At 42.1% G+C, this 65,727-nt stretch overlaps 3 protein-coding genes across 4 annotated transcripts; 1 reads left to right on the top strand and 2 right to left on the bottom strand.

The window, feature by feature from the left end:
* The first annotated feature begins 12,937 nt into the window (after positions 1-12,937).
* SQSTM1 (sequestosome 1) lies at positions 12,938-22,651 on the top strand. The gene is made up of 8 exons (XM_035105639.2): positions 12,938-13,276; positions 16,644-16,739; positions 18,390-18,625; positions 18,750-18,906; positions 19,173-19,256; positions 20,035-20,264; positions 21,295-21,502; positions 22,332-22,651. The coding sequence occupies exons 1-8, from the start codon at positions 13,093-13,095 to the stop codon at positions 22,490-22,492; spliced, it is 1,356 nt and encodes a 451-aa protein (XP_034961530.1). The 5' UTR covers positions 12,938-13,092; the 3' UTR covers positions 22,493-22,651.
* A 681-nt stretch (positions 22,652-23,332) lies between these two features.
* MRNIP (MRN complex interacting protein) lies at positions 23,333-32,876 on the bottom strand. The gene is made up of 7 exons (XM_035105640.2): positions 31,610-32,876; positions 29,046-29,105; positions 27,937-28,034; positions 26,851-26,923; positions 26,028-26,161; positions 25,765-25,858; positions 23,333-24,294 (listed from the first exon to the last, which is right to left on the bottom strand). The coding sequence occupies exons 1-7, from the start codon at positions 31,667-31,669 to the stop codon at positions 23,776-23,778; spliced, it is 1,038 nt and encodes a 345-aa protein (XP_034961531.1). The 5' UTR covers positions 31,670-32,876; the 3' UTR covers positions 23,333-23,775.
* Positions 32,877-33,395: 519 nt separating this feature from the next.
* Positions 33,396-65,507, bottom strand: TBC1D9B (TBC1 domain family member 9B). 2 transcript variants are annotated; one of them, XM_035105637.2, is made up of 22 exons: positions 65,285-65,507; positions 59,852-59,962; positions 59,140-59,258; positions 57,761-57,989; positions 57,097-57,355; positions 55,848-56,055; positions 54,981-55,193; positions 51,453-51,614; positions 47,745-47,895; positions 47,059-47,273; positions 46,019-46,136; positions 44,728-45,013; positions 43,347-43,476; positions 42,476-42,574; positions 41,469-41,537; positions 40,353-40,590; positions 39,668-39,733; positions 38,630-38,701; positions 38,233-38,283; positions 36,728-36,781; positions 36,249-36,355; positions 33,396-35,445 (listed from the first exon to the last, which is right to left on the bottom strand). In XM_035105637.2, exons 1-22 carry the CDS (start codon positions 65,400-65,402, stop codon positions 34,753-34,755), a joined length of 3,768 nt encoding a protein of 1,255 aa, XP_034961528.1. In that variant the 5' UTR covers positions 65,403-65,507; the 3' UTR covers positions 33,396-34,752. The 2 variants fall into 2 exon arrangements, with proteins under 2 accessions (XP_034961528.1, XP_034961529.1); XM_035105638.2 differs by lacking the exon at positions 38,233-38,283.
* Between the last annotated feature and the right edge of the window lie 220 nt (positions 65,508-65,727).

Genomic DNA, 65,727 nt, shown 5'->3' with positions numbered 1-65,727 from the left:
ATTTTCAGAGACACTGTTGATGGAATCTGTCAAGGAGTTGGAGATGGTGTTTATAAGTGGTCCATGTTTCACAAGCATACAGTAAGGTTGGTAGTACAATAACTTTGGTTTCCCTGCGAAAGTCCTCAAACACTCTGCACTTAAATTGGAAGAAAGCTGTACGCGCAAAGCTCAGGCGATACTAGATTTGCATTTCTAGACATTGGCAAACACCCCCCACCCAACTAGGAAATGGAAGAGGAAGTACCTTGTAGAAGAAGACTGCAATCACACGACTTTAGTATGACCAGCGTTGGAGCAATGCTGTACAGATAGAAACAGTTGTCATAATCAGATGTTGCACAGCTGCACCACAGAACTGCTAAATAGCATAGAATTGGACAGTGGTGCAGCTTCATGCTCCAGCACTGGGGGGCAGAGAGAAGGCAGGGGAATGGCTGGCATGCGTCCTGGAGGCGTGGCACGCCACCCACAGGGGCGTGGTGCGCGCCTGGGGGTTTGGTGCACCGCCTGCGGGGACATGGCGCTCAACGCAGGAGGGAGGGGGGCCAGCCGCGATGGCACCCCACCGGGATTGTGGTGCTGGGGGCGATGCGCTCCCCCCGCCCCCCTCTTCCTCCGCCAGTGGAATTGGACACAACGTAGGACTAGAGTTTGTTTTATTTTAAATATTATTAAAAGTTACTCTTAATTCCCTTGCATTAGTGACCCATTGTGCTAGTGGGAGTCCTTGTTTTGGCTTCCACTAGCACACTGAGTTAGTTGAATCTGACCCTGTAGTTTGTTAAGCGTGATTAGAATTGTTAGGAGACCAATTTTCTCCCAAAGAGCTACAATTCCCAGAGTGCCATGGGAAGAGGGGCTGATTGTTAAACAACTTCTGGAAATTGTAGCTCTGTGTGAGGGGAATAGGGGTCTCCTGACAACTCCGTCAACATTCTGAATAAAGTATACTTCCCAGCATTCTTTGAGAAAATCCTTGACTGCTTAAAAATATATGGTCCTGCTGTCTAGAAGGAACACCTTGGTAATAATGATTCAGGTGGTGCAATTTCTTCTGTCAGCCCTGGCTGCAATCCTATACCCATTTACCTGAGAGCAAACCCTACTGAACTCAATTGGATTTATTTCAGAGAATTATAGGAAGGTGATGTAAGCAGAGCAGGTAGTAGCAGAAGACAGGTAATGACAGGGCTAATGAATAGATTTAAGACCTTCTGGCAAAACTGCTCCCGCCACACCACCAATTCATTTGAAATGTCAAGATCACCAGTGGCATCCTAACTGCAGCTAAAGTTCCAATCTGAGTATAGTTATGTGCATTCATATACATTTATTTATATACCCTGCCATTCAACAGATTAAAAAAGGTACGCTTTCAAAAAGGCCATAACTGCAGCAGGCCATAACTGAAAGCCAATTTTTACACTAAATGTCCATGATTTTGGCATGCGTATCTGTGGTATGATAAAGTGAAGGTTCACAAAGGCTTTAAGAATTATATAGCCAGAAAATCGTTGTACAATGTTTGGATTAGATACAAAGATTTGTTAGAAAGGGAAACACCTAAATGGATTTCACCTTTAGAAGCTAAAACACATAAGAGATTGAATATGGAAACCAGTTGGCTAAAATATAGAGATTTGTTGATAGAAGAAGGAGACCAATGTAAGTTAAAAACATATGAGCAGTTGAAAAGTAAACTTGATGATTGGCTCCAATACCATCAGATTAATGAAGTATTTAAAATGGATAGGAAAGTTGGCTTTCAATCGGAGAAGTCAAAGTTGGAAACAGAATTGATAGAACCAAAATCAAAAATACTTTCCAGAATGTATAAGTTATTGCTTGAGTGGCATACGAACGATGAGCAAACAAAGAATGTTATGATATTGTGGGCAAAGGATGTGGGACATAATATTTTGATGGAAGATTGGGAAAAATTATGGAAACAGAATGTGAAATTTACTGCGTGTAGTCTTTTAAGAGAAAATATAATGAAAATTATGTATAGATGGTATCTTACGCCAGTAAAACTAGCTAAGATTTATCATAATAAGGATAACAAGTGTTGGAAATGTAAGAAAGAGGAAGGTTCCTTTTACCACATGTGGTGGACTTGCCCATTAGTAAGAGATTTCTGGGGAAAGATTTATAATGAACTTAAGAGAGTGTTGAAAAACACATTTATTAAGAAACCAGAATCCTTCCTATTGGGTATAGTCGGGTATATATGCCACAACAGCGGCAATAGTATTACTAGCCAAGAACTGGAAGTCTCATGAATTACCAACAGTCAACGATTGGCAAATGAAGATGATGGAGTATTTGGAGATGGTGGAGATGACCGGGAGAATTCGCGACCGGGGAGAAGAAGCGACTGAAGAAGACTGGAAATATTTCAAAACCTATTTGAAAATATATGTTAAAATTGTATATTAAGATTAGATTTAGAATTGTATAGAAGCTGTGGATTTAGAGAATATGTGAAGTAGATAGAGGGATGAAAGATTTGAAATAATATGAAATTTATATAAAAATGTATAAGAAATTGCTAAAGATAAAAATGAAATGAAGCGCAGATTGACGGAACTCGAGGAGGTCCCTATACACAATGTTAAAGGAATTTGTATTTGCATTTTTCTGTTTTTCTTGTTATTTCAATGTGTTTTTTGTATGTTTCTGTTGCTTTTCTGTTTATAAAATTAATAAAAATTATTATAAAAAAACCTAAATGTCCATGATAGCTGGTGTAATGAAGTAGCTAAAAGAGTAAACTCCAAATCAGGAAGTCCCCAGTTCAAATCTTGCCTTTGCCATGAGCTCACTACTTATTTATTCAGTAATGATGCGTCGCTGTACACTTATATGCTTTGCAGGAGAGCAGTATATGAAGACACTCATAAATAAATAAATAAATAAATAAATAAATAAATAAATAAAATTTGCATGCAGCCCCATATAAAGTTTTCTGGGTGGCTTACAATAAAATATAAAAGCAATTTAAATACAAAATAAACCACGATGCAGTAAAATAGGAAGCAACATGTATACAGTAGGAAGACAAAACTTACCACAACCACAAAGTTGATAGACCGATTTTAAAACTGAAAGGACCAGACCACACATGCTATTTAACCAAGTACTATGTACATGCTGTAGTTGTGCCCAAGGCATTAGGCTCTCTGAGGAAGGGGCAGAGGAGCATCGGTGGATGCTGAGGGGAAAGGGAGACTGAAGTTTTAGAGTATGGTTTTATTCTGTATAGAGTGGTACCTCAGATTAAGTACTTAATTGGTTCTGGAAGTCCGTACTTAACCTGAAGTGTACTTAACCTGAAGCGAACTTTCCCATTGAAAGTAATGGAAAGTGGATTAATCCGTTCCAGACGGGTCCGTGGAGTACTTAAATTTAAAGTACTCAACCTCAAGCGTACCTAACCCGAGGTATGACTGTACAGTATTTGTTATGTTTGTTCTGAAACTCAGTATAAAAAAAAAACTAGTAAAGGAAGTTATTTTAAAGGTAAACAGAAAGATCTTCACCAGGCACTGAAAAGACCCACAAGAATAGTGCAAAGTGAGTTTCTCTGGGAAAGCAGTTCCTATAACTGGGGTGCCTTAGGCAAGCAAGCTACTGTCTGTCTGTCAGCCTGAGCCCCACCACTAGCAATACAGATAGGGTACCTTCCCACACTCCCACTACATAAGCTTATACAAGCCTTTAGCCACACATCGGACGTGTGATATTCTCAATGGTCTAAGATATTTTTATCAAGGTTTTTCTGAATTGAGCTGATGTTCCATAAAGACTACTCTTCACCATCATTTAATTCCCAGTCCATTTTCTCCACAGCCTTTTAAAATTGTGTAGGGAATGTCCCACACCTTGCCAAAGGAGCATTTCATAAAGCTTTGAAACTAATCTATTTTCACTGCCTTCTACCTCCATTAGTATTTTACTTAAAATATGTGAAAGCTCTGCTTCCTTGCTCTCCTGATATTGTTGTCTAATAAATGCCTCAACTGGATACCACAGGAAGTATCTTTTAAGCTGATTTCTCTGCAGTTCTTACACGGTCATTGTAAGAAGGATAATGCATCGTAAGCGATACAGCACCTGAAGTGTGCTAACACTCAAAAATAAAGCTATACAAATTGTGTCAACAATTTGATAGAACTAGTCCAGCAGGTGGCCTCAGAACAACTGGTGATGTATAACTGCTGCAGCTAAGCACAAATAGACCTGGGCAGTCCTGTGGATGAGAGGCTAGGATTCTGACAGAATAAAAACACAACAAATTCCATCAGACCCATAGCAAAGCCAAGGGTCAGCTGTGCTGAGTCTTGTGATACAAAACATCTGTAAGGCACTGGGTTGGGAGAAAGCTGGTGTAAACACCCCAGACAATTTGCGTCTCACACCCCCCCCATATGAAGCAGCCTTATATTTCCAGGACCCTCTAGCCCAGAATCACTTCCTTGGCAGTTCTCCAGGGTGTCATGCAGAGTAATGCCTTTTTTCAGCCCTACAACCCAAGATCCTACTAAACGGAGATGCCAGGAAGTGAATCGTCCAAGCACATGTCTTCTGGAACCCTGCTGATTACACCGTAGTTCAAGCATCCTCAAACTGCGGCCCTCCAGATGTTTTGACCTACAACTCCCATGATCTCTAGCTAACAGGACCAGTGGTAGGGGAAGATGGGAATTGTAGTCCAAAACATGAAGTTTGGGGATGCCTGTTATAGTTGATATCAAGCTGGAGAGCTGAGTTTGCAAGCATGTACTCCTACAGGGTGGGCTGGGCTGTCTCTTCACGCCTGCACTGATGGGTAGCACATCCTTGGCAACAGAACTCATGCCCAGCCCTGACTCTCTCTGCTTCCAAACTAGCCGGCTCTCCTTCCCCTACTAGGATGGCCATTAGCCCCTGAGCAGGACCCTCATCCATATCACTGCTGGAGCTGTCTCTGCTCCTTACCGCGATCTCAGGGTTCTCCTCCTTCTCTGTCAGATCCTGCCATTCCTGCCCCATGCCGCCTAGTGACATAGGGCCCATGACAGATATTTTATATGAAAATGTAAATTTAAAATATTTAAATAAAATAAACAAATCTGAGACCTTCTGCATGTAACATCTGTGCTGAGATATTATCTATCTCCATAGCTCCTTCAGCACTGGGAATTATCTGTCTCAAGGTATAATTCCGCAGAGGAATCTTTTTCTATGTAAATGATTGATGCAAACAGAGGCAGTCTAGCAGCAGAGAAAATTACATTCCTTGTGTCATAACAATGAAGCAAAACAGTATCAACAGGACAAAATATGTGACAGAGCATTCTAATAATGGAAGGAGAATTCAGAGGAACATTATAATCCTTTCAGACTTCTCTAGGTTGCAATCATTTTCTGAAATAGCGATGGGATGTGTTTAGTACCAAATTGATTAAATACTGAGCACTGCAGCAACTTCAAGATTTTAATACCTATACACATAAATAACATGTTAATACCTATACAAATAAACATCAATGTGGCCTGCAAATTTCCTTCTTTTATTCCCAAATTCTAAACTAGAGATTCTGTGTCCTACACCAATGCAGATTTGTCATCTTCTGAATAAACAAAGCCATCCTGTTTATATTTATAGTTATAGGCCTAGCATTTCCTTCTCTTCCTTCAGCTTACACTTTCAGCCATGACTACAACTCGGTTCAACATCCTAATTCTATGCACGTTGTTTTATCTTCCTCCTACCTAGTCTTTTTACATTCACCTTCCCCTATTTATAATAGCCCTTTTTCTTATGGGTGTAGGATGCTTTAAAGAGGTGGGATGTAGGAATTGGCAAGCAAAGCAAGCACAGGCGCCACTCCTTAGTATTCCTATACGTTGTCACCAGGATGCTCTAAAATACTATCTTCCCACTAGGATACTTTTCAGATACACCTGGAGAAAGTACTGTAGTGTCACTTTTGGAAATAAAAATTCAACACATCTTGTCTTAAAAACCAGTTTGGGGCTTTCTCTCTCTCCTTGCTATTTTACAAGAGAATTATAATACTAGCTGGCCCAGCCACATGTTGCTGTGACTCATCCCTGTGATTGGCCCCACCCTGTCCCGACCCATGATCTATCCCTCCCCCCTCCCCGGATCATCCCTGTGATTGGCCCCACCCTGTCCCGACCCATGACCTATCCCGCCCCCTCGGCCCAGACTGCAAAGCTGAGCCTAGATGCTGTGGAGAGGGAAGCTTTCCTAGCTGCAGTACCAGTGTAGCCATCACTAGAGGGCGCTGTTTTGCAACCTCTCCTGTGCTCCCAGCATCCCCGGCTGTCTGAGTTTTGTGTTCGGGAACAGTGGGTTTTGCCTGCTTTACCTACCATAGGTGTGACATCTACGCAAACTGTATATGGTCACTCGCATATTCACTTGGGACGTTGTGTCAAAATTTGAACGCAATCGGTCAAGTGGTTTCGGAGAAAAGTGAAGACACACCCACATGGCCAGTTTACATTTTTATATACTGTATATAGATTTCAGCCTGAGAGAATTTTTCTTCATGCTTTCTCTGTATAAGACTAGTTGAGACAAAAAAAATTCCTTCCAGCAGTACCTTAGAGACCAACTAAGATTGTAATAGGTATGAGCTTTTGTGTGCATGCACACTTCTTCAGATACACTGAAACAGAAGTCACCAGACCCTTATGTATAGTCAGAGGGTGGGGAGTTGAGAACATTCGGATTGAGAATCGGTGGGGGATTGAAATCCTGTGTTGCAGGCCAGACTAACATAAAAGAAACATCTTGCAAACCTGTAATCTGTGCTTTTCTTTCCTCCAACTATCCATATAATTCTTCAGGATAATAGCAACATCATAAGGAATAGGAATGTTTTTCCCCCTTCAAAATATCAGTATAAAATGGAAACATTCCAGTAGATTCTGGAATGCCCTTGACTGCCTCAGCAGGGCTTGAATCACTATGACAGAGCAAGCATATAGATCCAAGGAAACACAGCCTAGAGCTCCCTCTTTAGGATTTGGGGGGGAAAGAAAAATGATCATGAGACTCAGCTGAGTCATAGTCATCATAGCCATCTGATGTAAGTTCCTTCAAGTAGCCCCAAAGGGCCCAGCAAAAGGGTTTCCAGAGGGCCAACAGTTTGTTGTGAATTTTCTGGTCTGCGAACAAAATGGTCAGTCAAAAAACTAAAAGTACACCAATGGATGTGATGGCATTTAGACTGCCTGGACAAAAAGATTCCCGTTAACTCGCTTACACCATATCCCTCATGAGAAAAAGGAACCTGGGGTACAGTCACTACAAGCCCACCTTCAGCACATTTAACTGGCACGTAGTTGCCATTTTTTCCTACTGGGCATGCTCCTATACTTTTGACAATGGTATAACATATATAAATTAACCATAACTTTTCCCCACTTCATTTATGAGGGTCAAACTACATGCAATAGGGAAGGCAAATTTGTTTATTCCTATCTACATTCACATAAAAATCTAGGATTTTGGGAATGGATGAGGGCTGATTGTTACAAGAAGTGGGCTAAGGGAACAGAACCCCGCACTGCCAGTTGCTGTTGACACCTGTCATTCAGTTCAGCCCCAATTAACAGAAGGACTGGGAGAAAATGTCTCAAGTAATACAGCACAGGAAGGCAAGGCCCTACCATTATAGAGTAAGATGATTGCCCTAGGCAGCTGATTTGGCCCAGCAAATAACTAGTTATTTATTACTATGGTATTTTTACTGCCAGTGAGAGGGAAAGGCACTTGTTGGATCTTCTGCCAAAATAATTTTACATGTACCTTGGCAGGGGCCATTATTTGCTGCTCTGTTTCAGGCAACAAAATGTCTTGGATCAGTCCTATTGCCATATTTTCTTTACTGACGCTGCTCCCATGTCCTGAACAGCAGCCCAATGAGCAGATACTGAGAGACGATACTTCTCCCAGCACTGAGATAAGTGATGGAGAAAACCCCAGCAGCTAAATACCTGTGGCAAGGCACAGTTGAGGAGACATAACAACTGCATCCGCAATAAGAAAAAGTGGTAGAAGGAAAGGCCGTATAGATTGAATGAAAGCTAAATATTTTTTTTAAAGAAGAATTTATTCTGTCCCCCAGGAAGAATGCTATGTAGGATACCTAAGTAAATAGTAGACTGTACTTGAGGCATTTATGCATTTTTCTGCTCTGTGATTTCCCACTGCTGCAGAGGCACTGAGAGGCAAAATGAGTATGCACAACAGGTACAGGTTTCATTTTCTTACTAGGCCAGCAAGAGAGAAGTAGATGAATTAGAAAGAGAATGGTCATGGGACTCAGGTGAGTCATTAGCAGCTGAGCTAGTTTCCTTTTAGATAATAAGGGCCGCAACAGAGCTGCTGGAGTGGAATGGCAAGGGCTGATGTAATTGTTTTCTTCACTTCAGAAACCTCTAGAAAAAGCATGATGCAATGAGAAAACCAAACATGAATTCACTGATAAAAGAAGGAACTTGCACCCCCAAATCCTGCCCCTAACGCGAGCCTTACCTAAGTGAGCAGTTGCTCATTTAAATGTGGATAGTAAAATTCAATACATCTGAGAAAAATATGCCCAGACCTCAATTGGGGCAGGGGAATAAACACTGACTCCAGTATTACTGTTCTAAATAATATTCAAGTTGCTAATAAAGAAATATTGCTATCACTTGATGGAAGTGTGATGTCCTTAAGAAATACAAAGCAGTTTCCTATAACATTCCCTGGTAAACATTCTCCACCTTCACAGTTGGTCTAATCTCTCCGCTTGCTGACACTTCCTCACCTTTTGTGGCATAAATGAAGCACTGGAGTGCTCATCTAATCATTAAATAGACAATACCTTCACCTTACTACAATGCTCCCCATAATTGAGGGCTGCTTTCTTTCTGTTAAAACCAATGGGGGGCAGTTGCAATATCTTGAAAATCCAAAGTCCCTCAAACTAAGGCCAGGACGATGAGTCTGATCGTTCCCTTACACCAGGGGTCCCCAAACTAACGCCCGGGGGCCGGATGTGGCCCAATTGCCTTCTAAATCCGGCCTGCGGATGGTCCGGGAATCAGCATGTTTTTACATGAGTAGAATGTGTCCTTTTATTTAAAATGCATTTCTGGGTTATTTGTGGGGCCTGCCTGGTGTTTTTACATGAGTAGAATGTGTCCTTTTATTTAAAATGCATCTCTGTGTTATTTGTGGGGCATAGGAACTTGTTCATATATTTTTTCAAAATATAGTCCGCCCCCCCCCCCACAAGGTCTGAGGGACAGTGGAGTGGCCCCCTGCTGGAAAAGTTTGCTGACCCCTGCCTTATATGGTGTAAAACATAGCAAACCTTCAAAAATTCACAAGAAATCAATGGTTTGTCTGATTCTCTTCATTCCAATGGCGTATTACTCCTAAAGGGAAGGCAGATCCAGGCTACTGCCTTCCTCCATAATCCCCTGAACATACCACTCCTCCACAAGGTGTGAAATCAAACCCCACAGTGGGGAGGCAGGAGGTGTTCAAGAGCAACAATGTCCCAAACAGAAATCCATCAGTACAGTGGATTGTGACCAATCTTTTCAAGGCACACAATCAGGAAAGCTGGAGGCCAGAGAAATGTGTAATACAGAGAAACCCATATCTAATACGTTACTAACTCCATTAACCAGAACTACTACTACTACTACTACTTCTCCTCCTTCTCCTTCTTCTTCTTGATTATTATTATTTCTATCCTTCCTAATGCAGCCCAGGGTTGCAAACAACCAAGCAATAAAACAATACAATTAAAAATCTATGCATAGTTAGGTAAGCATAAATTAGGCCATTTCAATTGGCTTAGAAATGGGCTGCATGTCACTCAATGTATCACTTTACTACTCTGAAATGCGAAGAAATTTGAGCAGTGGACCCTTAAGGAGAAAGGTTATAAACACTGAAAAGGAAACTGGTTCACAATTATCTACCATCAGCTACTTAGAATATTCAGATGGCATCTTCTGCAAACTGCACATTATCTAACCAGCTTGAAAAGCATGCGAGCAATTATCTGAACAACATATTGTGCAGCCAAGAGCCTTTGGAAGTCTAAAATGTCACCTCTGATGTGAGTAATATTTGCACTGCTATCTGATTCAGGTTCCAGAACTGCACATCCAGAAGAATCTATTAGCTTTAGCTAAGAAATTGTTCCAAAAGTGTGAGGAGAAAAAGAGGGTCAGTTACCTAAAGCGAAGGACCAGAATGCATAAATATTTTTTTCCTAGCTGTTAACATATGTTACTATTGTTATCATGTTGTTTTATTTCAGCAAATAGGTTTAACGGTTCTGACAAGCCCCAATATTAAAACCAACCATCAGCTGTTGGATAGTACAGAAGACTGAATAAATCACTCCTAGGTGAACAAAATTATATTTCAATACTACCACCAACTTCAACATTAAAACATCTGCATTAATCTGTTAATTTGAAAGTACTGCTGTATGTGGTTTTTTTTGTTTACTCTCCAACATTCAGTTTAACTGTTGCATGTTCAGTCAGGCTTTAGGCCTGGTTTTGGAACGGCAACTGCTTTGGTTTCCTTAGAAACACAGCCTTGGCCCAGAGAGGGGCAGGGCAGGTTCATGCAACCTTATTAGTTTTCTTGGACCTCCCAGGGACCTCTGAAGCTGCCTGGGTTGTTTGGTGAAGACACTGTGTTGCAATGGTTCCACTCCTACTTGGATGGTAGATTCCAAGGAGTGGTGCTGGGCCATTACTCTTGACTATATAAAATTTCACAGGGTTCCATTTTATCCCACTTACTACTGTTTAATATCTGTATGAAACCACTGGGACAAGTTATCTAGAGATGGGGGTCTGGTCACTAGTGTAGCTGAGGGTTGACACCAGGGGCGCAGTGGGTGGATGCGAGTCCCATGCTGTCTTTTCAGGCGGCGCAGTACCTGCAACTGAGGGAGAGGAGGAGGCGGGTGGAGTGGACTCAATGAAGGCGCCGGTTCCGCACAGCGCACCCTACCCCAGCTTGCCCCACCCCAATAGATACTGTTAGTAATGTTCTGACCCAACATACTTTGGAGAGTTGCAGCCCCTTTAAAGCAGGGGCAGGGAAGCTTTTACAGGCCAACAGTTTACATTCTTAACAGGGCAACCCTCTGGGGGTGGCTAGAAGCAAATGCCAAAAAGAGAAGAGTGAATAACCACATTTGGCCCCAAGGTCTAATATTCCCTGCCCCTGCCCTAAAATACCAGTTTACTGTCTCTGGAGACACAGGTGGTACAGTATACTAAATGTGACCCTATTGGGATTAAGACAGCCATGCTCCGTTTTTTCAATTGCTGCAGTATTATACAGTGGCATTTGAAAATGGCCCAGAAATGTCAGCAGTTCCGAAATTCAACAGCAAGATACTTAACTGGTACTGGTCAATATATTATGCCAGTACTTTGCCACTTGCTTCACTGCCATCCTGTTTCCAAGCCCAATTAAAAGTGTTGGTACCATTTAAACTTTAAAGCCCTCATGAGCTTTGGGCCAGGTTACCTGAAGGGTCACCTCTTTCTATATAGAACACATTTAGAAGCCTTTCTCTGGAAGCCCCAACAAATGAGGGGTAGTAGGACGCATAGGCGTAGCCAGGGGGGCAGCTACCCTCCAGCAAGTAAATAAATATACATAACTGATCAATTGTGTTGCAGATAACTCAGTTCTGTCCCCCCTTAACATAATGCCTGCCCCCCCCCAAATAAATTCTGGCTATGCCCATGGTGGGAGGCTACTAGTGTGGCATCCTAAGTATTACATTCATGTCACACGGCATCTAGAAATACATTGAATGGCCACTTCTGGAAGCAGGTGGTTCGGTTGATCCCCTGGCTCAGCAGGCACCTTCTTGCTGCTTAAATTGGCACTATGTGCGGGTTGAGGTTATGGGAGGCATACCTAAATTAACATGGCACAAAAATGTAAGGAGCATATCCGGACAGCGGGGTGGTGTCTGAGCCTCTGAGGAATAGTGTTTTTGCTTTAAAGCATTCATACTGAGCCAAAACTGTGACACTAAAGAGGGATCCGTTCTTTCCTTGAGTTGCAGTGACAGAGCCATCAATAATCCTCAATTAATGAGCTTCATCGTCACTTTCACTTCGGCGAGAAACCAATTTTTGAGGGGGCTTTTTGTTAGCGACCTTGAGCAACCTCCTACCCCACTTCAGCCAAACGTTTTAAGCCCCGGCTGGGCACGAGAGACGGGAAGCTGTCCGAGGCCTACCTCCTCTTGCCCAGCCTCGTATGTATTAGATCCAGCACACAGTGAGTAAGCAAACCACACCGGGCGCAGGAACCGGAGCGGGCGAGGCAGCAGGAGGAGGTTCCACGTCTCGCGTGTTTGTTTAGCTCGCCTTTGCCACCTCCCGCTTCAAAAACCACCTCGCCTTTGTTGCCTGCTTTCCTCCGCCCACCTCTCTTTCTGTAGGCCGCGGACGCGGAGCAAGAAAGTGCTGAGTAATGCTTACACACGGGGTTTGCAAAGGGAACTAAACCGCGTTGGGGAGATCAGACCTCCTCCTCCGAACCGCTCACGAGGAGGCAAACGAGACGCCACCTCCAGGGGCACAAAGGATAATTGGCTTGCCTCCCCCTCTCCCCACGTTAAAAATCATACGACTGACAATGACACTACCCGTGTCCTTGGCGTTCTCCTTCCTGAGCAGCAACCCCGCTCCCCTTTGCCCCCCCCCCGCCTCCTTTCATTCCAGAAACAGCCTTTTAGCGCAAGGGTCGCGCACGCCCCCTCTATTATTGTTGTTGTTGCCGCTCCTCCCCTGCTTGTCTCTCTGGGTGGGGACTTTCCCAGCTCAAGCCCGCCCTCTTTGCAAAAGCGCCTATAAGAAGCCCGGGGACGAGTGGCGAAGCAGCAGGCAAAGCAGGCTCGAGGACTGAGAGTGAAAGGAGGGTGCCACGCGGAGCGGTGTCGTCGTGATCAGGTCCGCCCTCCCGCCTTCCTGCGTGAACCAATTCTTGCTGCGCCACTAGATCCAGCTATTGCCGCCGCCATGGCTCCGATGACGGTGAAGGCCTACCTGCTGGGCAAGGAGGAGGTGACTCGCGAGATCCGCCGCTTCGCCCTCGACTCGCCTGCCCGCTACCTGCCGATACGGGACAAGATCGCCGATCTTTTCCAGGGGCTGCTTCGCAATTCCGCAGCCGCCACAGGCGCCTTTCAGATGTACTATAAGGGTGAGTGGGGGACGGGGGGGGACCGTTAACAGGCCACCGTGGTGTTTTATTTCCAACTCCGGTTTTTTATTTATTTGTGCGACAGGATCGCTGCAGTAGCCTTGCACGCAGAAAGGAGATTCCGACTAAGCGTCGGGAAGACAGTACGTCTTCAAACAGTATGTCCGTTTCTGACAGTAAGGTGTTCGACAGCGGAACTGACTCCCACGAGAGGTGGCGGAGTCTCCCTCAATGGAGGCTTTTAAGCAGAGGTGTTGGAGGGATGGCCACCTGTCATGGATGGATTTGAGAATCCTGCATCGCAGGGGTTGGGCTAGATGACCCAACTATAATTCTCTTCCAGCTCTATAATTCTATGATTCCATGAAATCCGGCCTGGGAAACCTTTTTCAGTCACTTGATCTCTGGGTCTGGGGAAAGCTGCTTTGTGGTTCAAGGTACAGCAACAAGGCCAGGGAAAAGGGTGTTTACCTTTAAAAGGCGCCTTTACTTTAGTGAATTGATAGTCCTAAGGCTTTTCATGCTAGATCTTGGAGGCAGGGCTCTGTGTAGCCGTTATTGCTGCCTGTCGGGCTGAAATCAACAGGTCAAGGTTTCCCAGACTAGGTTGTGCAATGGAGAAGCAGTTGGAGGTTCTGTTCGGTGCCTGTGTGCATAAAAAGCAAAGCTAACAATATATGCTTTGCTCATTAACCTTTTGTAGTTGTCACGCCCTTCTGCTATACTCGCTCAAACCAGCGCTTAATCTCTAAATGAAATAAGATCTGGAGTTCCGGTCTCTTAGGAAGCAACCTCCCTAGTCTAGAAACCTTACTTGCGAATGGAAGCTGTCTCTGATAATGTATAAGAAAAGGCACTCTATACTAGTTCGGATGCAGTCTTTTCCACACAGTTTACTCCTCCAGTGTTGAGGCCTTAGCACAAAAACTGCTATCTATGTCTCATTAAACCTCAGTGCAGGTAACAACCTCAATTTACCTGTTGAGGTTGGATGGAGAGAGGGAAGGCACTGCAGTGGCCTTAAGTGCTCCAACTCTAAATCTGGTTGCAGTTGCTCATTGCTAGTCCCACCATGCATACATACACCATTTCATACATACAAATAACCAAAAGTGTGTGGGTGACCCAGTTTTTCACCTGGGAGGGTGGACACTGATCAAATAAGAAGGTTCCGTGTGGTTGCATTATTGATACTCATACAGAGTGCAGTAGTGTGGAATCTTGCTCTGATATGTATCAAGGGATCCATGGCGTGAAACTAACATGTAAACAGATGTATGCTAAGTTATTTTGAATATGCTCTTGAACGATTTGGGCAAAAAGTATGGCACATAGAGGAGTGACATAAGCAGCAGGGTTTCCATTGCAAAGAGGGGACTGCCACTGCAGGCGTACTAGCTACTGGTGTCCAAATTTCTGTTTGGGAATTGTCAACATGTTTCCTGAGGGTGGTGGGATCCCCTTAGTAGTAAGATATGACGTGATAGGATATGGAGCTCATTGGTACTTCTCATAAATTCATTTAAAATAAGTGCCATTGTGTGATGTTGCACAGTGACTTGCAATCCAACTATAAATGTTTGTTTAAGCATGTTTGTACACATGGGCAGAGTTACTTCATACTGGATATTCCTGTAGCAACCAGAATTTATTCTAGGGAGCTCTGCCAGCCCTGTAAGTCTTGCACACTTTTCAATAGAAGTGTTAACCACTCTTGACTATTGGTATGTAAGAATATGAAGTGTGTGAGAACTGCACTGTGTATTAAATAGTTTTCAGAGGCTGATTGGTGAGTACACAAGAGTGCAGAAAACTATCAGACTGTTGGTCCATCTGGCTCAGTATTTCTTAAACTTACTGACTGAAGGTCTAGCCTTTACAGCAGCATTTCTGCATGCAAAGCAGATGCTCTGTCATTCCATTAAGTATTACTTCCAGAAGGCAACCCGGTAATGCCTGGGCTTCCCAATTATGAGGAAAGGTAGCAAATTTATTTGTACCTGCATGCATGTTGTGTGCTGTTTTCAGTCCTGCCTGAAGGTCAGAACTGATTGGCAATGCCTTATTTTTGTACTACTGAACAGTGCATGCTGCTTTTAAGGTCCTCTTGAAAGGAATGCTGATTCCCATTAAAGGAAACATAAACAAAGGCTTTTCTCATCTCAAGAACCAGGTGTTAGGAGGTTATTGTCTGTTGCTGCTTTCATTAACAATAAAACCTCCAATAAAACCTGTCCTGATCTGCCATGATAGGAATTGTAGTCCAAAAACAGCTGGAGGCCACCAGGTCGGGGAAGGCTGCTCTTTTTAGTTGTTGTTTGTTGTTGTTTAGTCGTTTAGTCGTGTCCGACTCTTTGTGACCCCATGGACCATAGCACGCCAGGCACTCCTGTCTCGCACTGCCACCCGCAGTTTGGTCAAACTCATGTTCGTAGCTTCGAGAACACTGTCCAACCATCTTGTCCTCTGTCGTCCCCTTCTCCTAGTGCCCTCAATCTTTCCCAACATCAGGGTCTTTTCCAAGGATTCTTCTCTTCTCATGAGGTGGCCAAAGTATTGGAGCCTCAGCTTCACGATCTGTCCTTCCAGGGAGCACTCAGGGCTGATTTCCTTAAGAATGGATAGGTTTGATCTTCTTGCAGTCCATGGGACTCTCAAGAGTCTCCTCCAGCACCATAATTCAAAAGCATCAATTCTTCGGCGATCAGCCTTCTTTATGGTCCAACTCTCACTTCCATACATCACTACTGGGAAAACCATAGCTTTAACTATACGGACCTTTGTCGGCAAGGTGATGTCTCTGCTTTTTAAGATGCTGTCTAGGTTTGTCATTGCTTTTCTCCCAAGAAGCAGGCGTCTTTTAATTTCGTGACTGCTGTCACCATCTGCAGTGATCAAGGAGCCTAAGAAAGTAAAATCTCTCTTTTTAGTAGCTTTGTATAAATCACTGCCTAAAGCATCGGTGCATCTTTACTAGAAATCAGCTGCTGGAACAGTAATTCAGTTGGTAGCTGAGAACTGCATAGCTTTTCAGTGGAAGGTTACATTTCTTTCATCAGAGCTACCTTGCATTACATAGCCTGCAATCTGAAGCTTATTTGCCTTTAGATTTTAATTCAAGTAACTGAATAAAAGCTGTAAGTCTGTCTTCTGAAAGCACTACTTTGCTATGTGAAATAAATGTGTAATCAAAGGATACTTTGGCACACATGCAGATGGCGCTAGGTAACTCTCTTAACAACAGACTTGCATACAGCCCACAGAGTACATATCGAGTCCAACAGTGTTTTCTGCTGCCCTATGCAAAAATTTCAGGATAAGGCTGAGTACCTGCTGTCAAAGTGAGTTAACTGTTTTCTTATTTCAGATGAAGATGGAGATATGATTGCTTTTTCCAGTGATGAAGAACTGAAGCTGGCCCTGCCCTGTGTGAAAGATGGGATTTTTCGCATTTATGTTAAAGGTAATCTTAGCCAGTTTAGTATTCTCTCTTAACTGCTTTTGGCAGCTAGTGTTTCATGAGAATGGCTGCTACAGGATTCTCACTTGAGAGTAAGGTGAGAATCTATGAACCCCAGTGACTTAATGGGAATTTAAACTGCATTGGCAAAACCAGTCTTGAAAACTAGAAATTCACCCAGACCCAGTACAAGGGTTTGTTTGTTGGCCACTGCATTTAAATCCCTTGAAGTAGACTTTCCCCCATTTTTTATTCCACCCTTATTCTTTCATTGACCATTGTTCCAAGCTATTTTTGACATGTGTGATATTGTTTTTCAACTAATACCAATGTATAGTTGGAATGCAGCAGCAGTCATGAGGTGGTAGAGCCCAGAAACTAGGCCAATGGGAGATTATGCCTTTCCCATAGAAACTCTAGTAAAGGAGATTTGTTGAAGAACTGTAACATGAAGTGTATAGCTGATCCAAAGTTTACATGACCAGGCTTCGTTGTTGTGCTCCAAGAGGCTTGAAATTCCTCCTAACAAAGCTGTTGCATACCAATGGGGCACAAGCCACACACTAAAAGAAAGCTCAGTTGGACAGAAGTTGGCCGTTTCATGCTAGATTTCTGCAAGAAATGAGACATTGCCAGACACATGGGAAAGGGTGAGTATCCATCAGAATAGCATGCTAAGAGAGGAATGGTGATCTAGAAGAGATCTAGAATTTGCCTTCTCTAACATTCCCCAATATTGGAATTAGTGGTTTTAAGCCCTGAAATAAGAATGAGCATTTATATTCATAAATTATGAGCATCCATATTTAGAACATTCTTAAATATGCAGAATGGGTATATATTGTATAACCCTCTGCTTATCATTGTTCCCTGCCCACTCCTACCTTCAGAGCAGATGTTGAAACCCCCCCAAATTGGGAAGGTTAGAATAGGAAAAGTTATTGGTGGCCCTGATGGAAAACTGAGTCTGTTGGTTTTTTTAAAGTCTTAGGATATAATAGAGAAGGCATTTTGCAGACTTGGATAGCAGAGACTGCTGGTGAGCAAAATATATCAGTAACAATAATCTCAGGTTACAGTAAGAGCCATGCTGAGAAAAAGACTCAGTAGCTACTCTCCTTTGGAAATAGGAAAACAAACAAACACGCAAGTCATATGTATCTCTGGTAATTGGAACTCATGGATCTCTTGTCTGCTGGTACAAACTGTGCCATGAAGATTTAAAAAAATCAGAGTTGGCTACAGTAGTTTGTGGTGCAACTTGATAGGAAAACAAAGTTACGATCACTCATAACAAACAAGTCCTTGATGAACTGGGTTGTCAACATTTCTGCAAACAACGCTTCAGTCACTTTTTGCAGAATGTGACTTTTACATTTGTCATCCTCTATATACAAATACTGATTTGACTCTATGTTCATGGTTATCCACACCACAAACACATGGGAGAGAGGTAGTGGCAGACACTAAAGGCTTTTATGAGAAATTGCTTAGTTCACTTCTGGGCAAAACAAAGTTGGAGGTGCAGGGATGAATAAAGTATGCACGCTTCCATTCCTGTCCTTTTACAACTGTCCAGTTCTGCAGCTCGATGGGTATTGGTTCATTTATCTTGGGCATACTTCAGCAACAGCCTGTGTTTGTGTCCTTCAGAGAAAAAGGAGCTGAAGCGTGACCACCTGCACCGCCAATCCTGCAGCCAGGAGCGCCCACCGAACATGGTGCATCCCAACGTGATCTGTGATGGTTGTGATGGCCCAGTTGCGGGTGCAAGATTCAAATGCACCGTTTGTCCCGACTATGACCTGTGCAGTACTTGTGAGGGAAAGGGTATCCATAAGGAACATAACATGATCATGTTTCAGAGTCCATTGCTCCATCCATTTGAGGTAAGTAACATGAGGAAAAAGTAGTCGCCCAGAGGGGGCTGTAAAGATCATCTTGCCTAAGATGAATTGCAACTATTTTCTAAAGTGACAGTTACCCCTAACAGCATGTTCTTTTACCCTTTAGTGGCTTCCCCGAGGTCGCTGGCTTCGTAAGATGAAACATGGTGTTTCACCTTTTGCGTGGATGCAAGGCTGTGGTCACCCTTGTCCTGCCCGCAAGTGTCAAAACCCTGGCCAGGCACAAGGTAGCACCACTTCTCAGAGCGCGGCTCCTGAGCAAGGTATGCGTTTAGTTTTCTGATGACCATAATGGTGATTGTAAATGCAAAATAAAAAGGCAAACTCTGTCCCAAATTCCTTGCTTTCAGGAATTTACTTTTGAATAGATGTGTTCAAGATCTCCTTTAAGAATGCTACATTGAGTTATAAATCAAATCATATTTAAGAGCTAAAAGAAACTTAGTTTGTTAATCCTTGTATTTAATGTTACTCATCAACTTTTCTCTTACAAGATCTATAAATAACTTTTCCCCCTTATTAAAAATAGCTTCTAGCAGTCAATCTCAAGATCCCAATGCCACCTTTTTGAAAAATGTCGGAGAAAGTGTTGCTGCATTTCTGGGTCCGCTTGGTAAGCAGTTGCTTTCATCTGGCTATTATTGCCTTTCATCTATGATTTGCCTTCATACTCTGCATGTGGGCTTTCAGAAGTATCAAATGGTTTAAGTAGCCTTTTTTGGTTTGATCAATTGGGTCTCTTACTAGCTGCTATACAGGACATGTGGGCCTTCTATTTTGCCTTACCCTTTCCTCCCAAATAGTTTTATGTCAAAAGTCTTCTAATACTATGGTTAAGCTTTTGGGGGGGGGAGTGGTCCTAGCAATAGTGTTTCATTTGTGTTTGTCTTCTCAAATACTAAATGCCATTACATAGGAGAAACATAAAGGCAAAAGTGGGCATCTCCTGTGCTCTGATTTTGGAGTTTAAGGTGACTGTCCTTCAGATGTATGACTGCACTGTGCAAAGGCAGACTATAAATACTTTAAGCTGTTGTAGAGCAATGTAGTCCAAGGAGAAAGTTGGCACTGCAGGTCAGTCAGCAGTAGGTGAATATTACAGAATAGCTGGCACATTGTCCATCTTCTCTCATATCAACCAGCTATCAGTCTTCACATTCTCCCCAGTGATTGCTCAGTGGGAACATGAAACCTCTGTCCACAATTCCTGGACAAGGTTATTGGAGAGCTACTTTTGTCTGACCTTCAGAATGGGAAACCGTTGCCATTCTAAGGAGGAGGGGGAATCCATCCAAGAAGGCTGCATTCAAATCCCTAGAGATGTAGATGTAGACAGAAACATAGTGATTGGAGATTATTACCAGCTTCCAACTTTTAAATTGTTTTTCTAGGTATTGATGTTGATATTGATGTGGAACATGAGGGACAGAGGAGCAAAGTGTCACCTAGTAAAGAACCTAGTTCTGAGAAGAGAGGTTCCAGTGACCCGACCGGACCAGAAGCAAGTAGCAACAGCAAACCAGCTGCAGATGCAGATACTCTTACAGACCAGCTGCAGGAAATGGCAGTATATTCTCCCGCTACACAGATGGAAGAAGAGGAGGGGAACCTCTTGTCAGAGGTACGAGTATGAAGATCAAACTGTCAGTTCCAAAATGTGCAGTCAGTAGGGTAAAGATGTACACAGTTCACTGTATGCTTGTCGATAAAATCAGCACTGATGCTTTTTATATTGGGAACTTAAATCGATCTTTCATTTTCCTATGCAAGACAGAGTACTAATTTTTTTTAGAGATGGTCATGAGTAGTGGTAATCTTCTAGCCTCTGTACAATAACATACAACAGAAAAAATGTATTATTTCTAAACACACTAAAGCTGCAGTCTTAACCCCACTTAGGTGGGAGTCAGCCCAACTGAATTCTGAGTATGCATGGTTACTTGGCAGGGCATTCTTTGTTCGGTTTTCCTGGTGGACATTAGGCTCTGAAAAGGCAACATATTGTATATTTCTAGCTTCAGGGCTCAGGAAAAAAACCATGCTAGATATCCTGAAAATAATCAAGAGTATATTATTGACCAAGAGATGTTTGGTAAGACAGCATGAAATCCATTGTCACATGTGGACTTCTGCTTGCACAACAGGACTTCCCACTGCAGCTCCCCACTTACACTTGTTCTGGGGGGCCCCCCAGTGTTGTGTTGTGGAGTGTGGAGGTGCTGGAGGGAGGAGGAAGTACTATTGTACACGTGGAAATCTGTCTAGTGTATGTTTTAAAGCCATAGATTAGTAACATCAGCATGTATAGAAGGGTTTAGTTTTAGATGTGAAGCTAGATCTGTAATACACACTGAAGTGGCTAAAATTTTCGTGGAAGATTGTGGTTAGCAATGTTGCATTTGATGTGTTTTCTTGGGCATCAAATGTCTGTTTAGCAGTCATGGAAAATCTTAGAGAAAGTATATCTGCAATATTCCTTAAGGTGAGGGAGGCAGAGAACTTTAGTGTTGGGGATTATAAGTTATATATTGCTCACTGGCTATAAGTGTGTGTGCTATTGGTAAGTAACTTCATTAGGCGCAGGTCTTTTAAGGGGTACTTTGTGTTATTCTGAAGCAGGCTCTCCACATTGTGTTTTTGTGCAATCCCAGGAACCGGCTGAATCCAGCAGCAGTTCAGGGGGAGATGAGGACTGGACCCATTTGTCTCCAAAAGAAGTAGACCCTTCAACTGGTGAACTGCAGTCCTTACAAATGCCAGAGAGTGACAACCCAAGCTCTCTGAATCCAGCTGAAGCTCCCACTAACACAGGACCAACAGGACTGCGAGAGGCTGCACTCTATCCTCACCTTCCACCAGGTAAAAAAGAGATTGGAAGGCTATATACAGCTCTGGCATGTTAGGAAATCAAATCCTGTTTGCCTTGGTTACAGACTAATATTACATGTTACTTGCTGAAACCTGCATCCCCTTACCCAAGAGTAAGTGCCACTGAACTAAGTGAGTTTATGTCCGGAGTAGACATGCATAGGATTGCATTTGAGTCACATCTCTTCTAAAGCTCTTGAATAGTATTATTTACAAGACAACTTGGTCACTTGAACTTGAGTGTGTAGAAAGTTCGTTAGCTGCATTTCAGTATAAGCTTCCATGGCAACATACAACTAAAATACAACAAAACAATAAACCATAAGCCCCAACACTAGTTTATAAATGTCTTTGTCTGTCTGCAGGTCTAATTTGGAGAAGAGCATGTCATGATGATTGTAAGGCTTGAGCAGATATTACTAAAGGAAGTTCTTCAGGAGTCAGGTCTTGAGCTGTTCAGGGCTTTATAACTATCACTTGGGTTGCCAGGATAACTAGAAAGATTGTTACCTAATCAAGGTCAGCCTCAGCTGGTCTTCCTATTGGTAACTTTTCCTGATAAAACTTGTAAAAGTCCAGTTTTTAAAGAACACAACCTAGGGATAGGCAATTGCCCACAGCATAGCTGCCAAGTTTTCCCTTTTCTCGCGAGGGAGCCTATTCAGCATAAGGGAAAATCCCTTTAAAAAAGGGATAACTTGGCAGCTATGGCCCACAGCATCTTAAAACAGCCAGCTGTGGATTTGCAGATTGGGGTGGAAATGTAGGCAAGGTGGTACGGACAGCTGGATCAACTAATCCTATTTCTACTTATTTACAGAAGCAGACCCCCGTCTCATTGAATCCTTGTCCCAGATGTTGTCTATGGGCTTTTCTGATGAAGGAGGCTGGCTCACTCACCTGCTGCATTCCAAGAACTACGACATTGGGGCTGCTCTGGATACCATCCAGTATGCCAAGCAAGCAAAAACTTCCAAATAGCACCTGTGTAACTCATAATTCTTAAAGCAAATTGTTAAGGCTGCTGCAACTGAGTAGCCTACCTTTTTATATATTTTGGCCCCTGCAAGGCTCTGATTGTCTTTCCATATTCTAAGTTCATACTATCAATAAAGATTCACATTAACTTTCCCCACTTAATTCAGTAGTGTGTCTAATTTGTGGTAATACTTCATATTGCAGAAGATACTTGGTAGGTGCCAGTACTTAAAACAATGGATGCTATTAGGCACAAGTTCTGATAGCTGGTCTGGGGTTTTTTTACTCTCAGGTGGTGAATCAACTGCAAGCCTTGCTTTCACAGAAAGGAATGGTTTTGGAAACTTGGCTGAAAGGTGGTTTTGCATTTCACGTTACATTTGTGGCACTTTCTGTAATCGGTTCCTGTACTCAGGACCTTGTATTCCACAGCTGCACAAGCTAAGCAGCAGCTCTTGTGTCTTTAAAGAGGACGTTCTAATCATGGTGAACATGTCAAGGACAAGTAGCAAAAATCTGCAAGTGGGGTTGCTAAGGCTTGCACTGACTGGCTGCAGCTTGTCTGCCTGGGTCATGAGAAATGAAGGCAGCTGACAAAAAAGGGTCCTAGGGTGTGATGGAGCAGAAAAAGTTTTAAATACATAGGCCTATCATTGTTGTGCTTTACCCCATGACCTGAGAATTTCTGTCACGTTCTATGAGACAAGTTAATGAACAGTGACACTAATTTTTTAACTACAGCAGGCATAGGCAAACTGGTCCTCCAAATGTTTTTGGCCTACAATTCCCATCATCCCTAGCCAACAGGACCAGTGGTCAGGGATGATGGGAATTGTAGTCCGATATGTCTGGAGGACCAAAGTTTGCCTGTGCCTGAACTACAGTGTACATACAAGTTTCAGCACCACCTGAGCCAGCATTCCTCCTACTACTCCCACTACAGAACCAGGTACAAGAAAAAAATTCCCCCCTTGGATGCAAGAGAAAACAAAGCTAGCCCCAATTTGGTACTCGGGTGCAGAAAAATGCCTTTTTAGAAATTTCTGCCTATACATAGTATACAATGAATACTGCTTTGCTGGTTTTAAAGTCTTGTCCCGACACCACATTTTTCACCACAAATTATGAACAACATCATACATGTCAAAGATACTGACAGTATTTAAGTACAATCTCCTTTATTATACAACATAGCTTTATGACTTAGGTCAGGCTACAATTTATTCTTCTAAGTCATCTCACATAGACTAATAATGATAAAAGTGTTGGGAAGAAAAAAAGAGCATTTAAATATCATCATCAAAGTCATCTCCTGTAGAAAAGAGGTTTCTATGCAGATTCTTTGAATTTGAGACACTAATAAGAGTATTTACAAAAGAAGATTGCTCTTCAGGCACTTTTTCTTGAAGCACTTTTTCTTGAAGATGAACATTAGTTAAAGGAGGAAAGTGTTTCCTTCTTCCCACAGGTATGTCAGCTATGGGAACATGTTCAATGTTGGAGAACTGTTGTACTCCAGCTAATGGAACGGATGCATGATGCCAATTACAGGGGCTGGAGGTTGCTGGCCTTTCAGCACTTCTCCTTGCAGCAAACATTTGGACTAGCATTCCCTGCCTCTCTTGCATCATGGCAGTTTCATTGCCACTATTACAACTCTTACCAGATAAAAGGAATTTCTCCCACTTTGAAAGTTCAGCAGCTCTTGACTCTGAATCTTTATTCTTCTGGCACACCAGATGCTCTTTGACAACAGGAATCACATTTAAAGATGTATCATCTCCATAGGCTGAATCTTTTCTGTTCTAGAATAAAATGCAGGAGACTGAAATAATCGGAAATGCCAGATTGCAAATAAGTAAAGTTACTCTTTATTTGATGCACGTGTAGCTCTTTTGCTCTGTTGCACACTCGGCTAGACCGCATGGGTTGATCTGTTCTAAGGTGGGTAAGTAAGTGGTCGACCTATCTGCAGGGAAGTAACAGGCATCACAGGTGGTGGTACTGTTATTAAGACAGAACATTCTCCTTAGATTCAGAAAGCAACTGCACAGCTTGCTAAGAAGCCTTGCTGAAGCAGAACCAGCAATGGTTTCTGCAAGGGCAAGTCCAGTTTTACAAACCTATTAAGAGTTCTTTTAGAGTTTCACCAAGCATATAGAGGTGATCTGGTAGAGAATAGGGATCAACAGACAGTTCTCTGAATGGACAGATGTAGAAAGCAGAGTCCTTCAAGGACTGGTATTGGGACCTGTGCTTTTTAACTGGTTCATAAGAGTTAGGAATGAACAGTGAGGTGGCCAAGTTTGCTGATGATATTAAATTGAGACTTAGGCCACTGGCTGATCCTGCAGGCTTTTCATGCATTCTTTAAGTTGATACTCATTGACAATCTAGCTCTTCTGCCTCTCCTGGTATGCCCCGCGGAGGACCTTAAGGTCCACAAATAACAATATTTTGGAGATCCCGAGCCATAAGGTGGCTAGATTGGCCTCAACTAGGGCCAGGGCCTTTTCAGTATTGGCCCCGACTTGGTGGAACGCTCTCTCACAGGAGACCAGGACCCTGCGGGATTTGACATCTTTCCGCAGGGCCTGCAAGACGCAGCTGTTCTGCCTGGCCTTTTGACCACTATGTTTTTCCTCCCTTATGGTTTTTATTTGGGCCATTTTAAAATGAGGCTGCATTAAAAAAAAATCTAAAAAAATCTGGATTGTATTTTAATCCGCATTTTAATCGATCGTTTTTCTTTCTTTTATGTTTTCCTGTGATCTTGTTGATGTCAGCCGCCCTGAGCCCAGCTCTTGCTGGGGAGGGCAGGGTATAAATAAAAATGTATTATTATTATTTCCCATAGCAAGGTTAACATTGCATTCTGTATAGGTGTACACTACTTACATGGTGGAAAAAAATAGAGTAGGGCCTCATATAATGGCTGTAATAACCTCTACAGGCTCACTGCATGATAAGTATAAAGCCAATTCACTGGCAATGAATGCTGTAAACTTGATTTGCCGGGCAAAAGAGTTGGTTAGGATATGTATATAAGAACACCACCTTGCACTTTCAATGAGACTTTGATTATACTGAAAGTGTTCACTAATGTAAGCTCCACTCATTTGGTAGGCTGCTTTGAGAAGTGCTATGGTAGTTAGGCAGATATGAAGCAACAAGGCAGGGAATACAACATGAGTGAAACTTTTATGACATTTAAAAGAGGGTCCTGTCATACTATAAAATATTAAGTATTTGCTATCTTGGAGAAAGAGCGATACCTCAAAACATAGGACATCCTTTGCAAATCCAGGAGCTCTCCTTTTTCTAGACCCCTGGGAATCACTGATGTGTAAGCTGGTCTTCTGACACTTCCTAGCAGGTGCAACAAAATTAAAAGTGGTCCAATGAATTCGCACAAAGCATGGAAAGAAAAAGCAGGTATCTCTTAGATGAACCTTGTGATTCAGTTATAGCATTCTGGCATGTTCAAACAAGGCACCATTACTTACTATGTAAAAATAAGAAACTACTACATATCCACCTTAGTGTGTTCTTGAAAGAGTAGCTCTGTTTTTCTGTATGCACCATTATCTCCTCCTCATCTTCCTTCACTTGCTCTTCACATCTTCCATTGAGATATTTAGTCCAGCGGCTGACCAACTTTACCTTTTCCTCCTACAAAAATTACAGAATGTCTTATCGAGAGTCATAACTCGCTAAATGCTCTGTTGCTTTAGTGATCTGCTTTAATCATAGCAAGAAACCTGATGATTATTTTTATTAATACCACTGCTGCTACCGGTACTACTGTCCAGCCATCTCAAGTACCAAGAAAAGCTGAATTTGGTGAATTAGGCAAACTCAGATGCATTTATCCTGGTTTTGCTTGTCATGCAGAAGGACAACAGCTATGCAGGGCACTAGATGGTTTCTAATTAGTACCCTAGGCTTCTAAGATTTCATTAGGAACTGCCTGTGTTTCTTCAAGCCCATCCTCATAACTATTTAAAATGAAAGCATGTATGCTCAGAGAGCTTAATTCTGAACCCAATCCAGAAGAACTGTGTTCCACACATTTTCCTGTGTTCTGAAGAACCATGACCTTTTTACACAATCCTGCTAATATGCAATTTGCTTCAGTAAAAACAAAGGTTGCCGCCCAACGTCACATGGAGAAATGGGTCCTTACTTAACTAAACAAATGGATAAATTACACAAAAATAAATCCTGAGAGTATCGGGGGGGGGAGGGGGGTCAGCTGAACCGTCATCTCCTTTCCTTGATTTGTATTTTAAGGGCTTGGGACTGGTTGTCCTTCAATTTTGGCTTTGAAGATACACTTTATTTAATCCAAAGGGGTTTACCTGCCCGCCCGAATTCTCTTCCAGTTTAACTATTGTGTTCTCACCATCTCTCTTTATTGGTTCTTCTATAGATCTGAAAATCAATGCACCTAATGTTATATCACTATATAGATGTGTGTGTTATAGAGTTCATATGTACTGAAATGTGAGCACAAACTGCAAAGCATCAGATCTCTCTCTCTCACCCACATGATCAAGGTGTCTCCCCTGCCTGGTAAGTATACAGGTAGAGGACATCACACACTATCTGCTGATTTCCCCCCTGAGGAAAATTTATATCTCCAATTCTTTTAGAGGAAAGTTTTCCTTTTATTTTCTGTCATTCATTGTAAAGACCTTTAACTAGCTATCTATATATAAATGTAGGCATTGCGTATGTAGAGGTCACAACTGCTGAACTGTAATGTAACAAATTTGGTCACAACGTTCCATGCCCATCAGTGAGAGACCTGGCATAATCTCCCCCCCAAAAAATCAAACCTTTCATACCTAAAATAATGATTAAACACTCAAAAAAGTGGCGTCCAAATTAGACGTCACCAGCAGAAGCTCTGAAGACTCCAGCAGCATTCAATAGAAAGGCAGATCGCCCACTGCTGCCTTGAAAGCAGCGCCACCAGATGACATCACAAAATTCCACAGCAACCAACTGAAAACAGGCCTTTTGCAGCAACAAGGCCCAACATTGCCAAGTGGAGGTAGGGGCCTGCCTGGGGTAGGGGTGCCCGAATAGGAGGAAGGGATAGGTAATGGGTCAGAACAGGGTGGGGGGAGACAGGGATGAAACCTGCCCTCTCCACAATATATCGCCTTGGCTTTGCAGACTAGGCAGAGTAGATTCAGGGGCCTGCCTGGGTGAGGGATTGGGGGGGGGGCAATAGGCTGCAGCATAGAATCAACTGAATATGGGCCTTTTACAGGGCCGTGACTTTGGGTAGAATAAATGTTATTTCAAATAACTAATTCCAATGGGTCTACTCTGAGTATGACTTTGCTCGATGCCACCCATTATAGGTAATTTAGAATGAAAATTATAATGCAAATGTATACAGACACAAAACAGCAAATAATCAGTTAATACCACACCTGAGCATTTCCGTAGGTCCCTGCTCTACTTGTCCTTGTAGCAAATTGAGTTTTTGTACATGGCGCCTGCAATCAGATCCAGAACCCTGACCAAAACTCTAAAGTAACAAAAGTTTTGTTAACACTTATTTTCACAGTTCTTTAATGTTATATTGGCAAGGAAATATCTGAGTGGCCCTAGTTCCAGGGAAATTACTTAATAACGGGCACTTCCTGCTTGTAAATCTGACATATATACAACCTTTTGCTTTAGCAGGCTTGCACTGTACATCTTATCACTCCACACTTTAACAAAGAATGCAGTATACTCTTCTTTGTGTACTTTAACCTCCACATAGCTTATATGATCAGAATAATTACTACAACTCCCTTCTTCCAACACATGTTTTATAGTAGCTCTCCTATAGTACTATATTTGGATCACATTTTTATCAACATGATAATGTATTAAAATAATAATAATTATTATTTATTATTTATACCCCACCCATCTGGCTCGGTTTCCCCAGTCACTCTGGACAGCTTCCAACAGAAGAATAAAATAATCGATTAAAGATTAAAAGCCTCCCTAAACAGGGCTGCCTTCAGATGTCTTCTAAAAATCTGGTAGCTGTTTTCTCTTTGACATCTGATGGGAGGGCATTCCACAGGGCAGGGGCCACTACTGAGAAGGCCCTCAGCCTGGTTCCCTGCAACTTGGCTTCTCGCAACGAGGGAACCACCAGAAGGCCCTCGGCACTGGACCTCAGTGTCTGGGCAGAACAATGGGGGTGGAAATCTCTTCTAGTTGAGGAGGTACAAGAAAAAATAGAAACACTCTACTGCTTAACCTATTTTTAACACCAGATTATGTGAACAGATTCCTATTGCAAGATAAGGAGATTTTTTTTAAAAAAGAGATTAATGTGGGCAACATAGATTTCTAATACTAATACAGCAAAATCCTATTCATGTCCACACAGCAGTAAGCCCCGCTGAATCCAATGAGATTTGTTCCCAGTTAAGTGTGCGTAGGATTGCAATTTGAAAATCTGAGGAAAAAGAATCCACCTACTAAAAAGCCAGTTCATTGATAGCAGGACTTAAATAAAGGAACTGTGGGTACTCACCTTTAGAACTGACTGCTTTTCATCACATACTTTGCAATTCCATTTTTGGCTCTTTTTAATCTAAGACAGAATTGCAGATATAATCCATTAATAACCCACACAATTCATATTACATGGGTGAAACATTCGCCACTGTGCATGTTTCTATAAATATTCATCGATTTTCAACAGAAGCCAAGTGTGTATTTTAAGGGGCTCAAGGACAGGTCTATGATCAGAGTGTTGTGTGTACTGTGCACTTATATTTATATCAGAATTGTGCACCATCATTTGAATTCTTCACCCTGTCTGAATGATGTCAACAAAGTTAATTGTTATTGACTTGCTTAGCTTGCCAAATTACTGCATTCTCACTGAGAAGAATGCTTACTTTTCCACCCAGTAAGTACTAAATACCACATTTGTGTGGCAAAATCATGGAATAGAGAACACCTGGCCATAATTCAATCACAATCCATAGATTTAATGGTCAAAGGAATCACAACTCTTTACAGACGAAATGCAACAGTGACCATTCTACAGATTGGGGCATGTGCAAGTGCAACACAGGCTACAGTTTGCTATAAGCCACATCTGACTGCCTTGCAGTCATTGCATTTTATGCAGCCCCGAGTTCCTCCTATTCTTCCAACCCATCAGCATTTGTTCCTTCCTGCTTGTTTCCTCCTTAATTTTGGCCACAGTTAAAGCTGAAGCAAGACTATCTTTATTCTGGAAAACACATCCAGAATAATACTGTCTCTTTTTGCCCCATCCACTGCTAACATCCATTGACGGATTCCACCCAAGGTAATGTGGCCTTTGACAGAAAAAAGGTTGCCGCACTCATGCTTTGACCAGGGAGCAGGAGCACTGCAGAGTGGCAGAATAAAGAGCGGCAGTGGCAGAATAAATAGCTGCAGCTGGTTCAAGTCAAAGTACATGGAAAGGCAAATTTAAAAAAAGGAGTTTCTAGCCCAGTGGTTGCCAAGCTTTCTTCCACGTGGACCAATTGAAAATTGCTGAAAATTGGCAGCCCAATTAATGTTTCTGCCTGTTGCAGCAATTGGTAATGTACTGTGCTAAATGCTGTATGATTTTAAATTGTACTGTATTTTTATTGCTTCTTTTATTTCCTATTTTATGTATGTTACTGTATCACCACAGAATTCAAATTATAATACAATAAAATACAATATACAGAAGCAAAATAAATACAATTAAAAATCAATGTGAGTATATAACATGCAATGGATGTGCCATTTCTCATCTTCAAACACAAATCCAGAGACACCACAGACCACCTACCATTTTATGGCTATGTCTTATTTTCGGAGAAACAGGATAAATGAAGCTCATGAACCACAGGTGGCCTGTTGACCAGTTTGGGAATGCTTGCTGCAGCCAGTGAATGATGCACAATGATTTGATGGTAACACAAGATGCTGGTTTTTAGTACTATTTTTACTTAATTCATCAATAAAGACCACTGGTCTCGAAGAAAGGTAACACCCACCCACCCCCCACTTGGTATTCATTTTGGTCCATTTCAGTTAGCAATAACCTTTGTGTAACTGTAAAGTAAAGGTACCCCTGAACGTTAGGTCCAGTCGTGACAGACTCTAGGGTTGCGGCGCTCATCTCGCATTATTTGCCGAGGGAGCTGGCGTACAGCTTCCAGGTCATGTGGCCAGCATGACAAAGCCACTTCTGGCAAACCAGAACAGCACACGGAAATGCCGTTTGCCTTCCCGCTGCAGCGGTACCTATCTACTTACACTTTGACGTGCTTTCGAACTGCTAGGTTGGCAGGAGCTGGGACCAAGCAACGGGAGCTCACCCCGTCGCAGGGATTCAAACCGCCGACCTTCTGATCAGCAAGCCCTAGGCTCAGTGGTTTAACCCACAGAGCCACCTGTGTCCCGTTGTGTAGTTGTGTAACTGTAGTCAGTGCTTTTTTTCCCTGGGGGGTATGTGCAGGGGTACGCATGTGGCATAACCCTAAACATTTTGTTAATCTTTGTACTTTTGTCCATTTACTGTATTTATTTCCCCCGATTTGAACTATAAAATGGTGATTTTCTTGAGTCAAAGTAAGAGTACCCCTAAACATTTTTTTCCAGAAAAAAAGCACTGATTGTAGTGATGGAAATGCCCAAGTTTGCCCAGATGGCAAAGTCAGCTTGCAATACCTCAACTTACATCCTTTGACCACCTTTCGAATTACTTTTAGCGTCCTGCACGGGACTAGATGGCTCTTGGGGGTCCCTTCCAATTAGGGTTGCCAGACTCAATAGTGGACAGGACTTCTGTGCCTTTAATTGCCCTGCTCTCTTTTGAGTCTGGAAACCAGCAGACCCTTTGCTTGGAAATTAAACAAAGCGTCTGCTGGTTTCTCTTTAAGGTTTCCAAACTAAAAAGAGAGCAGGGCAACTAAAGGCACAGAAGTCCTGTCCTCTATTGAGTCTGGCAACCCTACTTCCAATTCTACAACTCAACGGTTCTGTGAGCACGAGGAGGGTAGAGCTCGGGTTCAAACAGCCCGCGCGCTCCAGCCGGCAGGTCCCGCTCCCCCGTGACCTCACCTGCTGGACTTGGAAGACGTTACAGAAGCAGCACCTCAGCACCTGACACTGCTGAGCCATCAGGGACACTGCCCAGCAGAAGAAGAGCAGCTCTCAGCGCAGCTTCTTCACTCGCATGGGAGAAAAAAACACACCTTCCATCTCTCCCAGGGGGCGCGAAGGACTGGCGCAGAAAAGCAAACGCCTCAGCAGCAGCAGCACACTTCCCGCTTACGTTCCCTTTATGCCCAAACATTTGGCGGGAAATGGCGCACGACGCGCAGATAAGCTCCTCCTATTTCCTACGGCTTTTCATTGGCCAAGCCGCACGCCGGATCTAATTGGGATGGGCGGGGACGAGGTTCCTCCATCATCGAAGGGCTCCCTTTGAGAGGCGGGGTTGTTTTGCCCGCGGAGTGAATTGCCTGGTTACCTTTGAACCCTCCGAAGGCGTTTGGAGGTGATAAAAAGCAAAACAGTTGTGTGCAGGAGGTAGCGAGAAATCCAGGATAATTACCTGGATAGTAATGAAGAGTCGGACACGACCAATCGACTAAACAAAAACGAGTATCATCATCCCCATTTTACGGGTGGGAGGGACGAGGCTGAGAGATGGGGTGGGTCAGGAGGCTAAGAGTGGCTTACGACAATTATCCTTCATGTAGACTTTATACCCTGGTAGCCGGGTCCCACGTTTTCCCCATTCCCCTCCAGTTTGTCAGAGCAACTGATTCATGCATCCTTTTTACTTTGTTTATATGCCATCTAGTGGGCAGACTGAAGATTTGACATTTCTTTACATCCCAGTTTGTGAGGCTGGCACTATTTCTGTAAGATCTCTGCTTTATAGGCTTACATATGTTCATTACTGTACATTTGATGAATGGTAGCTGCATGTATCAGCTGGTTCTGCTGAAACTTTTTGCATTTGAGACGGTATCAAAATGTTATGTCTAGTGGCCCATTTCTGCATCACTTGATGCTGCAGTCATCAAGTGAAGGGATCATAGAATCATAAGACGCTTGTGTAGTAGCCAGTTACAAGCAATTCCTAGAGTCAAGATGATTCAATGCCATTAAACATATTCAAGGTCTTCATTACAGTGCTATTTTTCTAGAAAAAGAGGTGCCAAAACTCAGCATGAAAACCTCCCTCATTCTCTTATAATGGCAATGGCACCCAATTGAGAGGTGCCGGAACTGAATTCCAGTTGAAAAAAGCCCTGCTTCAATAGCTTGCAAGTTTTACTTCTGCACACACAAGAAAACTTCAAAATTGCTTATGTTTCCTGATCACATGGCTATTCATTTCACATATTCTTCCCGAAGGTCATTGTTATGCATGTGAAAAAATGAGGAACTGTGGAAGAGAACAGGCATTTTTAAAAAATTGTCCTGAAGTTGAAATAAAGGAAAAAGAAGTCTTATGTGTGATTCTGTTCATTTATTGAATACATGATTGATCAGACCAAAAACCAATGTAAAATCACATGTATTTGGTTTTTTTTAAAAAAATTACAATAAATTACTGAATTAGTAAAAGCTCTCCAGGCCCATGGCTAAGAAGACAGTCTTAAAACAAATACTGGTTGTGAATACATTACAGAGTACGCCACAAAATTGTAGTAACACTGGGTATTGCACCATGTGGTGTATTCCTTGTATATTCCAAGGTTACTCTTGCTCTTTCTGAACTGCCAGTATGTTCCATACTCATCACTGGTCCAACAACCGCCACACGCTAGCATTCACACTGTTTCAATGGTGCTCATATGACCGAGTAAAATAATTATGCAATGAGATGAGCAGGTATACAAATACTGTATAAACAAATATAATAGTGCTTCTTTAGAGTGAATGCCTTCCCATAGGGAAGTTCTCAATCCCAAAATGGAGCTCCAGTTTTCCTCAGGCCTACAACTGATTCTCAGAGCACAGATCTCATATCCGTACTCTATGCCGCTGGAAAAGAGGGTTGTCTAAACACCACACAACATTATAAAGTAGGTAACAGACACTGTTAGGAGGGTATAACCAGCAAGATTCCTATGGTGTGGAACTTCTGGACCAGCATGTAGCCAGTAGGTTAGTTGGTTCAGATGAACTGGACTAATCTCTCTGCTTTCTGCTTAGTCCTAAACTGTGTACACACTTGCATTACTTGAGCCCAGCACACACACAAAAGCAATAGATCCACTTTCCACCATGGTGAGAAACAGATCAGATAAGCAGCCTGTACAGTGATGCAAGTCTTCTATGATAAGTAGCTTACTGGTGTAGGGGCTTAGATCTTCCATGTTATTAACTTCTTCAAACCCCACATTTCTGAGCCCTTGTACCATCAAAAATTATGAAGTAAACACTCTAATGCCCCAAAGCACCAAGAATTGTGTTCTTATCAGTCTCCATAGCTTTTGCAATTCTCAGTGCTGCTTTTTCCCCCCTCAGGGAAATTAAAACAAACAAAAAACAAAAAAAATCACATGGCACTGAAGAGTTAAAACTGGGCTAAAACATATTAGTATGCATCTTTCTTGGGCAGTGTTGAAAACCACAAGCTACTGTGATGGTATATCATCTGGGATAGAAACCAGCTGTCCCAAGACACTGGTACATTCTAGCTGCAGGATGCCAGGCGTAACAGAGCATAACATCCTTTACATCTGACTAGTTATTGCGTAACATCTAGGTTCCTAACAATGCTCTCTCAGGCAGGCTGGGGATCTCTACAGCATTTTGATACATGGCGTTAAGGTCACAGGGAGGCAGCCAAAGATATAGAGGAAAGAATTCAAGCTAGGCTGCATTTCTTGTGAGCAACTACCAAGGAACCTAAAGCAATAGTGTGACTGAAATCAAGCTTCATTAAAGAAAGATAGGCAGAGGCACACATGCATAATTTACCATAGTAATTCTAGGTCACAGAGGCTATTAGGTTCTAATGGCTTTCATGCTTTTGAGAATGTAATGTAAGCACAGCAAGCAAGGTGTCCTCCAGGGAGGTATCTATACCAAAGAGTCATTGTGATAAGTCCCTTACTCAGCTGAAGAGACTTTAATTGTTGGGTAGTTGTAGGTGTTGGTAAAAAACAAAAAACAAGTGTCCAGCTATCTGCTAGGTTTCTAGTTTTCCTGCCTCTATTATTTACACCTCTCTCTTGAGTTCAGCCTGATACTGAGGTAAGTTCATAATCACTGGATGCACTGAACTGCCTCTCCACTTTCTTTTGTTCCTTGATCTTCTGTGCAACGTCAACTTTCTTCTCAAAGTAGTTTACCAGTACTGTCTCTGTAAGCATGGAGGCCAAGATCTGTTCAAAGGAAATGGACCAGTCTGTGTCAATGGTACTGCCATATCGCGCAGCTGAACTGCCCGCCTCACAACCAACCAGCACTGTATCGTCTGCAATATCTTCGCACTGCAGAGAGCCTGTGCTGACCATGGAGTATGAAGACATGGACATATCGTCTTTAGTTTCATCATCTGAAAACAGCTGTATTGGAGATCCTGGACCCTCACCACCTCCATCTACCAAAATCTGGTTTTCCTGTTGCTGTTTCTCAACCTGAATGTCTCCAGAAGCTTTTTCTTCTGGAGTAGCTTGGGAATACTGCTCCACAGTTGAATTCTGACTCTGGTCAGATGTTGGAGACTCTTCTTCACTTACTGGGTCCTGAATGCTGTTTGCTTTTAAGTCATCAGCTTTCTTAGCAGGCTGGTGGGAGAACTTTTTGCCTACTTCCCCAATGCGCAGGAGAAGGCTGGCAACGGTGGCAATGGCATGGTACAGCTCTTGCTCCACGGGGTCTTCACTGAACATATTGTAAAGGGTCTTGCAGAGCTCTATAAATTGCTCCTTGAAAAGAGACAGATGCACATTATAACAACTGCTTAGAGTTTAGGTGCAAAATATTCAAACTGACAATGCTGCAAAACAACAAGCTTACCAGTCACAAATTCAAATAAACATTTTTTTTAATCATCTCAAGCTAACAATCATGCTGACAACACAGAAAATGTTCCAAAATGTAATGCATTTCCACTTGAGATGTGCACTAATGTTTCATATATGAAAACTGAATGCAAAGAACCAAAATTGGCTGTCTTTTAAATGTTATTAAGTTAACTTGGCTAAACTCCGTATTTCTAAGGGTTGGGAAAATCCCATTTCCACCTGTCTGCTCATGAAGATGTGTAATGACAGTAGCAGACAATTCCTCCTTGGGTGATGCTGAGGTAGCTAGAAAATGAAATGCAGGCCTCCAGCCACCTCACTCTCCTTCTTTCCCTAAATGTCCCTGAGCTGCACCACCCAGAGGCATTTCTCTCAGCAAAAGAGGATGAGGATGGGGGACCAGGAGCTCCCTTTCTTGGCCAAAGCAGACCTGGTTTTCTTCTCTCGCTGCTTCTTTGCATTTTATCCTCCTTCAGCAATCAGCCACATATCCCTGGCTTGGGTAAATCAGAGAACAGAACCCTTCATGAGGATGTCACACATGCTAGTCTTAGAACAGCTCTCCTTTATTGACTGGTAAAATATGGTACAATGATAAAACCACCAACCCTTCTGGCTCATTCAGTACCTTAATTCTAGGCAAATACTAAGTATTTCAGAAATTCATCTTTAAAAGTCTAACAGATCTTAAAATAAATTCCTACCTGACTCATTTTAGGAAGATCTTTGATAGTTTCTTTTTTGGAATCTTTTTCCTTGGCCCAAATTCGCAGGTGATATCTGTAATCTTGGGGACTGGTGCCCTTTTCCTCTGAAAGGAAAACCATATCAGCATAACCAACGGAAAACTGTATGATGATGCATTTTATTGACATTGGTGACCTTGACATAGATTTTGAGATTTATTTTATTTATTTTATAAACTTTCTGCCATAACATGCTGCTTCAAAATGGCAGCAATAAGTAAAAATTCTGCTGAGGCTTGGAACACACACCAAACATAACAAAACTGTTGAAAGGACTATTAAGACTTGTTGCTCTAATCAAGACATTTTATTCTATGTTAAAGGGAAATGTTAAAACTAGGAAACGAACCAGGTTAAGGTTCTGGGGAGAGATAATTTCTGAGTCACAGTAAGGAAATGTTGGGATACGTCGGCCATTACAAATAATAATTAATTACCTTGGTCTTTGGGGTTCCCATCTCTTGGTGCTTTCTCTTCCCGCATAGCTGCTTCTAATAAAACAGACAATAAAGTAGTAGGTAACTACCGGTACTTTAAGAGAAGTACATGAAACATGTACCTGAGGTATGACTGTATTGGTATAAGCATTTTCTGAAGAGGAATGACTCTTCATATACAAGGGTACATAAAAAGGACTTGGATTGGTTGAATTTGGTATACTGGTCAGGAAGCTTGCCTCTCAGCTTTGTTCAGTGTTATAGATAAACAATATATGGAGTTAGAGGAACTGATAATAGATTAAGAAAATAAAGCACGCTTGTTATGGTGTCAGCTAGCTAGCTTAATCTATGATATCTATCTATCTATCTATCTATCTATCTATCTATCTATCTATCTATCTATCTATCTATTTGAAATTTTAAACTATTAATCAAATAAATCCTTAAGCAGTATACATAAAACAACCATCAATATACAAATAAAAGCAGCAAAATTTAAAAACAAGTATGCATAACTAAATCACATGTCTGAATAGGCTTCCTAAACTATTTTTTTAAGGCATTGGAAACAATATGTGGGTGCCTGCCTAATGTTAACGGGGTGAGTTGACCACAGCCAAGTGGTCAAACACGTAAGGAAAGGACAAGAAGATCTCCAAATAAAGGGTTGCCAAAGCTTTTAAGGCCTTTGTATACCAATAAAATTAAGACCTTGATTTTGGTCTGGTAGCAAATTGATGGTCAGTGCTGATCTTTGAGCAGATGATCTCACTCTGTCAGCAATTACAGGTAAAACTCGGAAAATTAGAATATCGTCGAAAAGTGTATTTATTTCAGTAACGCAATTTAAAAGGTGAAACCAATATATGAGATAGATGCATGACATGTAAAGCAAGATATGACAAGCCTTTATTTGTTGTAATTGTAATTATTTGTCATTAGGTGGGTAAATTATAAATGGAATGTAATTAATGAAATGTAATAGCGATGTTTATTTTTGTAACTTTTTGTTTTATTATTGTGGAATTTCCAAAAGAAAGCATTTGTAAAAATAAAAATAAACAGTAAGTTGCATTACTGAAATAAATGCACTTTTCAACGATATTCTAATTTTCCGAGTTTCACCTGTATTCTGCAGTATTCTGCACTAACTGCAGCTTCTAGACCAGCTGGAAGGGGAGCCCCACACAGAATGCACTGCAGTAATCCAATCTTGAAGTTAACAATGGCTAAACAACCACTGACAAAGCTTGACTCAGAAGGACCTCCCAGACTGTGTACCAGACTGCTCCTTCATATGGAGTCTAACACCGTGCAGCACAGCAACTGGTTGATTTCTTGGACACACGAACCACTCACCCACAGAGCATCCACTCTGCTGCCATGCAGTGAAGAGCAGCACTAACGCAATTCCATTTTAAATGAGCTTTCACTCACGTAGTAGGCAGGTAAATTTTAGTACATCAAGAGTGGCCCACCTTTGCAAGGGCAGGCGGACTAACCTTGAGAATCACAATGCAGGAAGAGATCCAGTTCTGAGACAAAGGGAGATACTAGAGAAGCAAAGAGAAGAGAGAGAGAGAGAGAGAAGAGGAAGGGGGGGTTGAGGTCAGGGAATAAATTCAAGACAGAACAAAAGAGAGTTAAAATACAGAGCAACAGAAACAAGTGGGGAAAACAAAAATGGAAAGAGCCTTGGGCAGAAAAAACCATCTGATAAGTGGTTTTAGTCTTCCTCAGTAGCCGCCAGTCAATGCTTCATATAAAAGGAGAACATCTCTCCACAGTCTACAACAGAGGCTAAAGCATTTATTTGACACAATCCTGCTTAGAGGAATAGCTAAGAAAGCCACCATTGAGTATTCATTCCTACAATCAGATGAGACCAACCCCTGTTACCTTCTGTAGCATTATCTTCTGTGAAGTAACGTGTGGCCTCCAGAGCAGACTCTGCTTCCTCTGGGCTCAGAGCTGTACAAAGAAAGAAAAGTATAAAGCCATGGCCTTTTTATTTATTCCCTGCTTTATTTGAAGAATTTAAGGTAGCTTACAAACAATAAAAAGCCTAAGCTAGCCTTGGGCTTGTGTGCTTCCCCACTCCACTCCAGCATGGCCACAATGAGGAGACTCAAAGTTTTTACATTCATTTTTCACAAACTACAGGTAAGCTGTATGTCTGAACATAAAACTGTGGTTGTATGAACAAGCCATGTTTTATGACAAAAACTTTTTCCTTAAGATTAATCACAGTCTAAGGTTTGGACTTAACAGCAAAATGTGATTTAACGTTTGAGAAGCTCATGTATGCAATGACAGACCATTGTTTATCGTTAAATTCAAATCTGACCTGTGCTATATAAGGACACAAGTATTCAAGTTCTTCAATAGGCAGATTAACATGATAGCAATTTCTAAATAATATTCAGGTCACCTTTTCTGCTCAACTCGTTTCAGTAAGCCCAACCCAAGTTTCTTAAAGACAGGAGAAGAGATGACATATACAGGAAGGGCTGCAATGAAGAATTACAGTGAGAATCTCCCAAAGCACTGCCCCAAACTTAAAATGCTACTCAGATAAGCCACTGAACTGGCACAGGAAGAAGGGAACTCATACAGAGGTGTACTCTGCATGACCCCCAAACTCTTGGGCTAGATATTAATTTCATTGATTAAACCACACCAGTGAAGTGAATTAAAACCTTTAGCTCTCGTAAGTTATTTTAAAATCATTTCTCCATGTAGATGAAGTAGCTGGTCATGCTAAACCAGAATTACATTTCCAACTGGTATAGACTGACACCTTAGGAAAATGAAACCTCAGTGAACACAGAATACTGAACATAGACATAATGTATTTGAAAGACTCTATTACCAACTTTAACAGGTTGCAGCATTCAAGTACCAGCAATGTACATTTGAAAGAAATAAGTGGTTCACCTGGAGGTAGGTGTAGTTTGTAAAGAAGTTTTAGCTTCTCAGTCAGATCACCATGATACATTCCACCTATTAGGAACAGGGAGGAAGGGAAAAGAAATTTAGCATTAGGAGGCACTTCAATAAATTCTGAAAAGGTTATTATGCTTGATATATGTTTGATATGCAGACATTTAGCAAGTGAAGCTTTCCCATATCCACACTGAAATTTTTGTATGCCATCACAGAGCTTGTTTACATTTCGCCTCCCAACAGCCTTGTGAGGCAGGTCACACTATTCTAATTTAGAGATGGAGAGCTGAAGCTCATAGCTATTGACTTCGCCAAGGTCAAACAGTGAATACATGGCAAATGTAAGATTCAAGCCAGGCTTCACAACCAAACCACACTGGTTCAAACATCTATCTATAGATCCTACACAAGCCATTAGAAGCTTTATCTGCTAATTTGGAGTAGAATATGGCACTAGGAGAACTACCATTTATATTTCTCACCCTACATTACAGGGTAGGGGAATGAATTGGCCTAATAATGAAAAAACATTTCAACCACAAACATATTATGAGGAAATCATTCAAATATGCAATTGTATTATTATCTCACAATTCACCAGCAGATAGTAGAAGAGGGGAGGGGGCAAGAATTTATGCTTCAGCAGTACATTGAATCTTTTATACAAGCCACTCACTCATCCCTGTTGCAAACTCCTTGAAGTTAATTAGTGCATCTTTGTTCTCATCCAACATTCGGAACATTCTTTCTGCTAGCACTGGTGTGTGGAGGCCACAAGACCAAGGAGTAAGAGATGCAAACAACTCCTTGAACTGCTCCATGTTAATGCGGTACTGCTCTAAGTAGGGCAGGCTCTGGTCTCGCTGGGCAGATACAGTGTGATTTCCCCAATAACAGCTCATTAGGTGTTTTGCCTGTGAAGGGAAGGTGGTACAATAATTACTGTGGTCAGACAATAATTACATTTTCAAAAATTCAGTCTTGAAGCCAACCCAAACCCATAGGTGATGGTGGGGAAACCTGTGAGCTGAACACCGACACCATTTTACATTTTTCAGGCTTGGAAATAACTTTTAATCAACTGCAACAGGCAGAAAAGATACTACATTTAAGGTTAATCATAACAGTAAGATGGAGGTAGTGGTTCTCAGCAGATGTGGCTGAGCTACAGCTCCTATCATCCCTGAGGATTGACCATCGTGGCTGGGGCTGGTGGGAGTCCAAACACATTTGGAGGCTGCCACATTGACTGCCCCTGCAGTAAGCAACACCACCAACTTGAGATGCAGATTCAGGTAGAAATGTTAATGTGAATGAAATGTATGGAAATAAATGGCATTTCCTTCTGCAGTTCTATAGCCATTTAAACTTTCAATGGATGCTTGCATCAGTTGGAAGAATTCCACTTAAATCTGTTCAACAAGCAGATAAGTGAAATTAGATTCTTACTTCTTAACTGCAGTGGCAGAGGCTACGGAAGTTTCAGCCAAAGAAACTGAATGTATTCATTAAGCTTAGAAGACCAGAGTACAAGTTAACAGATAATACTGTAACTAATAATTTTGGTTCTGCTCTCATGCTGCAGTCGCAAGGATACTCAGTAGGGAATTAAATCCCACTGAAATCAGTGGGTGTTATATGTGAGAAAACATGCCAAGATTACACTGTACATTGGCAAAGAAAATACACTAAGGATTACTATGGAGCAAGTCCCAGTGAAATTTACTTCTGAGCAAACATGCTTATGATTATGCTATATATTGTTAAATAAGCTTTTGTGCAGGGTTCCTACCTTAAATACTACATAGAGGTCTTCTAATTCTTGCATAGAAAAACCAATGTCACCAGATATAGCTCGGACCTACAGACACACAAAGAAACAGATATATTTTCATTATTTCCGCTGTGAACTTGGAAAAGTTAAATTAAAACACACCAGGAAGGTTACTTCGTACAAAGCATGACAAAATGACTTTCAAAGTCTGGGGACCTGACCGGAGAAAGGAAGGAACATGTAATGATTTTGAGCAGAATACTAAAGTCTGCATTTGGGAGCTATTGATCTGAGACAGGAAGATGCAAAAACCTCAACAACAGCTAGTGAAAAGTAGCTCTATTCCCTTGAACTCAGTGGGTAAACACAGCAAAAAAGTGGTCAAAAACATTAAATGCATTTCCTGCTCTCAGTGCACTGTAATTGGAAGTGGGAACAGGAAATGTGTCAACTCCTTCATCCTTTCAGCTTTTATCTATTTGATCTGCTCACAGTCAAACATCTACAAGGGCATTAGAGACATTTGCTTGGAGACATCTGATCCTATCTGGAGGGAATGAACACCACAATGGCACAAACAACGGAGGGGGGGGGACAGAAGCAAGAACGTGAAAGCTATTCTTCCCTTGAGATTCTATGGCACAGAAGTTCTGAGGATGAGAAAGGTCAGTATCTCCTGTTGCCACACCCTCAGTGGAGGAAAAGAGGAGAAGGTTTTTTTTAAAAGCCTGCCAATTTTTTCTCACAACTTTTTCAGGCCAACCTCTCATGTCTTCAGACAAATATATGGCAATTTCTCAGATGCAGCAGGTGCACCCCCAAGATCATCACTCACAATTCATTAATTCAAATGTGATACAAAACAACTCTCTGTAGAATAACTTTAAGCAAAGTGTCCTTCAGTGTTTGCTAATCAGTTGATTATCTGATTTACATTTTAAAAAACTCATCCTATCCACAAAGGTAAAAATTAGAAAACCATCAATATACCCAGTACCTATAACACAAAACTGGATGCAACATACCACACTTCTCTTAGCTGTGTCCTCTAAAGAATGGATCACTTTCAATCTCTGCTTAAAGCGCATCTGCTCAATGTCATCTGCTTTCAAATGGCCAAATTTCTGTAGTAATAAAAGTAAACAAGATTCATCTTTAGAGCCACAGGGGAATACCACGTATTTGATGAAGCATTTGAAAATAATTCCCTAAGCAATGACTTCACTGGGGAGAAAGCAAATCTCTGTCTAAAGCAGGCATGGCCAAACTTGGCCCCCCAGCTGTTTTGGGACTACAGTTCCCATCATCCCTGACCACTGGTCCTGTTAGGTAGGGATGATGGGAGTTGTAGTCCCAAAACAGCTGGAGGGATGATGACCAATTACAGCCCTCTAGCTATGTTTGAAAGCCATGAATGGAAATACTAATGGCAGAGGAAGGGGAAGATACATTAGCAAGCAGCATCAAGTCACTGTCTAAACAGGAGAAGTAAAACACTAAGGTTTTGGTTCCCTTCTATTGCATTAACCATGCATGCAAATTTTCAGAAGACTAGACTCAGATAAGAACGTTTATATGAAAGGTGGGGCAGAGGGAGAGAAGCCCATCAAGCCCATATCCAGAAATTGTGCATGTATCACAAAGAAGTTTGACTGATTAATACAAAATTTTATACCCCACTTTCCCCCCTCAAAGGAGTCAAAGTAGCTTCCAAAATATAAAAACAAACACAAAGATAAAAATAATAGTAATCCCATCTTTTAAATAATTACCCTGAACAACCCAAGATTAAAAGCAGCATGAAGGCAGAAAAGGGGGGGGGGGAGTTCAACAAGGAATACAAGTCTGGTAAGGTATTTAAATAAAAAGGAATGAAAAAATAAGACAGCACTTGACCTCATAGGCTGTTTTTATAAGTTCAAAGATATCAATTTCAACTGGTGGATCATCCCCACTTGTCAGTAAGGCATGGAGGTGGGGAATACGTGGGAACACATTCTGTCGATTAACTACGTTGTCCAGGTACCTACAGGAAAACCAAAAGTAAAAGACAGAACCTGGGATTAATGCATAACCCAAGTTTAGGGTTACCATTTTGAATAGTTTATATAGTTCTACCTAGCCTGCATAATTCCACTGATGATTAATTCTCATTACTACTGATTCAATCTCTATACAAATCATTTATATGCTACAAGAAACCAAATGAACATGCTATATTGGTGAAAGGTTGAATCTCTAGCCGTTAACAGGAAAATGTATTTTGTTTATGTATGTGTCATATGTATCATATCTATCTACAGATTTCCTTTTTCAGCAGAAAAACTCAAGGGAACATGCAAAAACTAGAATAAAATATGAATGATCAAAGCAGACAAATGGAAGTCCTCACAACCTCCCCTATTTCTTCTGGCAGTTGCAAATGGCTTCTGCTCAGCAGCAGTCTTCATTGTTTCAACCCTCTCCTCCTGTTAGCTGGGGAGTAGCTGGTCACTCATTCAAACTAGGAGGGGAAGGGCAGGAAGGCAGCTGACCCCTGTACAAGTAAACCCACTGACTCACCGTTTATCTTTTAACATGTGTGGGGAAGCTTTGGCCCTCCAGATGTTGCTGAACTACAACTCCCTTCTTCCTTGGCCATTGGTCAAGCTTGTCATGTTTGCTGAGGCTGATAGGAATTGTACTTTAGCAGCTTCTGAGGGGCCAAAATGTTCCCCACACCTGTCTCATAAGATGGCTGGTTGCTAATGGAATCTACTCTAAGACAAGATAGGCTGGGTAACAGCTGGTTCCAGCAGAACTGAATTGCTATTTGAAGCAAACCCTTCTTGAAAGACTTCAGATCATTACAATGATCAAAGTTAGCACTGTGATTGTTCATTTCTGACCCCTGTTAGCCCACATGCTCCTGGCTGAAAGAGATTTCACTAGCCTCTTTCATGGAAACCAGATTTCCTAGTTACATGTCTATTAATTGAGCCATAAATTACTTATAAATTTAGCCACAAATTATCTATTTTGGCTAAACGGATCTTGCAGTTACAATAAAGCTTTCTGGGCTTCACTACCTACGGTGGACATATCTCACAACTCACTGAAACATAGTGGCTGGCTTTGAGCAAATGGCTTTAATTATTATCCTTGTAATAACTGATCCCTGCCAAGTGAAAAGCAAGAAGCTTCAGTCACTAGCTAGGGATAAGAAGGAAGAATTAATGGTAGCTATTACCATATCCATTACCATTCATTTCATTGTGAAACAGAAAAATGAGACTACCTGCCCAAGACAGTCATGGCCTCGCCTTCATCACAGCAGTTTAGCAGCTTCTCCATGTTGGCATCCAAGATGGCCAGAGATACCTGCAAGATGACTTTGATGCCTTCATAGAAGAAACAGTCAACAATGACCACAGCACTTTCAAAAGGCATGACGCTGAGAAAGAGTGTGAGGAACCAAGAAAGCGATATGCTGGAAATGACTCCCAGGTCTTGCATCTTCTCAGACAGCTGGGGAAGACAGTCCCGTGTGAGCTCCTCAAAGATGCCCTGGTCTACCAAGGCACCTGAACAGGGAACAGAGAGAGAGAGATCGAGATCTGTAACATGGATCTGGAAGTGTAGCATAGACTCAACATTACAGACAAGGGGCCGAGGTAAACCTAGAGCAAAACAAACATTTAGAGAATAACTGATTTGCCTCAGGGTGAAGCCACCTGCACACTCACCACTTGGCTTGCAAATGAATATTGTGAGTGAGCAGAAATCTGAAAGCCCAACTGAAATCTGAAAGCCCAACTGTACAGTTCTGTAGGGTGCATGGGGCCTGAAATGGGAAGGAGAGAATGAGGAAGTCTCACTGTGCAAGTGGAAGTACACTGGATACAGCCTTCTGATTGCAATATTTAGGTTACAATGGCTGGTTTTTTTACTCAAGGGACATCATTACCGCATGTACGGTAGCAATCACTGAGTGTTAAGTATTAATGTGTGAAATATCCCTTATTAGCTTCTTCAAAGGATAAGCACAATACTAAATTTAAAATGAATGATATGTGTCTTTACTGAAATGACTGAACCTTCCACGCCTTTTAGAGCAAAACACAACCTGTTGGGAGACTCAGCAGTGTCTTAATAGCAGATTAAACTTCTTTTTTTAAAAAAAAATCTACACAAGAAATTAGGCATCAAACATAGTGGTTAGGAAGATACCAGAACTTCTGCCCTTTAAGATTTTTAATCAAAAACTAGACAGGCAAGTGATTTGTCTTTTTCTAGGTATCTTGTATTATGACAGGTGATTGAAATGACTTGTTTGGCTTTTTCCCAACTGTATGGATATTTAGTAGCAGCCATCAAGAGTGGAGCAGGCTTCCTCTTTCTCTCCACCCTCCTGTATGCTCACACAAAATCAGTGAGACTATAATTTTAAGAATATATTCAAAACCTGGTTTTATGAGGCCAAGGCTTCCAACGCACACCTCCTGATCTAAGGACAAAATAACTTACTTATCCAAAGGATTGCTCTGTAAAAACAAATTCTAGCTTTTAAGGTTAACTGGAAAACTTACCAACCACTCTGGTGTTATAATAATCTGGCAGCATCCTCTCACACAAGGCCACAAGGAGCCAGAAAGCTTCTTCTTCATTACAGTACAGAAGCAGTACCGATGTCACAATGTTCATGGCCTGAGAGGAAGTGGGCATGCAAAAGTTGAATAATAATAATCCACACTAGGTGAGAAGCTCGTTTAGGGCAGCAATCATTTATTATTTTTTAGTTTGTCAGAGCATAAGACACAAATGATAAATGAGATACCTCAAATAAAAGATTTTATAGCTCAGAACCACATCCTTGGCTTCAAGTAACTAGTATTAGTGCTTTTATTAGAAATAATGACATTTAGCAGGTGGAGAGGGAAGGGAGGATGCTTCCATAAAAGCTCCAGGAAATTCTACAGATGGAAGACAGGGGAATTCCATCAGACTGGGCAGAGCGATCAGCCCTGGTTGTGCTCAACCTAGAGTGGTGCTTAGGACCATGCACAATATTATTTGTACTCCACCCATCTGGCTGGGTGGCTTACAGACTACATAAAACATAATAAAGCATCTAAAAATAAAAACTTCCCGATATAGGGCTGCCTTCAGATGTCTTATTTAGGTTATATGGTCCCGGCGGCCACTCCCAATTACCAGTCTAGCCGCCGCAGTCTGGATTAGCTGTAGTTTCTGGGTCACCTTCAAAGGTAGCCCCACGTAGAGCGCATTGCAGTAGTCCAAGTGGGAGATAACTAGAGCATGCACCACTCTGGCAGGACAGTCTGCGGGCAGGTAGGGTCTCAGCCTGCGTACCAGATGGAGCTGGTAGACAGCTGCCCTGGACACAGAATTGACCTGCGCCTCCAAGGACAGCTGTGAGTCCAAAATGATTCCCAGGATGCGCACCTGGTCCTTCAGGGACACAGTTACTCCATTTAGGACTAGGGAGTCTCCCACACTACTGGCAGCATTAGTACCGATAGGTAGCTAGAGCTCCAATATGAAATTCAGTTGGACTTGGATGTAAAGTGCCAAACTGCAAGCTAATCCTTGACCACCACTCTCTTACCTGGCAGTAGCCAATTGTGGGATTCCGAAAAGCATATGCTGTCAGTACTCTTCGAAGTGCAGCAATCCCCAGCTCATTCTGGAAGGCAGGGTGCTCTGGCATTGATCGATGTAAGTCTCGTTCTATTTCCTCTGTAGCAAGGCTATACTTTCCCACTGACTGTTCCACCAAGTCTGCATAATACCCAGGGTGAGTAGCCATCTCGTTCCAGGCTCCTGCAGTGACACACAAAAAAACTAGTCAGTTTCAATTCCTTGTGGCTGTGCTAGACCATGGATTAAATGCATAATTCTGTTATATGTGTATTTAGATATCATTTTTGAACTCATGTCAGCTATCTTGTAATCCATGCATATGATCTCTCCATTAATCTTTCAGGGGAAGAAAACTCAACATGGGCCACCACTGGTTAGGGGAAATGCAGGGATGGGGAACAGCAGGTGCTGTCAGACTCCATTCAGCCAACATTGTCATTGATCAGCAATGATGGGAACTGCAGTCCAGCAACATCAGGAGGGTGAAGCGTTCCTCATCCCTGGACCATTGAAAGGAATTATAGATGATCCTTGATGTCACTTCCAGCTTCGGGAAACCTACATCATAACAGTGGAAGTAGCCCACAAAGATTAACTGGAAAACTTCTATTCCCATTAAAAGGGAAACCTGTTGAGCATATAATGTCTCACCTGAAAATAGGAGCCATAGCTCTCCACGAAGATTCTCTGGAATCCCTTTTAGCACCAGTTCACGGGTCTTGGGTGTGCGATACATACACATTCCTCTCCCATACTCAAAAAAATGAATGTTCCATGACTCCTCTTTCATTGTCTCCTTTGCCTAGAGAAGAAAACATTACTGGGATCTCAGTACTGGAAACTTCAGATGACCAAACCCAGGGCTTTTCTTTCCACTCTTACACAGCACACTTTGCTCTATAAATAATCTATTAACATCGATCTCTTATAGTAACTGGCAAAGATATTGTAATAGAAATGTGCAAGATGGGGCTTCCGGATTCAGCGCCAGCGTCGATCGGCGGGGTTTCGTCTCGTCTCCGAGACGGCCCGTCTCTGCTAGGAGTGGGGAGGGCAGCGAGAGCGACGCTGCGCCCCTTAGAACCTCGGGAAGGGCGTCCCGAGGGCAATTTGCTCGGCACAGACCCAATCCGGACTCCCCAACTCTTCGGCTAGCTCTAATAAGAGCTCCGGAGCGAGGAGGGTAGAAGTCGCGGGGGCCATTTTGAGCGGCAACGTTATTCTAGCAGGGAGAAGCTTCAAGCCGAAGGCGGAGAGCGCTGGATTCTTCCGAAAATAAAATGATTGGAAAAGACTGTAAGTAACCTCATGATTTGGATTATTATAAAACAATTTGGATCTGGGAGAGAGGGGAGAAAAGAGGAAGCCACCCCCCCCCCACGGCAACAAAAGAGACAGTAAATAGAAACCCGAGGCCATAAACAGAAGATTTACAATTCAAAGGATCCCTCAAAGGCATCAAAGAGAATCTCCCCTTTGATGCAGGGTGAAAAGGGGAGAGAGACTGCGGTTTATGATGCCCTGCAATAAGAGGTACAGCCTAAGAAAAAAAAAACCTTTCCACTCGGGAGCCGGCAGCCCAGACAACCCAGTGAGTTGTCAGGATTTATGAGTCAAATTTTACTTCACTTTGTATTTCTGGACTTTGTGGAAACTCTTTTTTGGCTTAAGTGTTTGTGAAATGTGAGTTCGAACTTTATGGTTAATAAGACTTGAAGAATGCAGCCAGCTTGTTAAAATGGAGTCGAAAAATAAACTGTGATCATATTCCACCCCACGTGACAAGTTTTGACCTTGGCAGGACTGAAATATGTCAACAAAAAAGTGTTCCCCTGAGTTCCAGCGGTCTGTTTTGACCTTAATGTGGGAAACAAGAATAGAGTTATGTCAAGAGGAGACACGACGGCAAGAGTTACAGGAAAAATTCCAGGAGGTGATGGCGGAATATGATTTTTTAGGAGATGAAGCTTTGGACACTGAAAAAGATGAATGTGAGAATGACAATGATGGGGAAGGAAAAGAAGAAGATGAGGATTGTGATGATTCAACACAAAATGAAGCACACCACGAAAAAAATGATGATTCTACTCTACAAAAAGTTGGATGGAGTGCCCTGCTTTTGAGGGGGGCACGATTGGTATCATTGGAACTCCAGAACGCCCACAGGGAAGAAGGAAAAAATATGCAGAGAAGAGAAGAAATTCAGGGGTCCTGTATGGTGGCCTGGATGACAAAAGACTGTAAACAGGGGGTGGGGTGAAGGGAAAGTGATGTTGTGATTAAGGATGGATTAACAGGTTTATAACTGGTCTGCTGATTTTGGAATTTGCTGGATTGGGGGGGGAAGCCGGCAATCGGGGATGTAAGGTTAAATTGAGAATAGTTATAGTTTTAAAAGTGAATGGATTTTGGAAAATGTGAAAATATGGAGGCTTATAGAGGGAGAAAAAACAAAAAATTAGGCACGGGAAGAGAAAATGGGAGTTTGATTTCTCAGTGATTTGAATATTAGATGAAAATGTTAACAATTGATTTATAAGTTGTATAAGATGCAAAGGTGTATTTTTATAAAGTAAGAAACTGTTGCAGATGATAAAAAAGGGATGAAAACCGGGGAAGGGGGGGGAGGGGAAGCCCACAAAATATGGTTTTACAATTATGAATGCAAGAAAATTTTTTTGTTTTGTATTGTTTTTTCTTTTTTCTTTTTTTCGCTCTTTCTTTTTTTTTTCCCTTTTTTCCTATTTCTATTTTTCTCTCTTTTTTTTGGTATGACAATAGATGGTTGGATGGATGTCCTCCTGCGTACTGCCCTGGTTTGCTGGAGCTCCCTGGTGGCAGGGGGGGGCTTTGGGGTCAGGGGAGGGGGGGGAGGACAGAAACCCAAGCATAAAATGGACCATCTCTGACTGTTCACATACATGGGATACTTCTGTGGCAGGGGAGGATCCATGTGGGTGGGTAGGAAGGAGGTGGAAAAGGGGTTTAAGTATGTACCTTTTTTTTTTGCTTTTTTGTATTTTGTAAAATTAATAAAAAGTATGTACAAAAAAAAAAAAAAAAGAAATGTGCAAGATGAAACAAGATATCAAATAGCTCCCATCTCAACGGGCAGTTTTGTTTTGTTTTAAAAACAGAATAGGCACCAAGGCAGCACATCTCATGGACTATCTGCTTTAATATACACTCAGCAAAATTAAGCTGGGGCTCAATCTCTAGCATAGTTATATGGTATATTATTACTGTGTTCAGAGAGTAGCATTTTTGGATTAGTACAGGCATGCCTGAATGGACTATTACCATTCACAAGACAAAATAATATGATCAAACCAATTACTTTCTCACATATCTACTTTTATAACACAAGGCAATGCATCATCTCCCCAGTGTAGTGCTCCAACAGACATTTTATGGAACACAAGCACTAGGAACCAACTTTTGCCATTGTCTTCCAGGCCCAATGCAATATTTTTTTTTTAATTTTTTTTTTTGAAAAACCTTTATTTACTTATAAAATTACATAAAGTAAAATACATAAGAAAATACATACAAAGCACATATTATTCAGTTACAAAAACAAAGCAAAATACATATAACAAATAAACAGTATTTTCGAATTATACCGTTATAAGGTCGGCCTCCGAATCTCGATGGTTGAGATTTGATCTTTACAGTTTTTTTTATAATCTTGAACCAAGAGGCTCGAAATATAAAAGCCAAATAAGAAGAAAGCAGGAGCGGAAAGAAGACAGAGGAGAGGAAAGATCCCAGGTAAGGCAATGATAGGGGAAGGAAAGGAGGGGGCAAGACAAGGGGGGATAGGATAGAATAAAAGGGGAGGGAAGACAGGGGGAGGAGGGGGGGGGAGAAGATCCCAGGTAAGGCAATGATAAGGGAAGGAGAGGAGGGGGTAAGACAAGGGGGGGTAGGATAGAATAAAAGGGGAGGGAAGACAGGGGGAGGAGGGGGGGGAGAAGGAAAGAGAGCGGGAAAGGTAAAAGTAAAAGTAATATGTTGGTCTTAAGCTAAAAAGTATTTTAAAAAACCTATCCATGTGAATCCTGAAGGTCACTAAATGGGGTTTTGCTTAAGATTTCCCTCTTTTTTGTGCCTGGTCTTTCTTCTTTCAAATTTATTGCCAAAGGTCAGCCATCCAAAGTTGAGAAAAATATGTACAGCTTTTGTTAAAATATTACCCATGTCTTTAATGCATAGATGAACACCTTTTGAATGCTTTCTTGCAAATTAAATCTCACTGATCCCCACCCCTCGATACTTATGGTTTTATAGAGGATTTTATTGTACTAGTTTTAGAACTATTGACACCCCCCTCCCCCAATAAAAGAGTTGGTGACTTACCCCTTTTGATCCAACGAGCTCCCCAGTGTTGTTCCCAAACAGTTTAAGCAGTCCCTGGGATGCTGTTGGTACTTCATCTGTGCAAAAATTGGCCAGCTGATTGTTGAGAGGTGAGACAGGGCTGGCTGCAAGTGGGCTGCTGGGAGACAGCTCTGAAATTTCCTTAAAAAATGTACAAACTGAAAATTACAAAGGAACAAACAGGCTTCAATTGCAATTTAAATGGCATTTAGTGCAACTAAAAGGAGTTCCAAGGCTTTATAATATAGGTACATTAGAGACCACTGCATCATCCTGCCTATTAGTGCATTTCAATTCATCTTCTTTTGATTCATCACTGAGGTGGCCATCTATGATGTACAGGAAGGTCACTAACAACAATTTATTATGAGTGTGTACCTATTAGGAAGCTATGGCCCCTGTCTAAAACATTAGTGGAAAGTGCCAGGCTAATTTTTTAGAAACCCCCCAAATACTGTGATTTTACAATGGATAGTGCAATTTGTGAATTTGAATCTGTTACAGCAAATATCAGGTGAAGTTAAATCAAAAGCCACATTTTGGTCCACCATCTTAATTCAAAACGGCACCTGGCACCCAAACATCAACATAGATCCCCACCCCAAGAACCCTATTGCTGAACTTAGTGACCGTATCTCAACAGGCGGTTGAAACTATGTCAAAAAATTGACGAAGCCACACCAAAGTGACATTTCAGTTTGCCATCTTGATACAAAATGGCACCCAGTGTTCAAATGGTGTTGAAGTCTGCTGCCCCACCTTTGGAACCCTTGTGCCAACTTTGTTGATGATATATTGAAAGGCAGCCAAACCTATGCCAAAAAACAAAGTCACACTCATGTCACGTTTTGGTTCACATGTTGATTCAAAATGGCAGCCAGCATATAAACATGGATGAATGGCACCCTCACTTTGGAAACCCTGGTGCCAAATTTGGTGACTTCTCAAGAGATGACCAAATGCCAAGAGAACAAATGGACAAACCACTTTCTTAAATATATAGATGTGTTTGCAAATGTTTATGTCTCAGCATACAGCACATTATTATGCATACGCCTCAAAAAGGCAGTATGTGAAGCAGCACTGGGTGGTAATGACCAATAAACTTACCACTACAACAGCAGTCAGGTGAAGCCTGGTGATACTGACCAACAAGCTTATCAACGCTCCATGAGATGCCCAAATTATTGATCAGCATTATGAATATAAAGTGCTGTTCCACCGTCTCAACCAATATGAAATGTCACTGAGTAAGTCTACCGTGACGGTGGGAACAGTGACTAGCTCGTTTTACATTTTCTCTAGCCTGTTGTCCTAGATGCTTGCTTTTTTTAAAAAAAAAGTTCAGCCAGCTTTCCCCAGTATGCAGAGATTTGCACCCCTCATATATGTTCCTCTACCCACTTGCTTCTGAAGTTCATCTTTCTTTATGCCTCCCAACTTCGAAGCCATCACACAACACTGTTCATTAACCGAGTCCTCATCCCTGTCATTTGGTTCACTACTATGAAGTGGAATGACCGTGAATTATGAGCCCATTACCCCAGGTGGAAAACCATCATTTATGACGTTGCTCCTAGAGAATTTAGCCAGAGTTCTCAGCCACTTTCCCCTCTGCTCAGCATCTGAGGCAGTCAGTGCTGCCTAATCTGCTTTCCCATAAGACTAGCATGGTACGATGCATCATTTTTCTCTGATAAAAGCATAGCATGCTGGATAGAATCCAGGACACTTTGGTAGCTCACTCAGTGTGTAGCTCTGAGCAAACAGCACTGAACTGAGATAAGAAGCAGCTATTAAGCATACCATCTCATGAACAAAGTACAGTGGTGCCTCGCTTAACGAATGCCCTGCTTAACAAAATTTCCGCTTAACGAAATGATTTTCCGAGCGGAGCTTGCCTCGCTAGACGAATGCGTTTTACAAAAAAATTCGTCTAGCGAATCGCGGTTTCCCATAGGAATGCATTGAAATTCAATTAATGCGTTCCTATGGGCAAAATAAGTCGAAAAAAATTCAGTGCATTCCTATGGGATTCGCTAGACGAATTTTTCGCTATAAGAAAAGACCCGTGGAACGAATTAATTTCGTCTAGTGAGGCACCACTGTATATAAGGACGGGTGGAACCATTAAACAAAATGGAACAGAAGACCAATAATTATATACACCTACACCACCAGACACTTCCACCTAATTTGTGCATTCACAGCCAAATCAACACACATGTCACACAAGCTATGGTGTAATTTTTCCTCCCCTACAGGGATATTATCTCATGTAAGAAAATCATTAAGGCCAAACACAAGAAGTCACCTCAGTCTATCTGTCCCTCTAGCGCATGTTTTACTTTAATAATGCTAGCGTCTCTTGATGATTTTTGGTAGGCATAGTGCTTTGGGGGAAGCTGCTCCCATTTTCCCCAGAACTACCTGATGGCCAAACAGAGGCATCTCTGTTAGTTGTGTGCAAAAAGGGGTCAGGTGTAGTTGGGCATCTGCTTATCTTCATTGCCTATGATAGGTAAGGATTTTGATATAAGTCTACCTCTCTACAGAGGAAAGAAGGACAGCTAGGTATGCTATTCTGACTCCCTCTGTTGGACTTGCACATGCCCTTACATGGCACAGTCACATGAAGAGTGAAACTGTATATGTCAAGACATTAAGGGGTATACTTAAACTAACAGTGAGGCAGGGCGCCTTGGGAAAACCTTCAGCATGCAAACACCTGCTCTATCACTAAGCTATGATCTCAGCTTCCCTTAGTCAAGAGTTCCCAACCACTTTCTCCCTCATTCTCACATTTGAGGCAGTCAGTGCTGCCTCATTCATTTTCTCTTCGACTAATAATACGGTAGTAACCTTATAAGGTGTATCATTATTGAAAGGTGTATCATAACATTTTTATGTTGTTAGCCACCCTGAGCCCAGCTCCGGCCGGGGAACAAATAAAAATGTATTATTATTATTATTATTATGAAAATCTTTTCTCTCTAACAAGAACTCCTCACAGGAAAAAACCAAAACTCTATTTCATCTCAATGTTGAGAATATAGGTCATATCTGACTGAATAAGTAGATAATGTCGCAAATCACAACACCCAGTGTCCCTTCCATTGTGTGTCACTGGCTGTAACTCTACGTCATTTTCCCTTTCCACCAAATGGAAATGAAGCAGATGGCTTAGCCTTATGTCCAAATCAGTGCTCATTGTTTGTTTGTTTTCCCCAAACAAACTGCAAGTACTGGATCAGAAGTAACACTAAACCATCTACTTTGTGGTTTGCTTCCCTGTCGATAAAGGTAGGAGCTTAGTGGACGAGCTCAAGTTGTATGCAAAAACTAATTTGCTATAGTTTAGTGCTGCACCTGAACATGGCCACTGTAAGCAAATGAAGCACCAGGGTACAAGCATCTAGCTTTAGAAAAAGGGGCTAGCTGAAGAGACCACATGTCATAACATATTTGAAATTTGCCATGACCATGGCAAATGCTCCATTCTCATACCTCGTGTGCATTGTCACCACAGCTCTTTTTCCGTCCTCCTCCATTGTTACACGATTGCTTGGACGGAGTTTTCTGCAGGAAGTCAGAGATTCTCTGCACCAGGAAATCACGGTCTTTCAGGTTAGCAAAAAGGAAGGTCATTTTGCTTTTGGTACTGATGGAGAGTGGGCTAGGCAATACACTGGAACTGTCAGCTTTTTCAACAATTGTGACCTGGAGAATATACATTGGGATCATTTGGGTATATCAGGCTCCTCTATATTAACATCTCTAGTAAATTTCACTTTTAATAGATTATTAACAACTTTGTTAGTTATCTTACTAGCAACTCCATAATTGATACATATGGAGGTGAATGCTGCCAAGATATTCCTGAAGACACTGAGTTTTTTTTCCTGTACAGGTAGATGCCACAGTGCATGTGAAACATAGAAAACTGAAATGCTGCAAGAAGTGTGATAAAGAAAGGCTATTCTACTTGTTCCACATTTCTGAAACACTTGCTTTATTTCAGACCATTCTCACGCTAAACCAAATAATGGCTTGGTTCTTTCACTCTGGAAGCTGCTCTGACAAAAGTGGAGAGGGAGCCCTTGGATGTGTTTGACTCTCTGTTGTGTATATAAAACTGCTTCTTCAAACAGTGGCCATAGAATTCCTATCAGCCCCCATCTCAAAATATAGCCACAACTGCAAAATATAACTGGATCTTGTCGCCATCAGCCTGGAAAATCATTTAACCAACAGACCAATCTACTAACCCTCAAAAACAAACCTTCAAAATTTTCCTGAAAAAAAATGAATAAGCATGTAACTGAGTAACAATGAGATACTAAGACAATTCATCCTTAAGAAATAGTGTCTCACCTCCCTGAGTGGTATTATGAGATGGCAAGCCTCCTCTGCCTTGCTAGCAAAACAAATATAGTTGTTGGAAACAAACATCTGTCCAGGAATGTGAATTTTATTGAATGGGGTCCACAAAGTACAATCTGTATGCCCATCAAGACGTTCATCCTTAGGAAGTCGAAATGAAGCACGGTACCATTCATTTTTGGCTCGAGCATCCAAATCTCTGAAGAAAAATGATAATACACACCAGATACTAAGTGGGGAAACAATACATTCCACTATCCAATCATTACAGGAAATGCCCCTTTTCAATGCAGCTTACTCAAGATTCTATTTCCATCAAACACAAAGTTAGGCCTGAGTATTGAGAGGCAAAAATCCCTAGTGATGATATATACTTTTCATCCCCATGATCATTTGATTGCCCTTTGCTCAACCTTTTCCAGCTTATGAGATGGTGGCATACAACTATTTCTATATATAAATTAATACATAAATTGTGAAAAGATGCAGGTGATGACAAAAATAATGCTCAAATCAAAGGAAAATACATTTTGTCAACTTCAGTGTCAAAGATGGTGTATCTAGTCCAACAAAGGTTCAGTACCCACAAGGGATCCCCATAGGGTATAATGGAATCCTTTTCTCCCCTACTTCTGTGAGCATAGACACTCAGCACCCCAAACTGCTATAGAGAATGGGAGGTTTACTCATGCCTCCCATCCAGCCCTCCCAGCACTACCTGAACAGAGGAATGGATGGGGAGATGCACAAAAACACCCATTCCCTATAATGGTCTCATCTACCGAGATCTTATGAAACTACAACATACTAGTGTGTTTGATATGAGGAGGAACACAGCCCTATGATGAATTAGTGCAAGCCCATAGTATATAATCAGAAAACTAATATCCTTCCATTGGAATGACACCAAGATAACAACTTCACAAATATTAATTTTTCTACAGTCCATTTTCCATGTCCAGTACAACATCCATGTCAAAGGTTCCTTAATCACTTAGTAGGTTCAAGAAATGTAAATAGGATCCATGGGAAGGGGCTGAGAGCTGTCCAATATAAAACCTAAACCCTGATTTCTGGAGAACTTAATTCACATGGTTTATGTTTCTGTGGTTTCTAGACACCATGATACAATCCAGTCCATGAACATATTTAACTATTCTTAAAATGATTCCTTGTGCCAAGGTGTGTGAGAGTGTAGCAGGAGAGGGAGGGAGATGGACAGAAAGACAGACAGACATACCTTTTGAGTGCTGAAATATTTTTGAGTGGCTTGCTGGGCTTAGGAAGCAACATGTCCTCCACATACCCTTTATTATCAAATAGTTGCCGCATGGCAATGTTAGCCAGCTGTTCCATTAACTTGAAGGTCTCGTTGATGTTGAGGAACATAGAGAAGTAGAGCTCACTGTCCCTGGTACTCACTTTGATGCATTCAGGGAATAGAAGGGTGGCATTCTTCTCCAGCTGGGTTACATCTACCCACTGGACTATTAAGGTCACTAGGGAAACATGCAAATGCAAAGCAACAATTATTATCAGATTTCTAACAGACATTTAAAACAAATTAGAACACAACAGATTTGAAGCCTATCTGTTTTTCTTTTTTTAATTATAGCTTGACTCAGTGAAGTACTTAGGCAGAAAGAAAACAGATTGGGAAAAGAGCCCTGCAAAATATTTTACAAATGTTGTTCAAATAATATTTGGGGGCTGCAGCATGGATGTAGAACTGCTGATTGCTTAAATATCACTAAAAAAACAAGAGTACAACCTCCCCTCCCTTCTGGAGTGCCAATTTCTTCCACTGCCCCCACTGGGCCTCACTATTAAGACAATATGGATGTACAATCAGAGAGAAGTGTTGAACAAACAACAACAACAACATTAAGCAGCTGACCACTTACCTTCTTTGCCCAAAAGGAAAGAATAGAAACAAAGGTGATTAACAGTCAGATACAGCCAGCCTTGCCTGGGGACACGCCCTTTCCAATAGCTGCAGGAATAGTAATTCACTAGTTTCTCTACTTCAGGCATTCCGAACTGTTTACGCATCTTCAGTTCAGCTTCTTTAAATTTACCAGGATCTTCTTCCCCCTGAGGCTGCTGATTCTTATTTTCTTCAGCAATAATGCCCTGCAGAAAGGAGTAGCAAAAGTAGCAGATGAAAATATAATGGCCTCTACAATTCTTTGTTGCATTATTTATTTGCTAAGCACAGCGACAAGTGTACCACTTGAGGTTATGCTTCTGGGTGGATATACTACAATTTCCAATCACTCCAATGTCTGTCGTTGGGCAGCATCTGGAGGGCCAGGGGTTCCTCACGCCTGATCGAAAGACTGAAAAAATATATACAGTACTGGTATATCTGCACTGTACTCTGAAATATGTGATCTCATCCACTACTACTGTGCTTGTTGAGTGGTTGTGCCAATGCACATGTGCATACTGAATACTGCCAGTAACATTTGTGACAAGGCACCCAACATTGTGTGAACTTCCTTTAAAAGTTGTTTATGTTTATTTGTTTTACGCCGACTGCATGCAAAGTTTTAAATCGGGGCTGGGCCGGCTGAAAGCATGGTGCTCTTTGAGACACTGCCTCTTCCACCAGCACGTCAAGCCCCATTGCTGCCAAAGGCTCCCCATGTGTGACCTAGCGAGTGCCTGTGCCGTCATTGTGCAAAAGCTTCTTAAGAATTTCAGTGCAGTAAAGTTTAACACTTTTAAAGTAGCACCCTCTGGGGCCACAATGTCTCACTCAGAGGAAGGGCTCACCGTGTCTAATGAGAGCACTAGTCTAAGCCTCAAGTGCCAAACCTACTGTAAAGAAAATCATGCAGGCAGTGAAGAAGTACAACAGCAATGGAAGGCAGAAAAAATACTTCCAGATGGAAAGGAAGCAACAGTGTATATATCCTTGCAAGGATAGATGAAAATATATGGAAGTCTGTTCAAACTGGACCGTGGCTCAAGCACAACCACAGTGTTGATCTTTAACTATATGGTAGAATGTTAAACATGGGGTCACGAAGAGTCGGACACGACTAAACGACTAAACAACAACAACAGAATGTTAAACTAGCCAGCCTATTTTATTGTTCCAGGTGAAACGAAAACACTCTAGATAGGTGGCTCTACCGTTCTTTCATCCCTTCCTCATAGCATATGGCAAATATTTGTCCTACACCCAGCTTTATGTAGCAATTCACAGCCTGCAGCTCTTATTGCCATTCTGTGGCTAAAACCTGGAGCAGTTCCATGACGAATAGGTGCCACTTACATGTATCTTGCCCTTGACAAAGGTAGTGATATCTTCTTCATTGTCAAAGATAGAAAGTGTCTGAAGCAAGTTATTTTCTAGCCATTCCCAGTGTTTTGTTATTTCCTTACGCGATGAACCTAAGGAGAAATTCAGAAACAATCAGATAACAGCTACTATAAGGAGCAGGTCAATAGTTTGGGGCTTCTCCTGGATCCACTACTATCACTGAGGGCAGAAGTGGCTCCAGTAGCATGGAATGCCTTCTACCAGCTTTTATATTTTATATATTTATCTTTTATATCTTTTATATATTTATCTTTTATATTTAAGACTTTCCACTACTGGTTAAATTAGATAGCCAGTATTTACTTAATGCACCTCTACTAGCTCCCTGCCAGCCCACGCTCTACTTCACAGAAATTTGCTATCAGCCAATTGGTTTTGAAGAGATCTTGAACAATCAGGTTTTTTTCTACTCCATCTGATACAATTACAGAATATTGGATGAAATCTTTGAGTATTTTACTGGCCATAATCCAGATGTGCAACCATGGTCTGCATGTACACCCAGATTTTTCTAAACTTTTCAGAATGTGCCTCTGAAGAACACTTGAACTGCTCAAAAATCCTTTTGAGGATATTGTAGTTACAGAGCATTTAAAAGCTGGCTGTGGGGGAGAGCAATCATACACTGGCAGAATTTATTTGTTATAGAATGGTATTTACTCACCACATGCCACTGCCCAATAGATTTGAGAATCCTGTGTCTGATGTAAAATTCTGTAAGGAGCAACCCTAGCGCTTGAGTCCAAAACCACATCCAAGGTTCCCACAAGCAGCCCTAAGAAGACCAAGATGCAGAGAGAAACATAATGAAAAGTGATCTGAACAAATGAGAGAGTGAAATAAATGGTGGGATGGTTTAAAATAAAGTGTTTATTGATACAAAAGTTTAAAGGAGGTGAGATCCCAAGAAGGGTCTACTGAATCAGACAAAAGGCCCATCTAGTCCAACATTCTTCTTAAGAGTGCCTAAGCAGATGCCCAAGGGAAGCCCGCAAACAGGACCTAAGCACTACAGCACTCATCCCACCTGCCATGAACGGCAACTGGTATTCAGGGCATACTGCCTCCAGCAGTTTCACTGGATGTCTCTGAGTTCCAGTATTATGAGGGAGGAATAAAAAAAACCTCTGTGTTCACTTTCTCCACACCATGCATAATTTTATACTCCCCTATCATGCTGCCCTTTCTCTGAACCAAAGCCCAAATGTTGTAACCTTTCCTCTTAGGGAAGTTGTTCCATCATCCCCGTGGTCATCTTAGCTTGTTTAAGCCACCCCACTTTTTTAAAAACACACACACAGAGATAAAGCAACTGTCTGAAATGCTCGATTCAAGACACAATGCCAAACCATGCCCCTTGTGCATGGGGAAATTCCACTTTCTTTTTGGGGTTGAGAAAAATAATAGTTTCCTAGTTGTCCAAACTATGGTTTGTGCTTTCCCTTCAAACCAAAATTGGGAATAACAAAGGTCAATCCATGGTTTCCAATCCTGATCTGAAGGGCAAGCACAAACCACACTTTGCACATTAAGGAGAGACTGAGGTTTCACAAACATTTGAAAAGCAAAGTCACTAAAACAATGCATTCTTGACAGGGAAAGCAACACTGTGAGGCACAACAGCTGAAGGAGAACTGATGTTTATACAACATCAAAACTGGTTTAATGCAGTGCTACAATAGCATACTTGAAGCTTCTTAGCAAATCCCTTCAGAATGCTGTAAGGCAGCAGTAATGTTATTTACTATTTTACACAGTATTAGGCCTGTTGCACATTTTCTGAGTGCAGAAAGACTAGAGAGAATTATGTGATGGTGAGTGTGTGCAGAATTATACTGACAATATATCATTGCCAATGAAATATTGAAGGAAGTTAAGCTAATGCATTAGCTTTCCAATTGGCACTGTGTACCTGAAAAGAAGTTGTAGTCTCCAAGAGCAGCTGAGAATGTCCTCTTAAATATACTTTGTATATACACGTCCAAACAACAGAGACGTGCATGTAGGGAGGCACTCTCAGTGATGCATCCCTTTAGAACTAGAACTCTCTTCCTTTGGGGATTTTCTAATTTAATATCCTGAGTATCTTCCATAAATGATGCAGGGCATTCCTATTTGTGTCATTTAGTTGTGGGGAGCAGCAAGACAACAAATAACTGCTTGCTTTTCCAAGATGATAAAACTAAGTGTTTTTACAAAGTATGCAAGATGTGTATATTTAATCTATGATTTTTTTATAATTAGGATTTGTTGAAGACCGTTAGAAGTTATTTTCAATATGGTGAATTATAAATTTATTAATTTATAAAGATGCTCAGGCCACCCCAAAAGTCTAAACTTGATACAAACAATCTAAAAAGATTTGAGTAGTTTGCGTTTCAAGGCCATTTCTGTTCCAATTTTCTCTTTCCCTCAGTCTCTCTCACACACCCTACCCAAATGATACCATGCATCTGGTTAAGTACCGTACACAAATGCTTATGCGACAAGAAATCACATACAGATGCAACAATAGACTTTAATGTTTTTACTGGAACATGAGAACCTTATAGGTGTATTCAGGGGTGTAGTAAAGGGGGGGGCGGGAGGCGCACTGCCCTGGGCAGCAGGCTGGGCGGGGGGCAACAGGCTAGACGGGGCTGACCACCTCCGATGGCCATCGAGAAGCCCCAACGCAAGTGAGACTGCCTCACTCTGCAGCTTGCTCGTGGGGGGGGGGGTTGCTGCATTGCATGCCTCATGTGTGCGCATTCGTAGTGACGCGCGATGCATGCGTGCGACGGACACCCCGCCCCTCGGCGGGGTGCCTTCAGGTTTGCCGCCCTGGGCAGCCAAGCAGCTAGCTTCGCCGCTGGGTGTATTTCAAAATGTTCACAGTATTGCTAGACCACCCACAAAGCTGAAATCTGGTGCATGTGTAGCCCAAGATACAATTCTTCCTAGATAGCTTGTCCAAACTCTGGACATGATGTTTACTTCATAATAGAGGCCATTCTCTGTGCATTCCAGCACAGAGCAAGCAAATGTATACCTGTGGCAGAAATGTATACCTGTGGCAGAAACAGCCGAGAATATGCATATAAACTTATGGAGTGCAAGTTTCATTTGCTTGTAAAATAAACAAAGAATGCCAGTGCATAAACCAGTGATTTAAATTTGGCAACAAATACAAGCCTGGCTGTGATAAACTCCCCTTAGGACTTCCTAAGTAAAGCCAGTCCCTGCTGCAAGCTTCAATCACGAGCTCCTAAAGAGCAGGGTGTTGTTGTTGTTTTTAATGTGTTTGAGATTTTACAAATAAAAGGAAAATACTATAAAAATCCATTTACACTGTAGACACTGACTGCATAGGGAATACTTTCCAATTTCTTAACTATGATTAAGAGATTCAAGGCATTCCACAAGCTTCATCCTTCCTTCCAGAATATATTAAAAAATTAACAAAATGATGTGGACCCTGGGGAGGGAAGACTTTTTTTGTTCATTACCTATTATTATTATTATTATTATTATTATTATTATTATTATTATTATTATTATTATTATACCTCCCTATGCCCATAGATCTCAGGGCAGTTCACAGCACATTATCAGGGACGCAGGTGGCACTGTGGTCTAAACCACAGAGCCTAGGGCTTGCTGATCGGAAGGTCGGCAGTTTGAATCCCCGTGACGGGGTGAACTCCCGTTGTTCGGTCCCAGCTCCTGCCCACCTAGCAGTTCGAAAGCATGCAGTGCAAGTAGATAAATAGGTACCACTCCGGCGGGAAGGTAAAGGGCGTTTCCGTGCGCTGCTCTGTCTGCAGACAAACGCTGGCTCCCTCAGCCTATAGAGTGAGATGAGTGTGCAACCCCAGGGGTACCTTTACCTTATGCCCATAGATCTCAGGGCGGTTCACAGCACATTATCAGTGATGTCACAGACTCTGTTTAAAATGTGTTATGGACACTTCTGTAATTACACAGCTCTAACTAGTGAAATGAAACCAGAGGAGGGAGGGAAATCACATGTTCTCAGGAGCAGAACTATTTTGAGTGCTAGGCACATTGTATTTCCTGAATGGCAACCTTATTTTAGTAAATCTTTTTATAACAAATAATAATAATTATACATGCACTACTTTTCTAAATAGACAGATAGATAGATGGTCTGTGTGGTGAGGTAAACAGGGATCTTTTAAAACACTGTTTGAGAAAACAACACACATGTGTATATGAACATTTTCTCCTGATAAAAGCAATGTTAGCATTTTATTGCCACATTACCAACGGACTGTTTTTGTCTTAATCTTTCTTTCTATATTAAGAGGCCTGTATGCGACCTGTACAGTATGCATATATGTGGGAATTTGCAACGCCTGACACACTTATAACATGAGGGAATGAACCTGATGAAATATCCCTTCTTATGCAAAGTACTGTAAAGGAACCCAGCTTCACACTAGGGAGATAGCAGCTGAAATACCTGAAATACCACTATATTTAAGCATTTTGCAGACTTTCGCAAGATTTACAGCTGCAAAGATACAGCTACCTCTACCACATACATATCATGTGTGTAAACTCACTAGCTTCTTCTGCCCATATCAAACAAATTACCAAATCAAAGCATATTCAACAAGCAATATTCCAAATTAGGCATGAAAATGACCAAGGCTACGGATCTAAGTTAGCTGAACTTAGGTACCACTGAAATCTGTGGGATAAATTAAGCATGACTTATTGATTCAACAAACAACACAGTGCAAACCTATGTATTACTCAGAAGTAAGTCACACTGAGTTCAATGGGGCTTACTGTTAGGTAAGTGGATATAGGACAGCAGTCTTAGTCTGGATCCAATCTATTGTCTGCACTGTCCTATGGAGATTAACTTTTGTTGAGGCAAATGAAATGATAACACAAGAAAGTATAGTTTTGCAGGAAGACTGTGACAGAAAACACCACCACAGCAATGTCATTCCTGTGTTTACGTAGGCAACACTTACTGTCTTGGGACCAAATTTATCTATAATACAAATATATGCTAAACAAATGTGCAGCAATTCAGAGCTACTCTGCATTGGGCCTTCAAGAATCTGCAGTGCAGATGTACTGCATATAGCGTGAATAAATTCAGCTTGTCTCTGGGAGCCAAGTGAATGTGTGGGTATGCTACTGGCATAAGGGAATTTTACCTGAAATTAGCTTTTATTGTTTAAAACTACCACAAATGTTACAAGTGTAATACTAAGCTGCTGAAATAATATGGATTCTCCAGAGTGTCAGCCTCTAAAAAGCAAAATAATTAGCTCCTTTGTTTACACTGAAATCCTTTAAAACTGTGCACATATCCTACAAAGCTCTAAAGCAAAATGTTTCAATACCGACATATTATTTACCAAATGAAAATATACAAGTGATGTATTAATCAAAAACCTTTCAACAATGTTTTTGTTTGTTTGTTTCCTCCCCATGTCAGACGTTGCGAAAATCGAACAGAGCCCCTCCTCTGTATTTCATTGGCACACACGGGAGGGGCACATTCAAATATACATATTTACGGGGCACGCATTCCCCAAATTTCACCTGTGTTGGTGGTTGGGGCGGGGCGGGATCACAAGTCAAGAAGAGCCTGCTGATTTGAAAAGCCTTGGGAGAAAGGGGAAACCACTGTCGGTGCTTTTGCGCACAGGCACCTACACCCTTGGGAGGACCAAACCCGTTCAGCACCCAGAAGCATCCTCTCTGGTCCACCTGGAAAAAGGGTGGGGAGGCAGAGACACCCACAGGCAACGGGCGATGCCACCAGCCAACTACTTGGCTGGGTGGGGGTGGGGGTGGGCACTGGACCTGACACCCGCAAGCCGCAGCGGCCCTGGGCGAAGAGGCCCGGCTCCCTGTGCGTTTTAAAGCGAGGGATGAGGGGCAGCTTGCGGCTGCGAAGGCGCTTTCGGGCGCTGCCCTGACTGGGCCCATTCTCTCCCTGAGAGGCCTTCCCAGCAGCGCCTCTGCTGCCCGCGAGGCCCCGGGCGGCGGCGGCGGCGGCCGACGGACTCCCCTCTTCCAACTCCTCATTGTCCTCCTCGCCCAGCTGGTGACCGGCGGCTCCACTCACCCGTCAGGCCGCCCCCCTTGCCGTGGCCCCGCCGCCGCTGCAGGAGGAAGAAGGGGTTGGCCCGCTCCGTCACCCACAGCGCGTTGGCCAGCAGCACCTCCTCCGGGCCCAGCCACATAGCGGGGCCGTTGCCGCTGCGGCGCCACCGCCGCCGCCGCCACCCGGGCACGCTCCGCCGTCTCCGAACCGGGGCCGACCCGACAGTCACAGGTGGGTCACGGGGGCTACGCACGTCGCGGACCGAGCCCAGCGGCGCCGTTGCCTGCCTACTGCGCCCTCTAGCGGCGTGGCTGGCGCACCGCGGCGCAGGGACAAGCAGCCATTTTTTTTTTGTCGCCGCCGTCCCACTCAGTGCGAGGCTGAGCCGAGGCCAGCCTCTTCCCAAGCCGCCTAAAACCACGACGGTCGTCGCCCTGTGGCTACACGGTCCTGCGCACACATTG

The sequence above is a fragment of the Zootoca vivipara genome, chromosome 2 (assembly GCF_963506605.1).
Source record: "Zootoca vivipara chromosome 2, rZooViv1.1, whole genome shotgun sequence".
In the NCBI taxonomy this organism is placed as follows: Eukaryota; Metazoa; Chordata; class Lepidosauria; order Squamata; family Lacertidae; genus Zootoca; species Zootoca vivipara.
This window is presented reverse-complemented; position numbering and strand designations above follow the sequence as displayed.

Coding starts and splice junctions, on each gene's coding strand:
- TBC1D9B (XM_035105637.2), bottom strand. CDS start 65,402: ATGTGGCTGGGCCCGGAGGAGGTGCTGCTGGCCAACGCGCTGTGGGTG. Junction 47,896..51,452: donor AGCTCGTTGGATCAAAAGGG/GTAAGTCACCAA, acceptor TTTCTTCTCTAG/GCAAAGGAGACAATGAAAGA. Junction 47,274..47,744: donor GCTATGGCTCCTATTTTCAG/GTGAGACATTAT, acceptor GTGTCACTGCAG/GAGCCTGGAACGAGATGGCT.
- MRNIP (XM_035105640.2), bottom strand. CDS start 31,669: ATGGCTCAGCAGTGTCAGGTGCTGAGGTGCTGCTTCTGTAACGTCTTC. Junction 28,035..29,045: donor AAAAGCAGTCAGTTCTAAAG/GTGAGTACCCAC, acceptor TTGTTACTTTAG/AGTTTTGGTCAGGGTTCTGG. Junction 26,924..27,936: donor GGACCTACGGAAATGCTCAG/GTGTGGTATTAA, acceptor ATTGATTTTCAG/ATCTATAGAAGAACCAATAA.
- SQSTM1 (XM_035105639.2), top strand. CDS start 13,093: ATGGCTCCGATGACGGTGAAGGCCTACCTGCTGGGCAAGGAGGAGGTG. Junction 18,626..18,749: donor CATTGCTCCATCCATTTGAG/GTAAGTAACATG, acceptor TTTACCCTTTAG/TGGCTTCCCCGAGGTCGCTG. Junction 19,257..20,034: donor TGCATTTCTGGGTCCGCTTG/GTAAGCAGTTGC, acceptor TTGTTTTTCTAG/GTATTGATGTTGATATTGAT.